This window comes from Trachemys scripta, chromosome 1 (assembly GCF_013100865.1).
Source record: "Trachemys scripta elegans isolate TJP31775 chromosome 1, CAS_Tse_1.0, whole genome shotgun sequence".
In the NCBI taxonomy this organism is placed as follows: Eukaryota; Metazoa; Chordata; order Testudines; family Emydidae; genus Trachemys; species Trachemys scripta.
Genome location: NC_048298.1, coordinates 229,060,467 through 229,132,555, shown reverse-complemented (window position 1 = coordinate 229,132,555; position 72,089 = coordinate 229,060,467). Strand labels below are relative to the sequence as shown.

Below are 72,089 nucleotides of genomic sequence, written 5' to 3'. Positions count from 1 at the left end.
AGAGGCGCTCGCGGGGAGGGGTTCGGTGGCCGGCACTCTGGGGGTTTGGGCGGCCGGCACGGTGCGGCGCTGGGGGGAGGGGTGTTATGGCAGGGCAGCGCTCTTCTTTTTTGCCTGGGCGGCAAAAAAGTTAGAGCTGGCCCTGGTTTGTCTACAGCTGTTTGTGTCTTGTTTTGTCAGTTTATATTGTGAATTCTTTAGGACAGGGACTGTCATCTTATGTGTTAAGATATCTAGCTCAAAGGCATTCCAATCTTGATATCTTCATTGCCACAGCGACCACAAATAATTATTTAGAAAAACATTTGAAAAGTAGTGGAAAGGAATTTATCCAGGTTCATGACTCCCAGTAGCATCCATAATATTCCTGTGATTTTATCCCTGCCACTGATTTGAAAATTTATCTTATTTGTGATGTAAATGCCACTTGTGATCTAAAATGCATGGGAACAGTTAATACTGTATTAGCTACTCTGGGAAATGTGTGTGTTTATATCCACATACATGCAAGACTCGTAGTGGATGAATGCCTGTGTATCTAGGATCCAACTGTAGCCTCTAATTCTAGTTAAAGGGAAACTTCAGTGACTAGTTATAGTATCATAGAAATATGGTACTATATATATTACAGAATTTTTAAAACAGCTTTTCTTTTCAGAGCTACAGAATTAAAACAGAGACAGCCATCTCCCTCCACTGAATGAGGCAGGTGTATCTCAGGGGGAGATTGTTAATATTACAAGAAGAGGGCCTCTATGACTATGCAAGAATTGGAAAGAATCAGCTCAGGACTCCAGCACCCTGTCTTGCTGAGCCAGACACTCCTGGGTCTGAATCACTTGTCCCAAAGCTGCAAGTTTACCTGAAAACAGCTCACAGAAGTGTGCTTGTCTTTAGCACTCAGATGCCCAACTCCCAATGGGGTCTAAACCCAGATAAATCTGTTTTATCCTGCATAAAGCTTATGCAGGGCAAACTCAAATTGTTCGCCCTCTTTAACACTGATAGAGAGATATGCACAGTTGTTTGCTCCCCCAGGTATTAATACATACTCTGAGCAAATTACTAAATAAAAAGTGATTTTATTAAATACAGACAGTAGGATTTAAGTGGTTCCAAGTAGTAAGACAGAACAAAGTAAGTCACCAAGCAAAATAAAATAAAATGTGCATATCTATGCCTAATCAAACTGAATACAGATAATCTCACCCTCAGAGATGCTTCAGTAATTTTTTTCTCAGACTGGACACCTATTTTTGTTTTTGCCCCCCCTGCGTCCCGATATTTCACGTCTCTCATCTGATCACCCTAGCTACTATTAATGCAGCAAAACCAATGCAGTTAAGAGAGTGAAATGGATTCTGTCTCTTCTTGTATAACATGAACAGAATTGGTTGCTTAGGGCTCAGTCCTACAAGGTAATGAGTGCTCCTTTGTGATGTGCTCTGTGCACCAAAGTTATTTAGGCACCTAAAGATTCAGATAGGTGCATTTAGGTGCCTAGCTCCCAATAGATGTTAGGTGCTTTTGAAATCCAACTAGGTGACTAGCTGCAGCTTTAGGTGCCTAAATCCCTTTTAAAAATCTGTCCCTAATCTCCTACTGGAGCCGTGGGAGTTGAGGGTGTTAAGAACTTTTTTAGGAGAGCTCTGTATTTTGCAGGATCAAGTTCCAGTCAGACCCATCTGTGCAAACCCACTGAAGGCAAAGAGGCTGCACAGTTGTCACTGAGTGCCTAGGTATAAATGAAGACATAATTTGCACTGAAGAAGCTTTATTACTGATGAAGAAGCATGAGAAAGAAAGAACCCAGTCTGACTCTCTCAGAGGCTACAGTGAGTTTGTAGGGTTAGCAGTTAAGAATTATTTTTTTAAGCTGGAGCACATCTATCCATGAACTGAGATAAAATAGACCTTTTACTCTACAGTGTCATTTTTACCGATCTACTTCTGAGTAAAATTGTACTTCAGAATTTTTTATAATGATTTACTCTTTGTAATTAGTCAGAGTAGCTAGAATATGTTCTCTAGTACACTGGAGTTTTCCTTTAGGCTACCACCCTCTACTGTTCATTCCTGTATGTTGTGCATAAATAAAATCTAGCCACGATGGAAAAGGCTCAGTGACTTGCATGAAGTGCTGTTGTCCCCTGAATTGTTATTGCCCTGCAACGGGACTTCACTTTTTTTTTTAACTGAACTCTCCTAATTAATCTTTTGAAGGCTAATAGCTCTCCTGTAGGGCAGTGATCAGTGAGCTGAGCAGCTCTGTGTGAATTCTTTAGGAAAAGTAGCATGAAATGGCATAGTTTTTAAGTAGTTCTAGTTTAGAATACAATCTTAGGACTTGTTCCTGAGAAGTGCTGATCATCCACAGCTCATAGTGAAGTCCAGTTAAATAGGAGTTTGCTTTATTTTAAATTCTTAGCAAGGGATGGATCCAACTCCCATCTTAGTCAGTGGAAAGACTCCATGTGCCTACAATCCTACCACCTGCTTTGATTTTATTCTTCCTGCAATGTGTCTTCAAGCACTTAACTTCCGGCTGCTGAAGATTAGCAGCACCCACTCTTGAAACCCCAGGGCCAGATCCTTGGCTGGCATGAATCAATATAACTCCACTGACTTTGCTGTAGCCGTCAGCCACTTATGAAGCTGAGGATCTGGCTCACAATTTCCTTTTATCAAAGCAGTTGATAGTTACATGGAGTCTAGTTGTGAATGATGATGGTTTGTGTAAACTGTCGGGATCCAAGCCCATTTTAAAAGATTTTGGGAGAGTTTTTCCTTCTCCTCCATCCTCAGTGAATTTAAATGATCCGGATGAATGAGTTATGGATAGGAATCTGTATTGACATATAGCATAGGCTTGTGGGCTTTGAGTGATTAGGTACCCCTGAACGGCAGAAGCCTGCATACAAATCTCTCTCTCTCTCTCAAAGTGCTTATACAGTGCTACAGCCACATGTGTCTGTCTGTACCATTCACACTGAGAGTGAAGTTGTGGAGAAGGTGAGGAAAATGGAATTTCCTGAAAACCAAAACTTTGTTTTATAGCTGGTGTGGCACGAGGGAACAGGCACTAAAAAACTATGGAACTGTTAGTTTGTGAGGTTCTTTGCATACATATCTCTCCTGGAGAGTTAGCATAGAGCAGGCCACCGCTTCCCGCAGCTTCCATTGGCCAGGAATGGCAAACCACGGCTGCTGGGAGCGGCTGTACCTGCGGACGCTCAGGTAAACAAAGCGTCTCACGGCCCGCCAGGGGCTTACCCTGAACAAGCCGCAAACCAAATTTGGTAACCCCTGGCTTAGAGCAAAGGCAGCAGCTTCAGGAGAAAGGTGTTTCCAGTGGACTGAATAGGGGACTGGGCAGCAAGACCAATGAGTTTTAATCTCACCTATGACAGTGGTTCACAGTGTAGTCTATGACCAGCAAACTTTCAGTGGGAGAACCTACACCTATGGGTAGGCAACCTATGGCAGGTGTCCTGAAGGCGGCACACGAGCTGATTTTCAGTGGCAATCACACTGCCCGGGTCCTGGCCACCAGTCTGGGGGCTCTGCATTTGAATTTAATTTTAAATGAAGCTTCTTAAACATTTTGAAACCTTATTTACTTTACATACAACAATAGTTTAGTTATATATTATAGACTTATAGAAAGAGACCTTCTAAAAACGTTAAAATGCATTACTGGCACACGAAACCTTAAATTAGAGTGAATAAGTGAAGACTCGGCACACCACTTCTGAAAAGTTGCCGACCCCTGACCTACACTGTTGCCTCATTCTCTACATCTGTAGAGAAAAACAAGTAGAATTCTACTTCCTACCTATTGCCGGTCAGTGTGGTGTGAAGCTCCATTAATTATTGTATGAAAAGCACGATATCAATGCTTAGTGTTGCTGAAGTGGGAACTGCACAATATAGTACAATGGCCTCCTGGCCTGAAGCTTTCAGTTTTGAGACAAACCCCCTCTCCCCTGGAACAGAGATCTGAAGGTTTTAGGGTTACCCTGCTGAGCCTTTCTAGGAAAATGAAAAGTTTGCTCTAGGCAATGTGTGGGGAAATAAAGACCTTTCCATAGAAAGAATTTCCCCTTACAACCATTCTCATCATTAGACTAAAGCCAGAGTCAAGATCAGCCAACTTGCCCAGTAAGTCTAGGAGGCAGCGTTTTTTCTTCCCAGCATAGGCAGGTGCAGTTGGGATTAATCCTTATCAGCTAAACATGCTTTCTGCAGGACTAGCCTTTTGTGTTCTTTCATGTCACCACCCCCCTCCCGGTCAAGCTCTTTTCAAACTCACTAGGTTTACATGTGGGTCTTACTTTTGTTTACTGTCCAACATACTTTTGTTAACTGGGGTTCCTCTCTGTTTAAAGCACAGCACTGCCCTGAGAAATCTCTCCCCCCAGAGGTAGCTGCACTGCCATTTCTTTGACTTACCAAAGGTATCAGAAGATTATCAGCAATCTCATTGCAAGCTGCTAATCCAGAGCTCTGTACCACAACACCACAGTGGCTTATTCTGCCCCCACATCTGAATGTGATAATACCATGATTAGAGAGAGAATAAGCAAAATGAGGGCATTTTCTGGGGGGAAAATCCAATTCACAGAAAGACAGGGAAAAGTATGAAGTAAGGAGCTGATGCAATTTTTTTTTGAAAGGCAGCAGATGGTTTCTTATACAGTAGTTGATCACTAGTGTAATTTAATACAGTAATACATTTGAGGCAGCCTCTTAATTTCAGTACATGCAGTACATTTTAAAAAAGACATTCTAGAACCTTTAGTATGTCAAGTTCACATCATCCAATTTCTGTAGCTTTTTGGGGGGTGGTTGGTCATTTCATATAGTGGTTATATTCCAAGTGCTCTGTGTGTTTAATTGGACTGTATGATACCGCAGTCAGATTGTTGCTGTCACAGACTATAAAGCCAGAAGGGATCATTGTTGTACTTCATGCTCCGTTTGTGGGAATCAAATAAATGTAAATATTGTCATGTAATCAATAGTAGGGAATTTTAGGCACTAGAGTAAGATTGTGCTATTTATTTAGGGGTTGAGTGCTCTGTATCTGTTATTTTTAAATGTAACTTAAACTTTCTGATGGCTCTGATCTAAATCAATTCAATTTCTTATTAGTGACAAATAATCTCCACCCTGAACTTTACACATGTACAGCTTAAAATAAAATGGGATTGGCTAAAACAGAACAAAATGGAAGGATCCTGTCCACTTTCTATTTCCTCTTTGCTCAGTGACTGGCATACATCACAGCTTTCTGTTTTAATGCTGAGATGGGTTATTGTAATGTTTGCTAATGAGGTGAATACAGCAGGTGACTACTTGGATTTATTAACCCGCTTTAGCTTTCCAATATACCTTCTTATTTGAGTTCCTCCCAGATTTAGTGCAGTATTTATAGGAAGCAGTTAGGGACCTGCCATTCACATATGCAGATATTTCTGTCAGGACACTAACCAACTAGTAGTCTGTTGTTGTTAAAGCTGGAGCCAAGGAAAGGAATTTGAGTTCATGAAGGAGATCACTTTAATCTGTGATTAGCAACATTTGACTACGGATTGTCAACTGGATTTTCCAAGACTCATTAGTGAGGCTTGGTGCTGACAGTGATTGTCTTCATAAAACATGATGGATTGGAGCGTTAGGGAAAAAGCTTTTATCCTTGCTCTGTTTCTTTCTTCTTCTGCTTTTGTGGTAATGGACCACCCGTTAAGTGGATTAAATTAAATGCTGATTTATTCTGTTTGGAGCAGTCCTACTCTGTGCCTCTCCACACACCTCAGACCTGACTGGCATGTTGCTGAAAACCTCCTAGAGTATCAGGATGGGTGTCTTTGCAGAGAGGTAGGTTTGTCATGAACGGCAAGTTATGAAATAAACATGCTCCTGGGGTGCTGTAGTAACAGCAGAGGCTCTTTTTGTGTTGATAGGAGAGGTACAGTAGTCAAACTGTAGTGTTGTTAGAAATCACCATTGTTAACCCATCGGGGTGATATTTGTTTGTCATTGCTGACCTCTCCAGAGAGTACGTTTTCCTCATTCCCCTTCTGAAAACTCCACAAGTTAAAGCCTCATTCTCCTCTGTGGGGAACTGTTGGGAGTCAAATTGCCTTCAAATTGTGAAGTCTGAGGATCCACAGGGAAATCTCTGGGCATCTGCAAGGACTCTCACCACCTCTGTATGGTTCACTGGGCCTCCTGCCCCCTGGCTCTATGAATCACTCAGGAGATTGGAAGGCGTAGGCTAAACACTACCTGCTCCTTGTGGGGAGGGTCAAAAGCGATGGATTAGGATGAGCAGCATTAACTCCCGTACAGATCTTTGCTTGGGAATGTGCCAAACTGGGAGGGGAACATGCTGTCTGTGGATTTTGAAGGGGAGAATATTGGGAACAGTGAGTGAATACTGGGAGCATCCACTCACTGTTCCCAATATTCTCCCCTTCAAAATCCACAGACACACACTGCCGGGAGGTACCCCGAGGGTCTGAGGGTAGGAGTGTATGTCATGTCTGCAGATTCAGGTCCCTGTGTGCCCTTCTGCTTGTACTGTACTTTGCTTCCCTTTGTACTGAGTATCAGAGGGAAGCACAGAGCCACAAAGAAACAGGAAAACTCCTCTTTACTTCTCTCCTGCTCTCCCTCAGGGAGGGCACAAGGGGAAGTGGTTCCAAGCCAAGACACTCTCCCCCTAGTCACTAAGCACCCCTGAAAAGCCATAGAATGAAAGCCTGAGACAAGGAAGATACTCATGTTTACAGCATGGCAGCGCAGACCATTCTATTAGGCCACAGGGCAGATGCATTTCTCTGTCCTTAGTGGAATGTGTCTGCAAAAATCTCAGCAGAACCCACCCGTAAAAACTCCCCGGGGACTACAGTAGGAGGAATTCATTGTGCAGTCACATTGCCCTTACCAGCACGCTGACGTGGCTTACAAAAGCCAAATTGAACTCCAGGGAGGCAGTATAGGAGCCCTATTCCCAGCTCTGCCACCCACCTGTTGTGTGGTCCTGGGCAAGTCACTTCACCTCCATTTCCCCATCTGTAAGAGGATAATAAAACCTACCTTCTATTGTAATGTGCTGTGAGATGTGCTGTGTAATGTACAGATGAGAAGTGTTATCAGAAGTTATGTCAGGAATTAGGGCTTGCAGCTGAACTGGGGACTAGCTAGCTCCACCTCCCTAGTGAGTAACAGAGGGCTCACAGCTGAATCGCCTGCCTGGCCAGACCACCCGATAGGATGGAGGAACCAGCAGATGGGCTCTTAAACCCAGCAGATGAGGCTGAGGGTTGCTCAATGCTGATTTCTGCCGCTGTGATTGCTCCTGTGCCTGCCCTGCAGGGTCTGTGATCACTTCTTCTTCGTCTTATTTACTGCCTTGAAAAGATTCCAAAAGGCTTGATTGTGATATCCCTATTTGAAAGTGGGACTTTGACATTTTAAAAAGCACCTTTAAAAGGTTTTTAAAAGTAAAGTTTAAAAATTATGCAACCATTTTTTCCCTTCCCACTTCCTCTCAGCCCTCAAGCTATCCATTCAACTAGGTGCTGTGTGTTCCTCATGCAGAAACAAGCACAGGTTTTGCATTCTTAAATACCAACAACTGAGTAGCATAAAACTAATAAGTAAAATATTACAATTTCTGTCAGCCTTTAGGCTGAAAGGAGATTTTTTTTCACCAGTCAACTAGATCTCCATTTCATTTGACATCTCACCTGAAAATCTATCTTAACTCTGTAACTGTCTTATTCAATCCCTCAAAATTTGTGGGGAATTTTTATGGTATTTTTTTCCCCGAATAAAAAAGAATTAAATTTTCTGCTGTGTAGTGGCTGAAGCTTTTCCTCTATTATTGTGAGACAGTACCAAAAAAAGGTATTGCTGAAACATTCCCTGAAAAAAACAAACATGGTGATGCATTAAACCACATTTTGGTTCTTGTATCAATAATGACCAGAGTATTTCCTGCAACTGTCATTTTGATCGGGGCTGGCCCTAGACCAAATGGCGCCCCGGCAAGGAGCATCTTCGGTGCCTTCTCCGCATTTGTTAAACTTTTGAATACCTTATTTTTTATTGCATTTGTAGCCAGTTTCACAAGTTGGATGCATGATTTACATGCATGCTTTATCCCTGTCATAAAGACAATAAATTTGTACGCTAGGATCTGTAAATATATGAGCCCGGCGCCTCCCAAGTCCCACACCCCAGGTGGTTGCCTGTGTTGCTGGTCCCTAAATCCAGCCCTGATTTTGATGATTGTTCGAATGAAAAGAAAACAGGGTTGTTTATAAGCCACTTATGTAGTGCAAATGTGTGTGGTGTGGGGCGGGGGGCAGACGTGTGTGTGTCAGTTCTCAAAGAGAGCATTGACCAGTGTAGAATTATGAGCATAAAAAGCATTTTTGTTATTTTTTTAAATGGTACACTTTTTTTGTTTAATATTTTGCACCTTTCCACCTGAGCACCTCCCATATCCCTTCCCACTCCTCTGGGCTCTTCCCCTGGCTCTTTCTTAACAGCGCCCTTTTTCTCCATCACCCAACAAAGACTTCATTCTTTCTGCCACCCTCATGCTCACAAAAGCCCCCTAATCAGTATTCTTCAAGCTCCTTTCCTTCCCGCCCTTCCCTTCAAAAACTCACCCCCCTCCCTCACTTATTCTATGAGCTATTCTTTGTACAATAACCATGCACCACTTAGTGTTTGCTCTCCATTCCATTGTATACTGCTATGTCTCCTCACGTTGTAAACTCCTTGAAGCAGAAACTTCTTATTTGCTTTGCTGTACATTGCTCTGCAAACTGGTGGTGCTATAGAAATAATATGATAATACATCTGAGCGCTTACTTGAAAGTTCCTGATCTATGACTGCACGAGATTATTCTTATGCAAATATCTCTGTTGGCAGTATGTGTCAGCAATAGCACCACACAGCATTAGATGCTTAAAATACATTTTCTGAAAACATAGCCTACAGTGGCTTGTATTGTTTGACTTTACTTTTAAAATGAATGACTTCAAGAGTTACTAAAAGATTTTAAATTATACCTTATAGGCCCAATCCTGTGCCCACTCAAATCAATAGGATATTTTCCATTGACTTCAATGGGAACAGGATCGAGCTGCTGTCCATTTGCTATTTTTTGCAAAGCTTTGTAAACTCATATTTTCCTTTGAAATTACACAGTATTTCCATATGGCTTTTGTAAACAGAAACTGCATATTGTCCTGCTCCCTAAGGGTTTAATCTTGTGAAAAGCCAAGTACTTTCAGCTCCCACTGCAGTTGAGGGCGTTTAACACCTCATAGGATCAGCTGTAGTGGAGCTGTGCAAAAACTCTGTCCTTTAGGTTCCTGGTAATCTTTTTGCTTTGCATTTCTGTGTTTGAACAGACCCACAACCTCAACACAAAATTCGGTGGAACTCACTAAGTGACACTTGGCTTCCAAATGATAACGCTGCTGTCCAAGGTTCACTGAAAGGAGTGTGAATGTTGGCGGCCCTTTAGGAAAATCTGGCCAGGTTTTAGACTTGATAATGCAACCAGATGAGCTTCCTTGGCTTTGGATTTTAGTTCAATTATTTTAGAGGGCTGTGAATGCTCATGGTAAGCAACCTAACGGGGGCAATCAGAAGAAAAAGGTCAAAGTGCCAGTGCAAACATTGAAAAGAACTGCAACCATTAACAGGATACATTCCTCTGCAACACATCTTGTTTGTTTTGTAGCCATAGCAGATCTGCCAGAGTAATTTGCATGATTTTAAATGTTCCTTACTGCAGATGTGTGTGGGCAAATCCCCAGCTGGTGTAATTCAGCATAGCCCTGTTGATTTCTCTGGAGCTACATCAGTTTAAACCAGGTGGGAATTTGGAACTCAGTGTAATAAACAAGAAGGCCTTCTTAAAAGGGTAAACTATTACTTCTTGGACATATTGCAGATTATTTCTTTAATCACCTAAAAGATATAGGGGAAGACTTTAAAGGGCACAAATTACAGGTAAGCACCTAACTCCCATTGAAAGTTGATGGTAGTTAAATACCTAACTTCCATTTGTGTCCTTGAAAATTTTCCCTGTAGAGACCGACTCTGCTATCACATTGTTTTTACACTGTGTGACACTACTGATTTTAATGGCATTACTTGTGATTCACACCACTGCCAGTGGGAGAAGGATCAGTTCACTGTACACAGATGTCTGACATTAAAAATTGGTCCTAAAACCCATCTGGTGTGGAAGCACACTTTCTCAGTTTAGATTTGATGTCCATTTCCCACCTGCGGCCTGATCAGTACCCAATGAAATTAATGTGAGCTGTTGGAGGAAGTGCTATTTTGTAATATTCACTTCAATGGGCACTGAATTTTCTTCTTCTTTGTCACAGAAGAATTGTACAATCAAACCAACCCCATACTGAACCAATGGACCAAATTCATCTCCAGTAAGTCATTTAAGATTTTATTGGAGATTAATTTAGCTTTAAGAAGTTTATCTATTTTCTCCTCAGAGATAGCTACATGAACAAGTCACATCACATGTTTCAAGAAGGCTCAAATATAATTCTTGGTATCCTTGTACAATTCACTGAATTAATCTTTTCGTTGGTGAGGTATTTACAGAGAGAAAATGTATTTGAGTTGGAGTCATTCTTTGTCCTTTCAGCAAGTCATGGAAGCATACTGTTCAGTGTGTTACTCCTTTTAGTTTCAGATTAATCTTTTCAGACAAGTTGTTGCTATAGTTGCAATTGTTTCTCCTTGAATCAATCAAATTTGAAAGCTATTTTCACTATTACTCCACAAAACACTGGAGTTGATCAGTAATTACCTCTCACTGCTAACTATATTTTATAGAGTATAATGAAGCAACCTGGATTCAGGAAATAAGTAGTGCCCTCTGATTGGCTGTCGTTAACCATCATACCAAGATTGTATGGAAAGAGAACTCAATGCCAAATTGCAATTTACCAACCTCAGCCATCTTGGTTGTAGCCATCATAATGAAATTATGATTTTATATGCACAGTATATTGGCAAAAGTGTTTTATTTCATATTTTCACTCAAAAATACAGCGCTGATTTTGCTCAATTAAAAATAAAATGACCATGGGACAGAGATCAAGCTTTGAAAATTTCAACCTAGAGGGTGACTGTGAAACACCTGAGCATCTATAAATAGAAGGTTATAATGGAAACTGTTTTGGAAACTTAACTATCATGGCCACTACCCAAGTGCCAAATGTATTGCAGTTTATTATCATTGGTGTTATGAAGTTCCAATAGCATCTCCTTCCATCAGCAAGTTAGCAGCTAGGGTGACCAGACATCCCAATATTAGGGGCTTAGTCTTACATATGCCCCTCCCCCACAAAAAGTGCCCCGATTTTTCACACTTGCTCTCTGGTCACGCTATTAGCAACAGAACTGATACAAATGTGTCTCTGGGAATCAAGGTTATATATTAAAATGTGGGCCTCTCCTTTGTGATTATGAGCACATCACTTTTATGACTCTGATTTGCAGCCATGCCTCTCATCCTGTGATTGTATCGGTTCTCCCTGTGCCAGGCCAGGATTTGGAAGCATCAAGGAGTCGGAGTGGGATTCAGTAGGTGGCACTCTTCCTTTTAAGTCAGTAAACAGCCAGTACCCTGACATGGAATTAGGAGGTGCTTTGCTGCTGGAGCAGCTGCCTTTCAGCTGAGCTGTAAAAACAAGTTCTGGACTATTTATGCTCCTCAATCCCATAACACTTTTCATAAGCATGGGGATTGACCTTGGTTTTCTGGCCAAATTCCGATTTGGATATTAACACTTTACTTCCCTGCAGTTTCAGTTGGATCTAATATTTGATATAATTTTCTTTACTAAATTATTGCGTAATTTGTGTTTTCGGTGTGGTATTATATAGCTCCCTCTTGTCTCTCTGAAGTTGGCCTGGTTTCAGTTGTTGGTGAAGTGATGACTATATTATCCTTCACCTTTCCTCCTTTGGAGTAATGTTTGTATAGCACTGTCAGATCATTGAAGAAAAAATGGGGCAGACGGGCCAAGTATTAAGATTATTATTAGGGTAAAGACTCAAGTGGAATCCTAAAACTTGTCCTTGAACCCAGGTGCTCCAATTAGTAACTTTAGGACTTGCTATTTGGGTCTATAAGTCACCACTGAAGTCAAATGTAAATCATGTGATTGAAATTAGAAGAAGAAGCCATGTTTCAGTTCTGGGGCATATCTGTGCTTACAAGCATTTTTTGTATGGCTTACTACAGCAGCAAATAGATCAATTTCAACATCATCATCTTTTAACTAGTTAATTTTTCAGACCTCTAAAAGGGGACAAGCTCTCTTGCTCACAGATCTATGCTGCAGAGCCCAGGTTCCATTGCTTGGAATGATAGCAACTGGCCCAGCTGGGGTAAGTAACGCAGGTGGGCTGTGTGTGTTGGGGACACTCCCTTTCTGAGGTTTTGAGAATTTCTATTAGGTAAGAGTATCCAAAAGAATTTAGGCCCACAGAAGTGCAATAGGATATACCATTATTTCTTATTTGTATTACTGTAGTACGCATGAGCCTCATTCCTGGACCAGGACCCCATTGTCCTAGGCGCTGTATGAACACTGATCAAAAAGAGAGTTCCTGCCTCAAAGTTTGCAAAGTATGTATAAGACTGTCTTAAGAGACAACAGATGGATAGAGACAGACTAATGGGATAGGATTGGGCCCTTATTCCTAAACCACTAAAACAGTCTTTGGTAAGTGTCATATTTTGGAATGCAGTCCAGACCAGTAAGGGGCTGTCACCACCTCCCCAATAATTTTGGGTGCCTTATATGCTCTGCTGCTGTGGCTCACAGCTGAGACACCAACAGCCAGCAGACAAGCATGCAGTTCCATGAGTATCTGTGCTATGCAGCCTGGTTCAGCTCTCTGACCCCAGCAACCTACCTACAATACAATAGCCCCACCCTGGTAATTCCTTGCTGGGTGACCCTAACACACTCCCAGTCCTGAATTTCCCCCAAACTGTTTGTCCTGATGTGTTCAGCCCTCTCCTGGACCACTCAGAGAAATAATAAGGTTTGTTTGCTCCTTTAAAGAGACAATACCCAGCAGCTTGCTACATTAACTGGAGTTAACAATTACTTCAGTTCAAACACAGCACTGAGTTGGTTTATATTAAAATAAAATTAGTTTATCAACAACAGGACATAAGTGATGCAAACTAAAAGAAATAAAGGTAAAGATGGTGTACAAGAGTTTGCTGGGGCTCGACCCTCTCTGGGGCGGCAGGGAGCCACACCGGCTCACTACCCACTGGTGCTTGGGTACTTTGTCCGGCTGCAGGGTCTCCCTCAGCAGCCCTTGCAGTCCTGGAAGACACAGTAAGCCCGACCCTGGCTCAGGGCGGGCACCAATGCTAGGTCAGGGCTCAGGCCCTCAGTCAGGGCTGAGCAGCAAGCAGGAGTATTTAGCCCAGGCCCCAGGTCAGGGTGGGGCAACAAACGCTGAGTCACAGGCTCAGACCCTCAGTCAGGGCTGAGCAACACAATAGTAGGCCCAAGCCTCAAAAGGCCTGGGAGAGGCCCGTGGGTGGCAGGGGGAACGCAGGCCCTCCCACTCCACTGCATCCCAGCCCGGGGCCCTAGCAGCAGCAGAAGGCCTGCTGCCGAGTCAGTGGGGATCCTGGACACAACACACTGACATAGGCTCTGGCAGTGCTGCAGCCAGACTGGGGTTGGCTGCCCCCGGGCTACTTCCACACTCCCCCTTGGGGCCTACCTGGGGGCTGGTGTCAGCCTCGGGGAGATCCTGGACCATAGATTCGTCCGGCCAGGGATTGTTCGGCAGGCCCGGCGGCTCCTCCGGGTAGCGGGCGCCCCGGAGGTTTCCCAGCCCCGAGACGTCTGGTCTCTCCAGCGGCTGGGGCTGGGGCCTGACTGAGCTCTGAGGGCGAGCCTTTGTACTTCTGGGTCGCCGCCTGACCCCCTGAGGGGCGGGCTCAGAGCTCCCTAGCTCCGCCCATTCCGGCCTCCGGATGGGCTCTTCCCCCTCCGGGGCGGCGGGGAGCCACAATGGCTCACTACAGATGGTTACAAGTAAATAAAAGTGAAAACACACATCTAAAAGTCTAAATATATCTAGCAAGGCACAGTATTTGTCTAAGATGGTTTTGCTCACCAATTACTTTGTCTGGCATTGCTGACTGTCCCTCAGTGAGCACCTTCCACAGAAGTACGAGGGATGCTGATTTCCCTCGTCATCTTAGGTGTTCCTTATTTTCCCAAAGAATTGTCTTTGTTCTCAAACTTAGTAAGCCCCCCGCCATGGGATTCAGTCTCTTGTGTGTCTCTGGAGTACAGGGAGCCATATTAATTCTCTGTCACTCAAGTTCAGGTGCAAGACAACCCCCACTGGTTTGTTTGATAGCTTTATTTATGGCTAATATGTAAATTGAGGTAAATGCACATTCCTTTATCTAGGACAGACCTGCTTATCACCTTTACCTAAGCTAGGCTATCTTCTTACAATTAGTCTGTCTACATCCATCTGTTGTCTCTTAAGATAGTCTTATACTTAGAATGTAAGCATTATGAGGCACGGACTGTCTTTTTGTTCTGTGTTCATGCAGCGCCTAGGACAGCAGAGTGGCGACTATCCAGCTTATTTCACTGAATGCAGCATGTATGGTTACCCGCCTTGTGGGTAAGTGGCATGTGTGGATGCAGTACAAGCAGTTCATGGCCCTCAGAGACACAGTACTTGCTCTTGATACTGGAGAGGTGGAACTGGAGGATCTAAAGGAGACTGTGAGGTACTGAGATGAGACTTTTAGGGACACAATAGAATGGTCTCACCCCTAGTCTGACAGCTTGTATACTGTTAAGCCTTCGGGAAGGAGAACAGCAAACTGAAGGAGAGGGAAACAGTCACATAGTTGAGACCCTCCTTCCAGTTCATGTCATGGTATCCTCTTGCATGGAGGATATCCCTTCTGGGGAGGGAACCCTAGGAAGAGGCAGGTAATAGTAATGTGGGATTGGATTATTAGAAATATAGATAGTTGGTGTAGTGAGTCGGTGTGGCTCCCCTCCTGTCCAGAAGAGGGAGCCCACGTGCCGGCACNCAACCAAGGGCCTGAGCTAACTGTGTTTGCCCCGCCCTGATCCAGGGCCTGGGCTCTGATCTATTTGCTCGCTCAGCCCCCGCAGTCAAGGGCCTGAGCTTTAACTGTGGTTGCTCCGACTCTGCACTAAAGAGCCGGAGTTCCGGGACTAACTGACTGCTTGTTCCCACAGTAGTGAGTCGGTGTGGCTCCCCTCCTGTCCGGAAGGGTCGAGCCCCGGCTAGGACCTACTACAGTTGGGTTTGTGATGACTGTGAGAACAACACGGTAAATACCCACGAACTTTGCACCTTGCAGGATCTCACAAGAGAGCTAGACAGACTTACGTGCAGTGCTGGAGAGGAAATGATGGTTGTGGTACATGTAGGTACCAGTGACATAGGGAAAGGTAGGACAGAGGTCCTGGAGGCCAAATTAGGGTTGCTAGGAAAGAGATTAAAGTTCAGGACCCCCATGGGAGCATTCTCTGAAATGCTTCCAGTTCCATGCACAGGGCTAGGAAGATGGGCAGACTTGCAAGATCTTGATGCATAGATGAGACCATGGTGTAGGGAGGAGGGTTTAGGGTTATTGGGAACTGGGGAACCTTTGGGAAAGGAGGAGCCTAGACAGGAAGTATGGGCTTCACCTAAACCAAATTGGAACCAAACTGCTGGGATGTAAAATTAAAAAGGTTGCAGAGGATTTGTTAAATTAACAAATGGCTGGGGGAAAGCTAACCGATGCGGAGGAGCACACTGTTCAGGAGACATCCTTTAGGGATGAAATTATTAAAGAGGCAACTCTATATCCTGATAAGGAGGGTAGGAGAGAAGTTGGTAAAGTACAGTGCTCTGACTCTGAAATGATTAGGGGCATGGGACAGCTTCCATATGAGGAGACTGTGACTGTTCAGCTTGGGGAAAAAGAGATGACTAAGAGGGATAAGATAGAGGTCAATAAAATCATCAATGGTATGGAGAAAGTGAATAATGAATTGCTATTTAACCCTTCATGTAACAGAAGAAAGAGGGTGAAATTAATAGGCAGCAGGTTTAAAACAAACAAAAAGAAGTATTTCTTCACACATCGCACAGTCAAACTGTAGAACTTGTTGCCATGGGATATTGTGAAGGTCAAAACTACAACTGGATTCAAAAAAGAATTAGATAAGTTCCTGGAGGATAGGTCCATCAATGGCTATTAGCCAAAATGGTTAAGGATGCAGCCCCATGCTTCTGGTGTCCCTGAGCCTCTGATTGCCAGAAGCTGGAACTGGACGACAGGGGATGGATCACTCAATAATTGCCCTGTTCTGTTCATTCCCTCTGAAGCACCTGACATTGACCACTGTAGAAAGAATGGATACTAGGCTAGATGGACCATTGGTATGACCCAATATGACCATTCTTATGTTCTTATAGCAGAGTAGCCCTTTCTATTCATGTACTCTGTGGCACGGTGGTCTGGTGCCAAAATAGGGATGTACATGCCATCTCTCACCCCAGAGCAGTTTGGGAACCTCGTTACTGCAAATCCATCCACTATGCCCTGCACATTACTGAGAGTCACAGTCCTGCATAGCAGGAAATGACTAATGGACCTGCACACTTGCATGATGATGGCCCTTCTGTGGATTTTCCAACTCCAAAATGATTTCCTACTGATTGGTACCAATCCAGTGTTGCAAATTTCTGGAGTATGATTCTCCACTGTCAGTGCAGCTCTCATTCTGTTGTCCAGGCACTGGAAGGTTGGGATGAGCGCTGCACATATATCCAGGAATGTGGCATTTTGCATCTGAAAGTTCTGCAGCCATTGCTTGTCGTACCAAGCCTGCATTATGATGCAGTTCCACCAGGCAGTGCTAGTTTCTCAGGCCCAGAAGTGGGGCTCCGCCTTTTGCAGCTGCTCCATGAACACCACCAACAAACTTGAATTGTTTTTCACTATGTCCTTTTTTAAACTGTCCTCAAAGAAACCATCATGTCCCCCATTGCTGCAGTAATTCCCACAGGTCTGCAAATACAGAAGAATTGTGCATCCTGTATTTGTAACATTCATGAGAATAGTGCAGAGCTCTGTGGACTCTATGCTTCTGTCAGAGATGATGGAGACAGAAAAGTGCTGTGTGGATTTGTAGGATTTTATGGTGCAGAAATTATGGGATATGGATGCCATAATGGGATCTAGAAAGTTGCATGCTGGGTACCTGATCTCCGCTCCCAGAGATCCCTGGGTGAGTCACTTCTATCTCACAATTCATTGCAAAAATCTCTCAAAGGGCATTGTGCCAGATGGTGGCTCATGGCACACTGGGATACCTACCTGTAGTGCACCGCACTTCACATCAACACAAGCAATCCTGATGGGTACATGCAGTGCCAATGCTCAGCACACACCTGAGTGATTATACAAACATGAAAGTGTCTCCCATATTGTAAGTCTGGCTGATGTCCACGCTACCCTCCTTCTGTCAGTGATGAGTGTTCTCACAAGGAAAGAAAAAAAATTAAAATATATGGAGATATATCTATCTCATAGAACTGGAAGGGACCTTGAAAGGTCATTGAGTCCAGTCCCCTGCTTTCACTAGCAGGACTAAGTACTGTCCCTGACAGTTTCCCCCCTGATCCCTAAATGGCCCCCTCAAGGATTGAGTTCATGATTTGGGGTTTAGCAGGCCCATGCTCAAACCACTGAGCTAACTTTTGAAGTGATAATGAGAGTGGCCCATTTCAGACCGTTGACAAGAAGGTGTGAGTAACAGTAGGAGGAACATGCTTATGTTCTCTTGTCAATTTTGTCAACAACCTTCTTGTCAACTGTCTGAAATGGGCCACTCTCATTATCACTTCAAAAGTTATTTTTCCTCCCTTGGTATCCTGCTGTTAATCGATTTTTCTCGTTAGACTGACCTCATACTTGGTAAGGCAACTCACATCTTTTCATGTATTTATACCTGTTCCTGTATGTTCTACTCCACTCTGATGAAGTGGGTTCTAGCCCATGAAAGCTTATGCCCAAATAAATTTGTTAGTCTCTAAAGTGCCACAAGGATTCCTTGTTGTTTTTGCTGATACAGGTTAACACGGCTGCTACTCTGAAAATTGTCTTATTAGTAAGAGTGAGGGATACTGTAGTTACTGACTGACAACTGTACAGTTATGTCTCATTTACCTGCACTCTGGTTGAATATTGCCCTCAGAACTCCACATCCATGTGTCTATAACAAACATGGCTTCCTCAGCTTTTTACATGCTTATGTTCTCCTCACTCACCCCCCACCCAGAACAGTTCTTACTTTACCTCAGCTTCCTTAGCAGCAGCACTGATGAAAGGCAAATCCAGTACCTTTCTCCAATTCCTCTTTTTTTAAATAATTTCAAATGGGATAAATACTCATTTTCAGGCAAGGTGGAAGAGGAAGGTGCGAAGAAAATTTGGAACATTTAAAACAAATATAATATACAAAATATACTCATGTTGGCGCTGGGAGTTAATCTTCCCAATGCAGCAGGAGGGTTGTGAAGTATAGAGGTGGGAGCTTTTATAGTAGGGCTGTCGATTAATGGCAGTTAACTCACGTAATTTACTCAAAAACATTAATCGCAGTTAAAAAAATTAATTGTGATTAATCGCTGTTTTAATCGCACTGTTAAACAATAGGATACCAATTGGAATTTATTAAATATTTTGGATGTTTTTGTACATTTTCATATATATAGTATTCTGTATTGTAATTGAAATCAGTGTATATTATTTTTATTACAAATATTTGCACTGTAAAAATGATAAACAAAAGAAATAGTATTTTCCAGTTCACCTCATACAGATACTGTAGTTCAATCTCTTTATCATGAAAGTGCAACTTACAAATGTAGATTTTTTTTTTGTTACATAACTGCACTCAAAAACAAAACAATGTAAAACTTCAGAGCCCACAAGTCCACTCAGTCCTAATTCTTGTCAGCCAATCACTAAGACAAACAAGTTTGTTTACATTTGCGAAAGATAATGCTGCCCACATCTTATTTACAATGTCATCAGAAAGTGAGAACAGATATTTGCGCACTTTTGTAGCCAGCATTGCAAGGTATTTACATGCCAGCTATGCTAAACATTCGTATGCCCCTTCATGCTTTGGCCACCATTCCAGAGGACATGCTTCCATGCTGATGACACTCATTAAAAAAATAATGTGTTAATTACATTTGTGACTGAACTATTTGGGTGGAAATTGTAGGTCCCCTACTCTGTTTTACCTGCATTCTGTCATATATTTCGTGTTATAGCAGTCTTGGCTGATAACCTAGCACATGTTCATTTTAAGAACACTTTCACTACGGATTTGACAAAACGCAAAGAAGGTACCAGTGTAAGATTTCTAAATGACCTATGAAGGAAACCTGAAAAAATTGGGTTTGTTTAGTTTGGAAAAGAGAAGAATGAGAGGGGACATGATAGCAGTTTTCAGGTATCTAAAAGGGTGTCATAAGGAGGAGGGAAAAAACTTGTTCATCTTAGCCTCTAAGGTTAGAACAAGAAGCAATGGGCTTAAACTGCAGCAAGGGAGGTTTAGGTTGGACATTAGGAAAAAGTTCCTAACTGTCAGGGTGGTTAAACACTGGAATAAATTGCCTCAGGAGGTTGTGGCATCTCCATCTCTGGATATATTTAAAAGTAGGTTAGATAAATGTCTATCAGGGATGGTCTCTAGACAGTATTTGGTCCTGCCATGAGGGCAGGGGACTGGACTTGGTGACCTCTCGAGTTCCCTTCCAGTCCTAGAATCTATGAATCTATAAAGATAGCTACAGCACTCGACCCAAGATTTAAGAATCTGAAGTGTCTTCCAAAATCTGAGAGGGATGAGTGTGGAGCGTGCTTTCAGAAGTCTTTAAAGTGCAACACGCTGATGCAGAAACTACAGAACCCAAACCACCAAAAAAGAAAATCAACCTTCTGCTGGTGGCATCTGACTCAGATAATGAAAATGAACATGCATCAATCTGCACTGCTTTGTACTGTTATCGAGCAGAATCCATTGTCAGCATGGATGCATGTCCTCTGGAATGGTGGTTGAAGCATGGAGTGACATATGAATCTTTAGCTCATCTGGCACATAAATATAGAATAACAGAATATCAGAGTTGGAAGGAACCTCAGGAGGTCATCTAGTCCAACCCCCTGCTCAAATCGGGACAAATCCCCAACTAAATCATCCCATCCAGGGCTTTGTCAAGCCTGATCTTTAAAACCTCTAAGGAAGGAGATTCCATCACCTCCCTAGGTAACCCATTCCAGTGCTTCACCACCCTACTAGTGAAAAAGTTTTTCCTAATATCCAACCTAAACCTCCCCCACTGCAACAATATCTTCCGGCTACAACAGTGCCATCAGAACACCTGTTCTCACTTTCAGGTGATACTGTAAACAAGAAGCGGGCAGCATTATCGCCTGCAAATGTAAACAAACCTCTTTGTCTGAGCGATTGGCTGAACAAGAAGTAGGACTGAGTGGACTTGCAGGCTCTAAAATTTTACATTGTTTTATTTTTGAATGTGGGTTTTTTTGTACATAATTCTACATTTGTAAGTTTAACTTTCATGATAAAGAGATTGCACTACAGTATTTGTATTAGGTGAATTGAAAAATATTATTTCTTTTGTTTTTTTTTACAGTGCAAATACTTGTAATCAAAAATAAATATAAAGTATTCTGACTTGTAATTGAAATCAATATATTTGAAAATGTAGAAAACATCCAAAAATATTTAAATAAATGGTATTATATTATTGTTGAACGGTGTGATTAATCACACGATTAATCGCGATTAATTCTTTAAATTGTGCCCTGCCCCAGAAAGTGCAATAAAGGTGAGTCGTCCAAGCAGCCCAGAGAGGCTTTATGAAGCACAGCCAATCAGGAAGAAGTTGCAGGGAGCAACCAATCCAGGCCTGGCAAGCTCAGATAAAAGGGAGCCGCAGGGCAGAGAAGATGAGTTGCTGCTGGGAGCCCAGGGAGTAAGGACTCCGTCCATGGAGGGCAGCGAGAACTGTAAGCACTTCGGACAGAGCAGTGGCTGGTTCTTGGGACTGAGCAGCTGAGTGCCCTGAGGAGAGGGCAAAGAAGGTTCTGGGGCCATGGGGTAGTGGCCCAGGAAAATAGAGCAACATTGACAAAGGTTACAGAGGAGCAGCAGGAGGATTCTATTTATCAGGGTCCTGGGGTTGGGACCTAGAGTAGTGGGTTAGCCTGGGTCTCCCCCCCCCCCACTTGCCACTGGGGAAGTGGCTGGACTGTTTCCAGAAGGGGGAAATACAGATGATGAACAAGCCAGAAGGCTGAATCACAAAGAGGATGGTGTGGTTCTGGGAGGTGAGAGAGGAGCCATAGGTGGGAGCAAAGACAGAGTGCCAGTGTGCAGACCATGGATGTGGGCATCAGCCTCGAGCTAATCGCCAGCACTATCAGGAGGAGGTGCCCAGTCTGGCAGTGAGGTCTGCACCCTGTTACAAGGCCATAGTATTGAAAACTACCAATATAAAACCTTGTAAATAGGTAAATACTGTTAAGGCATACTGGATGTGCACATATGGATATTTAGTGTTTCAGCCATTTTTTAAAAAGGCAAATTTTGCAATGAAAAAATATGAATTCACGGAACTTAATAACAAATGTTGTACAGTGCATGGAATGAGTAATGTTAAAGTCTGTGTAAGTATATGTACATGTCATAGAGTTCAAGTATTCCAACAATAGAAGATGCATTACTAACTTTTACAAAGTGAGAATACTTGAGACAGAGGACCCAGTCTTACAGCCCTTACTCACAGAATTAGTTCCTTGTGTGAGTAAGGGCTGCAAGATCAGGCCGAGAATTTGGGTTAGAAATGTAACTTGGCATGTGGATCTATTTTTCGTGACTTATTATTATTGGCCCAGATTTTCAAAGGGCTAGTAATTTTGGATGTCTCCATTCTTAGGTACCCAACCTGAGGTACCTTTAAAATGGTGGTAGTTCAGAACTCTGAAAATATTGTCCCTTTAAAGTGTCTTCAGCAGGACAGCCAAGAATGTGGACAAGGGGGATCCAGTGGACATAGTGTACTTAGATTTCCAGAAAGCCTTTGACAAGGTCCCTCACCAAAGGCTCTTATGTAAATTAAGTTGTTATGGGATAAGAAGGAAGATCCTTTCATGGATTGAGAACTGGTTAAAAGACAGGGAACAAAGGGTAGGAATAAATGGTAAATTTTCAGAATGGAGAGGGGTAACTAGTGGTGTTCCCCAAGGATCAGTTCTAGGACCAATCCTATTCAACTTATTCATAAATGATCTGGAGAAAGGGGTAAAAAGTGAGGTGGCACAGTTTGCAGATGATCCTAAACTGCTCAAGATAGTTAAGACTAAAGCAGACTGTGAAGAACTTCAAAAAGATCTCACAAAACTAAGTGATTGGGCAACAAAATGGCAAATGACATTTAATGTGGATAAATGTAAAGTAATGCACATTGGGAAAAATAACCCCAACTATACATACAATATGATGGGGGCTAATTTAGCTACAACTAATCAGGAAAAAGATCTTGGCGTCATTGTGGATAGTTCTCTGAAGATGTCCACGCAGTGTGCAGCGGCAGTCAAAAAAGCAAACAGGATGCTAGGAATCATTAAAAAGGGGATAGAGAATAAGACAGAGAAAATCTTCTTGCCCTTATATAAATCCATGGTACGCCCACATCGTGAATACTGCGTACAGATGTGGTCTCCTCATTTCAAAAAAGATATTCTGGCATTAGAAAAGGTTCAGAGAAGGGCAACTAAAATGATTAGGGGTTTGGAACGGGTCCCATCTGAGGAGAGATTAAAGAGGCTAGGACTTTTCAGCTTGGAAAAGAGGAGACTAAGAGGGGATATAATAGAGGTATATAAAATCATGAGTGATGTGAAGAAAGTGAATAAGGAAAAGTTATTTACTTGTTCCCATAATATAAGAACTAGGGGCCACCAAATGAAATTAATGGGCAGCAGGTTTAAAACAAATAAAAGGAAGTTCTTCTTCACCAGCACACAGTCAACTTGTGGAACTCCTTGCCTGAGGAGGTTGTGAAGGCTAGGACTATAACAGGGTTTAAAAGAGAACTGGATAAATTCATGGAGATTAAGTCCATTAATGGCTATTAGTCAGGATGAGTAAGGAATGGTGTCCCTAGCCTCTGTTTGTCAGAGGGTGATGATGGACGGAAGGAGAGAGATCACTTGATCATTACCGGTTAGATTCACTCCCTCTGGGGCACCTGGCATTGGCCACTGTCAGTAGACAGGATACTGGGCTGGATGGACCTTTGGTCTGACCCAGTATGGCTATTCTTATGTTCTTAATGGAGGGATCCAAAATGAACAGCCTCCTTTCAATATCTTGTTCGTTATTATTGTAGAGTCTAGGATCAGGGCCTCATTATATTAGGTGCTGTACAGACAAATAAAAAAGAAGACAGTCCCTGCCCCAAAGAGCCTGCAATCTCATATTAGAAAGAATGCAACAGGTAGATGAAACAAGCAAATGGGTGTAGGTAGGAGGACAAGGTAATGAAAGAACAGAGTTTAGTAGAAAACAAGAAGTCTCAAAATATATTATTCTCTGCTTTACAATATTTTCTTTTTTGTAACCACTTCATTTTAACTAGACGTTCATATTTAATTCTCTCTTTTTCTTTTTTTGGTCCAGAGAGCACAAGCAGAGCAGACTTAGTATTAATCCCCTGAAGATACTGCTCTGTTCTATAGACACATTTTACTCTGACTCTAGTAACACACAATTCCCTCAGAATGAAGGACTCATATGAACCACTGAGTCAGAGGACAATGTCCAGATTAACCAGGATGTTACCACCTGAAACAAATTTTCTAGCTGAGATTTTATGAAGGTTTTGGTTGAGGTAAAGAAATCTTTTTGCCTCCCACACAGGCACAATATAAAATCTTTTAACAAAAATCTTTGACAGAGCTGGTCAGACTATACAGGATACTCCTACGGGCACTCTAGCCATCTGCCTGCTCACTTCATTTGTTGCAGATTCTGCATGAACCAAGATGTTGAAGATTAAAGGCCAAAGATCTTTATAAAATCCAACCAATCCATTAATAGTGTCTGTCAGAGAAATCATAATCTCCTTCAGAACCCTCTAGAAACACTTGGGATCCATTAACCTCTTAATGTGGACTATCCAAACAGTAAGAATAGGTGCAACCCAACCTCAAACCACAGAAGGCAATGGTCATTTTATGACATGGGCAGAATTTACTCTTGCCCATCTCTAATCTAAGTTCAAATAACCATCCTGGATCCAGTTTTGGGTTGGGCAATCTCCTTTATTACAGGTAGGATGCAAACAGAACAGCCATGGTACTTTTTCAGCTATCCCTCTTAGCTTCATGCTTTACCAAATTTCCTGTTGGGGCCTCTAATATCTAAATTAGTGCAGCAGTGTTATCCTATGAATCATCAGTAATACATGTAAGATCAGGCCTTGTTCTTTATTAAATCATGGATGATTTTACACTTACTTTTCATTCACCAGCATGAATTTTTGAATAGTACCTTTGTCTACCAACACTCCCAAGCTCCTGAGAGCAAACTGTAGGCTAACACTTAAGCCTTAACTCCAGTAATGCTGGTTACAATACCAATCACTTACAAGATACTACCAGGAGGAGTGGTATGGAAAGAAAAGATGCTCTTTGTACATTTTATGCCCCAGGCTTCNTGTAAATGACTACACATGGTGCAAGGGAGTGGACAATCAGCCTACAGGGAGTAGAAAGGGGCCAGGGTCCTAACCCTTTGCCATTGAAATCAGTGGCAAAACTTCTAATGACTTTAGTGGAAGCAGGATTTGGCCCCAAGGTTTTACTTCTTCTCTTTCGGTGGTGTATACAGGTTATGGAGATGGGAAGGTAGAAACGTATTTAGTCCTAGCACAGGGTAAACAGCATGAGTAAGTCCATCACTAATTACTTTGTACGAGGGTCATATTCTATCCTTTTCCACTGCACAAATTAAACTAATGCAAAATTAAAAATGGGTTAGGGATGCTGGAGGATGGTAGGTGCTACTGGATGAAAGGGCATCAACTTAGCTTACTTCTGTCCCCTGCAGTGTGCTCTGCTCTTGTACAAGAAGCTGCTTAAAGAAAGTGGCTTAGCACTGAGAGCAGGGGGGCCATAGACAACAGCTGAATCCAGGCAGCTTGCCACACTATGAAAGATGCCTTTCCTAGAGTCTAGTACAGTGCAAGGAGATGAAAATGAATAACAGGTGCTAGAGAGGCTGCAGGAGCAGATCATTAGCAGGAAGAAGCAATTTTTTCCTTCTCTCCCCTACTCTCCCGCTTTGTCCAACAATTTACCAGCAAGCAGGCATGTTGTTTTGTTTTTAAATGGAGAGATTTTAGCTGTGACACCATGGCCTCTTCCTTGTTGCCCATCTGGGGCTCATGACCCCACAGCTGAAAATCATCACAGTGTGGCAGAGCATAAGTCACAGAATAGATCTACAGATTTTAGAAAACTGAACTGTGAAGCAATCATTGATGACAACAAGAGGGTTTCTAAAGAGGATGACATTTTCTCACCACCTGAAATTAACCGCAAATTAACATTTTGAGAAATGACTGTTCCCAGAACTCTTGCAATTGAGACAAATGAAATAATGTAACAAACAAAAATGATCACAATTGTGTCTTCATGTGTCTATCCATGATTCTGTGCATGCTTGCGTATGCATGCACGTGTATGCATGTGTATGCATGTGCGTATATGCTAGAAGTGGTCAAATAATACAAAAAGTGATTTATGAATATTTTCATAATGGTGAGTTATTTATGGGGTCATATTTTTTGTGTGAGTATTCAGCTCACTAGTTAATTTATGAAAATGTTTGAATCCTGAAGGTTTGATAATTTTAGCATAACCTCCTCTGAAAAGTCATACTGAGAATGCATTATTTGTTGTGCTTTGTTTGTTATTTGCTGTTCTTTAGTGATTAATGTTTCAGGAAGCAGAAGCAATACAGTATGACTTAGGTGACCAAACACATATCAGGAATAATATAAAGTGAAGTGAACAGTTGAGGTGAGCATTAGTAAGCAACTGATTGTCTGAAATGCTTTGAACAAAACATTTGGTTACTGTTTATGAATAACTAATAGATTCATAGAAGTCAGGTTGACAAATGGTTTGTGAACAGATAAAAGGATACATTTGTCAGATAATTTATTCTCAGTTAAAATTTCTACTAGATTTTACATGTATATTGGCATAAAACTATCTCACCTGCACTTGGTGAATGAATTCATCTCTGTGCCCTGGACTACACTGGAGGAGGGGGGAGGGAATCGATCTAAGTTACACAACTTCACACAACGTACTTAGATCGACTTTCCGGGGTGTCTTCACCGCGGTGAGTCGACTGCAGCCGCTCCCCTGTCAACTCTACCTGCGCCTCTCGCAGCGCTGGAGTACAGGAGTGGATGGGAGAGGGCTTGGGGGTCGATTTATCGCGTCTAGACTAGACGCGATAAATTGATCCCCGCTGGATCGATCGCTGCCCGCCGATCCAGCAGGTAGTGTAGACGTGCCCTGTTACTGGAACTTCTAACATTTTAAATCTCTGAGTAGATTCAAACAGTCCCCACATTGTTGTTTCTGTGTTTTAAAGCAATCAGCAGATTTTTTTCCCCTGCAAAAATTACATTGGCCAAGTGTTCCAGGACGTACAAGATTCATACTGGAACGGGGGAGAGGGGATGGCCAGGAGGCCATGGCCCTGCCACTTTTTACGGGCCCTAAGGGCAAGCGACCGGAGAGAGGAGGCAGAGAGGAGCATGCAGGGGTGGGGTCTTGGGGGGAAGAGGCAACATGGGACTGGAGCCTTAGGAGAAGAGGCGGTGCAGGGGCAGGGTGTTGGCGGGAACAGGCAGGGCAGGGGTTCAGGCGACTGTGCCCCTCCCCCCTTTAGGGCACTTCTGCCACTCCTGATAGAGCTAGAAATGGGATGTTTACATTAGTGGAGGGAGAGATTGCCAGGTTTCCAATAGGACACACAGGAGTTATTTCTAGACCTGCAAGAGCCTGTGATGTAAACATTTACATATGTGGCAATTTTACATTTAGAGGTATGTTAGGTAATTTTTGAAGTTCTGCATGACACCTCCTAAGGGTAACTAAGGCATCTGGCTTTACAAGAGGAGGGATACATAAATAGACCCAATCCTGGTTTTTGAAGCTCTTTTGTAAAATAGCAATACTGTAAAATCTGTGACACATACGTAATACATTATGGAGAGGTGTAATATAGAGATCCTACTGCGTCTCATTCACTTTGCCACTTGTGAACAATGTAGCAATTCTTGAGTCCTGCCAATTAAAACTTTATACCACACCATCACGTGTTGCATGATTATAGGCAGCTCAGGTAGTGCTTCCTGTAATTAAAGTTGCCGAACATGTTCCATTATAAGACCCTATTTTCTTTTGCTTATAACTTTGCCAAACTGTTTGGGCCTGTTGGGTGTCTGCATAAGGCGTTTGGGGGGAAGTTCCTGCTGAATTGGTTCAGCTGTTTCTGAGAACAAGAAAAATAGTGTTTTGCCTACATTAAAAAACATTACAAGTTTCATTGAGAAACTGTAGAGCCTCCATGCTTTGGAGCAAGGGCTTGAAATGGGGCGGTGGGGCAGTTGTGTCAGGGATATGCCTTTTGCCATTCCTGTTATAATTTGGCCAAATTATAGGGCCTCCAAAAAATCTTAGTTGTACATGTTCAGTGCAGATGTGAGAGTTTGGCAGCTAAATTCTCCAAGCCCTGAGCATGCTTCATCTCCTCACCACCCCTACAAACCAACCAGACTGTGCATGTGCTATATCCACAGAGTGACGGAGGATGTTTCATCTGAAGGCTGCAGAAGTTGAGTACACCTTTCCCTGCAATTGCTCCTCCTGGCTGCCAGAGGCTATTCTGGCACCAGGCACTGGTACCGAGAGCAGGGAGACTGTTCCTCCTGTGCTTCCAGACAGTGGGGTGGAGAAGGAGGAAGCAATCTGACTGGAATGCAGAGAGATGGTGAATGGGGCAGGGGAGGAGAGGGAAGGGTGGGCGACAGGATCAGGAGCTCACTGGAAGGAGGGAAGCAGGAGCCAGGATCTGGAACAGAGGTAGTGAAATTGTACTAGGCACTGGGGACAGGAGCAGGAGCCTGGAATGGGGTAGGATGGGAGTGTGCATCTATGTGTGTGGAGGTGGGGTGGGCAGGAGCCTGGGACATGTTTTGAGGGAGTAGAAGCAGGAGACAGGAGCAGGAGCTGGGGAGGGAGCAAGGTATAGGAGCTGAAAGGCATACAGAGAGGTTGGGGATGGGAAAGGAGGGGAAGGGAGGAATGGGGCAGAAGAGTCTGTAACCATTATGGTATATTCCCATTCAGAATCTTGAATTGAACCCAGGAGTCCTGAGTCTGAACATTCCTTTGCTGTCTAGCAAATATCTATGAAATCCATCACCCAAGTGTGTGCCTCTAACCCCAAAGGTATTTAGGCATCTAACTCCCATTGATTTTCAATAGGAATTAGTTGCCTAAATACCTTTAAGGATTGGGGTCTAAGACACTACAGTGAGAGCACCATGGAAATGCCCAGGAGGAAATGAATAATTTTTCATTCAGTGCTGGGTTTGGATTGTGGACAGTAAATAATGCATAGTGCCACATGTTTTAATGATGAGGATAAAAAGAAATATTGACTGGCTACCCATCAGTGAGCACTGTCCATTCTGTGCACTGAATGAGATGGGGTCCTGTGAAAAAAATTGTATGTGAGCGTGTAATTAAAGACTGAGTCATATTGAACAAAGGGGCCAAATTCAGATTGCACAAGTAACCTTAATTCAGGTATTACCTAACTATTTTGCTTGATTTTGCAACCTAAATGTTTCTTTAACAAGATTTTTAATGTAATTTTATTATATAAAATATGTCTGTCAGTGAGTATTTGTAGAAGCTAGAGGCTGGAAAGGTCTATTAAATCATCTAGTCCTTTTCTCTGCCAATGCAGAATTATTCTCTGTTGACATTCACTAATGTTTTGCCCTGTCTAGTTTAAATGTACTAAGTAATGTTCACATTAATAGAGTTTTCTTTTTTTAATATATCACTTTTTAAATATTTAACACGTTTTATCTCTATTGCAGTCTTTACAATATGTTATTTTTGTGTTTTAGCTGTCATTTGGATGCTGATATGTAAAGCAAAATGGCTAAAATCAACACCCAGCACTCCTACCCTGCTATGCACAGGCTGCCTGTTAGGACCACTGATGAAGAAATTGAAAGAATTGAAAATGGCTTTAGCAGGTAATATGTTCCTTTCTTCACAGTCAAGAAGACCGAAATTACTGCATACATTGAGGCATGCCTGTAGTGCTATGCATTATGGGAGTGCTTGCCCACACAGTCTTTGATCCAGTGAAGTTAACTGAGTTTCAACTGTTAGTAGCTGTGATGAGCAAAAGGCACAACAATAGGAAAGCTATTATCACTTCTGCTTCTGGAGCTAAATCCTGGATCCCTTGGGTAACAACACTATTCACTTCAGTGGGAACAGTACAAGTGCTCAAGGAAAACCAAATCCCATTCACAGAATACTCCTCACATTTTGGGTTCGGTACTGGGATGAGTTGGAGGGGTTAGAAGAGAAGGGATCCTCTCTCTATGCCAAGCTGCTTCCCCAGGGGGAATGGCTGTTGAATCTGCATAGTTGCAAACCCACTGGCTCTAATTATAGGTCATCTCTCAATCCTCCCTGCAGTCTGGGGCAAAAGGAGCCCCTTACAGGACTGTGGGCTCATAGGAGTGGTGTGTTGCTTTGCAGCCTCCTCATATCTTCCACTCATACAGTGGAATTGTACCAGCTACCTTTGCACTCAGGGCTCTCTGTGGCATGGGTAGACTCGGCGAGTGCGTGGTGTATATAACGTATAAGCAAATGAGTTAATGTGTTATAAAACACTACTCATTTCCCCAATTTAGATGAGCCCCATGCCTGTAGGGAGGGGAGGGAGAGTAGGATTTACCCAGAATGTTCTGCAGTGCATTTACAGCAGCGAAAATATGGCTCGGTTTGTTCTTGAGGATGCACAGCGTCTCAGTCAAGCTTGCCTCTTTTTAGGGGCAACTACTGTGGGTTGTTTATTATTTGTGCTCTAAGACTGGAGAAACATATTAGTTTGACTGGATTTGGTTGTGTGAATAATGAGTGTGGGGTGTTGAGTAACCAGTAGAGAGCCTGGAAACACCCACTTCCCCGTTTTGGGTCCACTGACTTTTCCTTCTGTATAGTGTGGGCACCTTCTTCCTGCACATGGGCTATATATGACTGTTCATAGCTGCATAATGAAGGTGGAGTTGCCTTTATTCCATTCAGAACGGCCTGTTTGACTTAGAGATACTGCACAATGTCCTCACTTGGGGAGATATGCAGCCACCATGACTGCGGATCTGAGCACGGATTTGCATCTGTGCACAGTGACACCGCTGGAAAAGAGAGAAAATGTGGCTGAAAGCAAGGGTCAGTCTTTCCTTCTTTCCTCTGTGTCCTTTTACTAAAGGATAGCAGTGATTGACAGTTTGCAGAACAAAATTACTGATGCAGTTGTGAGTGCATTTTTCTAAAGGTTTAAATGTAAAACCGAGTCACTATATTCAGAGACAATATCTGAGGTAAAGACTTAATTATGACAGCTAATGGTGCTTAAATATACATGTCTACCACATGAATTACACTCTCTCAACATGAGGGTAATCCTGGAAAAGCATTTGTTTCAAACATTCTGTTTGCTGTGGCCAATATTAATTACAAGAATTACAGATGAGTAAAAAAGATCCCTTTAAAAGAGATGACATATTAAAGGTAATTGGATTAGATATTCATGTGTGTGTGTGTGTGTAAGATAGAGAGAGAAGAGTTGTAAGATGATTGCTAGAAAATATAAAATGTCCTTGTAACATCAATCAGCAGCCTGAAATGACATACACTCAGTGAGATATACCGGTATTTATCAAGAGACAACGTAGTTTGGCTTAGTCAGGCTGTGAGTAAGAATGTAATTCTAAGCAACAATGAGACAAACTTGTGAATTTTTTGATAATACTGAAGCACTCCATGAAGCTCATGCAATTTTTTGCAAAAATGTTACCAATGTGATTGAAGTGAAAACAGGAAATATAGCTTATAACCTATGTGTTTGTAAAATATTTCAGGAAGTTTGGAATTGTGGCAAAGAGAATAGGTGAATGGAGAACTTCAAGAGTTTGTGTGTGTTGTAATGCATTGTTTCATATGTTGTCTTTCACAAATCACAAAAGGTGGTTCTTATCCCCAAACCCACATTAAGGCTTTTGTTATAAACCATGAGTCATTATCATAGATAAGTGGAAATCCACATCTCCGGTTCCCCTATGTCTCTGATTCTTCAGTTTGAGGAGATAGGAGGGGAAGTAGAATCCCTAAAGCATACTGGGGAGATGGAGGACTAACAGGACTAAAATAATACTTTTTAAGAAATTGAAAACTGAGATTTTCATGTAATAACAGGTCTCCAAGAGCTAGGGCTTTAAATTAAACATCAAATGTAGTGAGAATTGTCAATACTGGCAACAGAGGTAGTCTCTGCCCCACACAATGTACAGTGGCAGCTTTTTCTCTCTTTTTTTTCTCATGAGTGTGATTGAGAGCGAAAGTGTGCTACCAACCTAGTCCACTGTACCAAAAAACTCTTGCTCTGATTTTTTAAGTCCAGCCTCCCCTAATGTATGGATGTGGTTGACATAACAGGGATATCAAACTAGCTGATATGGAGGTACAATTGGGTAGTTAGATGTCTAAATGGCATCAGTCGCTCAAAAGAGGACATTAAAAGTTGGGTCAGAACCTTGAAGTGTTTCCATTAAATGTCTTTTGCAGGTGAAAGTGATTTTGTTTCATTTTGCTCAAAGGCCAAATAAGTGCAAAAGCAAATTTAGGGCCAGATTAGGGGTAGGCCTTCCATGGATGCATAAAGAGGGCAAGGTGAAGCCTCCACACCTGCACCTCCTATGCATGGACCAGGGTAAGCATTGTGCAGGGCTAGCTCTGCCAGATACCCAGAAGGGATGGGAGGAGGTTGGAGCTAGATATGGACAACTGCAGATGAGCTTGCAGACATCACTCCCTGAAGGGTGGAGCAGCAGCTGCATTTACCATTGATTCTCTCAGAGGCCTGGTCTACGCTGTTGGAAGAGGGTGTCCATCAACATGGCTAACTTTGTTCAGGGAGATGGTGTTCCTACACTGACAGAAAAACCCCTTCTGTATTCGCTTCTGCGCTAAGGGGCTATGCCAGCATAGTTATGCCAACACATAGTCTCCGTAGTGTAGACATACCCTGAGGCACAGTGCTGTAGTTCCCACTGTGGTAGTATGGCTCTTCACCATGCCTAGCATGGTTTGGGCTAATAAGAGTTTTTTTTTTTTTTAACCAATTATCTTTTGTTCAATGACTCCACAGTCTCCTCTGATATTGATTTTACACCAGTGTAACCCATTAGCTCAACATTAACAATAATAATAATTAATATTTTAATATTACAGTGGCAACTGGAGGCCCTTATCAGGATTGTGCCTGGCACTGTGTAAAACCAAAAAACAGACACAGTTCTTGCACTGAAGAGTTTGCAACTAAAACACCGATCCTGTGACTGGCTCCTGTAAGCTGACCTTTGTGCCTGGATAAAGCCAGTTGCAGGACAAGCCGCATGCAAAGAGCATGGGAGAGAAAATCAGGAAAATACTAGTTTATTTACATCTTTGTGATTGTATAGGCAATGGAGTTCATTTTAGATTTACTCTTGATTTACACTTTTATAAGTGAGTGGAATCAGGTTTAATTTCTTTTCAATTACTTCTCTGTGATGTTGGAATGACACTTTCAGAAACAAAGATATCGGATAAATCTGTAAGATTTTTTTTTTAACCCAGTTGCAAATGTATAGAACCCATTTCTGTGAATGTGGAATGTCATCACCTCAGTACAGTCTTCTCACCAGGGTTCTGTTTTTCCTAAGCTACAAATCCACATTATACATGTGTAACGATGCGGTTCTGGCGATTTCAGGACAAATCGCTTAAAATAGGGCAGTTACAGGCTGGGGTTTTTCCACCTCTAAGGCAAACCAACCAGCCAGACTAAGAGGACTTTGGTCTCACCCCACTGGCTAACCAAAGTCACATAAGCAATTCCCTTAGACACTCCAGTTTCCCAGTATCACCACCAGTGCCACTCGTTATGGGGACAAATGGTTATGAAAACCAATACCACATTAAAAGAAAAAAGGTTCTCCTGATCCCAAAGGACCAAGCCCCAGACCCAGGTCAATATACAAATCAGATCTTACCCACAAATCATGCTGTTGCCAATCCTTTAGAATCTAAAATCTAAAGGTTTATTCATAAAAGGAAAATGATATAGATGAGAGCTAGAATTGGTTAAATGGAATCAATTACATACAGTAATGGCTAAGTTCTTGGTTCAGGCTTGTAGCACAGATAGAATAAACTGCAGGTTCAAATCAAGTCTCTGGAGCACATCCCCAGCTCGGATGGGTCATTCAGTCCTTTGTGTAGAGCTTCCATTTGTAGCAAAGTCCCTCCAGAGGTAGGAAGCAAGATTGAAGACAAGATGGAGGAGAGACATCAGCTTTTTTATAGTCTTTTCCAGGTGTAAGAACACCTCTTTGTCCTTACTGTGGAAAATTACAGCAAAATGGAGTCTGGAGTCACATGGGCCAGTCCCTGCATACTTTGCTGAGTTGCAAGGCTATTTACCTTCTCTCAATGGGTCCATTGTATAGCTGATGGTCCTTAATGGGCAATCAAGCAGGCTAGGCAGAGCTAACACCAACTTGTCTGGAATGTTTCCCAGAAGCATAGCATAAGTTTGAAATACAGACAGTATAGAGCCAATATTCATAACTTCAACTACAAAATTGATACACACATATAGACAGCATAATCATAACCAGCAAACCATAACCTTGTCTTAGACACCTCATTTGACCCCCTTTATACAAGATTTGGTGCCACTACAGGACTTTGGTTGCAACCATGTTCTATATGGTTCCAGTTCAAATCAATAACGTGACAACATGCCTACAGAGCATGTATTTATTGATAAAATAAGCTCAACTGCAAAAAGTCTCAGGGCATATGTACACAGCTTAATACGGTAAATGACCTTTTTAAAACAAAAGTCAAGCACCAAGAACAAAACACAAGACCTCCCAAAATACAATGACACAGCCATTGACCCATCCAGCACCAGTCCCTTAGCCAAAGCCTGAGGAAAGAGCTGGGCCTTGTTCCTTTTCCTGAAGTTAAGCAGATTCTGGCTCTGATGGAGCAGCTGAGGAAGTAAATTCTGGAGTCAAGGACCCTACACTAAGAATACCAGGTCATGGAGAGAGCGGGGTGGGGGGGAGAGCTAACCCAATGTCTCCTGAGTCAATGGAAGTCTTTTCATTGATTTCTGTGAGCACTGGGTTGGATTCTAGGTGATTAAATCTGGTGACTGTTAGCTTGAGTGTGCCAGCTGATCTCAACTAGGTTGAAAGCTGATCATTCAAATAGCCAGGACTCAAACTGTATAGCTTTATACATCAAAATCAACACCCAGACTTAACTACAAAGCCCATGCAGCTGATGAAGAGCTGGTTAATATGTTCCCTGTAGCTAACACTAGCAACTAGATGGGTAGTTGCATGCTCCGCAGCTGAATCTTCAGAGTCTCAAGGGCTCCATTGAAGTGCAAAGTGTGATTATATTAGACATGTTTAAGCCATTTCAAGCATGTGAGGGGAGGGGGACAATAGACTCCAGATTTTCCGTTTCTGAGTGGGCTACAGTGTACTGAAGAGGCAACCATGGACCAGAAGGCCTCTCACAATAGATATGTCTTACAGAGTGGGACTTTGTCAGCTGCTTGCTTAACTCCTTATCTAGCACGAGCAAGTATTAAGTTTAGGGCTGTCAAGTGATTAAAAAATGAATCATGATTAATCATGCGATTACCTGTGCTCTTAAACAATAATAGAATACCATTTATTTAAATATTTTTGGATGTTTTCTACATTTTCAAATATATTGATTTCAGTTACAACACAGAATACAAAGTGTACAGGGCTCACTTTATATTTATTTTGATTACAAATAGTTGCACTGTAAAAAACAAAAGAAATAGTATTTTTCAATTCACTTAATACAAGTACACCTCTACCCCGATATAAAGTGACCCGATATAACATGAATTCGGCTATAATGCAGTAAAGCAGTGCTCCGGCAGATCAAAGCAAGTTCGATACAAGTTTCACCTATAATGCGGTAAGATTTTTTGGCTCCAGAGGATAGCGTTATATCGGGGTAGAGGTGTACTGTAGTGCAATCTCTTTATCATGAAAGTTGAACGTACAAATGTAAAATTATGTACAACTTCCCCCCCACCCACCGCATTCAAAAGTAAAACAATGGAAAACTTTAGAGCCTACGAAACTACTCAGTCCTACTTCTTGTTCAGCCAATCGTTCAGACAAACAAGTTTGTTTACATTTGCAGGAGATAATGTTGCCTGCTTCTTGTTTACAGTGTCACCTGAGAGTGAGAACAGGCATTCACATAGCACCATTTCAGCCGGTGTCACAAGATATTTACGTGCCAGATGCTCTAAAGATTCATATGTTGTTTGATGCGTCAACCACCATTCCAGAGGACATGCGTTCATGCTGATGATGGGTTCTGCTCGATAATGATCCAAAGCAATGAGGACCAACGCATGTTCATTTTCATCATCTCAGTCAGATGCTATCAGCAGAAGGTTGATTTTCTTTTTTGGTCGTTCGGGTTCTATAGTTTCCATATCAGAGTGTTGCTCTTTTAAGACTTCTGAAAGCATGCTCCACACCTCATCCCTCTCAGATTTTGGAAGGCATTTCAGATTCTTAAACCTTAGGTTGAGTGCTGTAGCTATCTTTAGAAATCTCACATTGGTACCTTCTTTGCATTTTGTCAAATCTGCTGTGAAGGTGTTCTTAAAATGAACAACATGTGCTGGATCATCATCCAAGACTGCTATAACATGAAATATATGGCAGAATGCGGGTAAAACAGAACAGGGGATCTACAATTCTCCCCCAAGGAGTTCAGTCACAAATGTAATTAACACATTATTTTTGTAACGACCGTCATCAGCATGGAAGCATGTCCTCTGGAATGGTGGCCAAAGCATGAAGGGGCATACAAATGTTTAGCATATCTGGCATGTAAATACCTTGCAATGCCGGCAACAAAAGTGCCATGCGAATGCCTGTACTCACTTTCAGGTGACATTGTAAATAAGAAGCAGGCAGCATTATCTCCTGTAAATGTAAACAAACTTGTTTGTCTTAGCGATTGGCTGAATAAGAAATAGAACTGAGTGGATTTGTAGGCTCTAAAGTTTTACATTGTTTTGTTTTGAATTGCAGCTATGTAACAACAAAAAAATCTATATTTGTAAATTGCACTTTCACGATAAAGAGATTGCACTACAGTACTGGTGTGAGGTTAATTGAAAAATACTATTTGTTTTGTTTATCATTTTTACAGTGCAAATATTTGTAATAAAAATAATAATATAACGTGAGCACTGTACACTTTGTATCCTGTATTGTAATTGAAATCAATATATTTGAAAATGTAGAAAAACATCCAAAAATATTTAATAAATTTCAATTGGCATTCTATTGTTTAACAGTGTGGTTAAAACTGCGATTAATTGCGATTAATTTTTTTAATAGCAATTGATTTTTTTGTGTTAATCGCATGAGTTAACTGCGATTTATTGACAGCCCTAATTAAGATATAGCTGTGCTGGCACCAAAACACAGAAAGCTGGGGTTAGAGAGTTTTCATAGAAATCATAGAAATGTAGGGCTGGAAGGAACCTCGAAAGGTTATCTAGTCCAGCCCTCTGCACTGAGGCAGGACCAAGTATACCTAAACCAATAGGTGTTTGTCTTACTTGTTCTTAAAGACCTCCAGTGATGGGGATTCCACAACCTCCCTTAGAAGCCAGTTCCAGAGCTTAACTATTGTGATAGAACTTTTTCCCTAATAGCTCTTTTGCTGCAGATTAAGCCAATTTCTTCTTGTCCTACCTTCAGTGGACATGGAGAACAACAAATCACCGTCCTCTTTATAACAGCCCTTAACATACCTGAAGACTGTTATCGGGTGTCCCCTCGGTCTTCTTTTCTTGGTAAACGCTGCCACCACCCAAATGCAAAAAAACCCCTTTTAACGCAGTAAGGAGCACTTGATAATTCCTCCCTGTGGGGTACCCTCAAGCCCTTTCACCCCCTCTCCGGGGAAGAACTGAGAAAAAAACAAAGGAAATTAGTTGTGGCTACTAGCTAATCAAACAATATGCACAAATCTCTTAGGACACCAATAATCCAATCCTGTTCTTAAAAAAGGTAAATTTTATTAAAAACAAAAAGGAAAAAATACATTTGGAACTTAGGCTTTTGCTAGATTTTAAAAGAGCAATTCCAAAAATTAAGCACCTGGCTGCAGTAGCCTTTGTGATGGAGAAAAGAGTATTGCTCCCCCTGCCCCCTTATTATGTGAGTGGAAGAATTGAATGAGTGGCAAATGCATTGCAGGCTGATTAAAAGCCTTCTTTTTTAAAATTGATTTTGCAGGACCCATTCCCTGTGTGAGGACACTTCTTCAGAATTGCAGAGAGTCATTTCCATGGAGACAAGAGGCCTGTCTGAATCCCGCAGGAGCTCGTTCACAGGCACTGGAGCAATGGCTAGGTAACTGGCTAACTAGCTTAATTTTGAATATTAAAGGATAGCTTGTCTGCAAAAGGTTGTTGAATGTGGGAGGACAGGGGTGGTCATCATAGATTTGCTAGAAAATGAGTTCAGTCCATCTGAAAACACAAAAAGCCTATAATGAACATAAAATGGAACAAAAGATGCTTCAACCTTAATTTTGTACCTTATAGCTCAATTTTTAGTGTGCTGGAGTTGGCGAGTGGGCTCGGGCAGAAAAGCACATTGTAGTTCAAATAGGAAAAAGGTTTAATAAATGCTGAAAATACATTGAATATGGAGGGAAAATAAGTAGTAAAGTCAGACAGTAAGGGAAGGGATAAATAAGTTTCTTTTCAGACTGTTAACTGGATATAATCTTATGTAATAAGAGTGTAATAACTATTCCCTCCCACCCAGTCTTGATGGTGGATAGCTCTGACAAGAAAGCAGACGTAAACGTTGAGAATACAGGGATTGCTGAGTATTTTTAGGATTAAATTATGTCTGTGATGCACTTGGAGCCTCAGTCAACAAAGGTTGGAGGTGCTGACTTTGGCCCAGGTTTAGGAAAACACACCTCTCCTGGACAGCATTTAAGCACATGCTAATCTTCAGGAGTGTGCTTAAGTCCCATTTAGTTCATTGGGAATTAAGCGCATGTCTGAAGTGGAGCCTGGTGTGACGTTGTGCAGTCTATATGGTTTTATAAAAATATGGTAATGAGTGAATATAATGTAACTGGAATATGCTTCATGCAAAAGGTCTCTTGTAAGGTATCATTACAAAGCTTATGATTTACTGAGTATGATCATCCTATTTGTATAAATGTACCACTCTTGTATCTGGGACTAGAAATATGAAATATCACTCTGAGGGCCTATTGTAATTATGCAAAGTGTGGGCCATTAATGGTGGTTTGGAATCTTAATGGCTCCCACCAACCAGGACGATTGACTGGGGCTCTGTTTGCAAGCAAGCCTTCCTGTGAGTCAGGATCGGAGGAATGAAGGCTTGGGGTCTTACAGTGACATGTGATCATGTCACTTGAACTGGAATCCATCTTTAACCTTGTGCTTTTCCAGTGGGGGGGAAGGGAGGTGGAAACCCAGAGAGAGACAAAGGATTCCTTATGCAAAAGATATATAAAGGGGCGGAACAGAACAAGGGCAGAGAGCCATCATGAAGAATCCCCTAGCTACCACCTGATCTGGAACAAGAGCTGTACCAGGGGAAAGAATTGTGCCCAGGCCTGGAAGGTGTCTAGTCTGAGGAAAAAACTTACTGAAGCATCTCTGAGGGTGAGATTATCTGTATTCAGTTTGATTAGACATAGATTTTCGCATTTTATTTTATTTTGCTTGGTGACTTACTTTGTTCTGTTACTACATGGAACCACTTAAATCCTACTTTCTGTATTTAATAAAATCACTTTTTACTTATTAATTAACTCAGAGTATGTATTAATACCTGTGGGAGCAAACAACTGTGAATATCTCTCTATCAGTGTTATAGAGGGCGAAGAATTTATGAGTTTACCCTGTATAAGCTTTATACAGGGAAAAACGAATTTAGTTGGGTTTAGACCCCATTGGGAGTTGGGCATCTGAGTGCTAAAGACAAGCACACTTCTGTTAGCTGTTTTCAGGTAAACCTGCAGCTTTGGGGCAAGTAATTCAGACCCTGGGTCTTTGTTGGAGCAGTCGGGAGTGTCTGGCTCAGCAAGACAGGGTGCTGGAGTCCTGAGCTGGCAGGGAAAACAGGAGCAGAGGTCATCTTGGTACATCAGGTGGCAGCTCCCAGGGGGTTTCTGAGATCCAACCCGTCACACCTGGATTTAAGTGCATTCCTAAATAGGGGCCTCTGTGCCTGACCTAAAGAATTTCAACTGAATTCAGAGCTCTGTTTGTCTTCTGATATAGTCATTAATTATGTGAGGACACTTTCAAGTTAAATGACACATATTTAAAGCAAACAATGATTATTAAAAATGAAGTCATTTTACAAATGTAGTTTATTATTCTCCATTTCTCTCATCTTGAACAATGGAAAATAAACTACTCAGTTCCCTCTGTGCTTCTAGTTACTTTTACTTTCAGGTTCTCACGCAATAACACAGTGCTGCAATGTGTGGGATGCAAATTCTGCTGGTGAATGGTTTTCAGTGGACTCAAAATATATATTAGGAACTTCTTGACTGATCTTAGGTTTGTAAAACTGGTGCCTAAAAGAGGTGACTGTGCCCCTTTAAAATGTTCTGCTTTCTAGTGTGGTTAAGACGAACCAAATGAATCATTTTCATTATCTTTGCAAACCACAAACTGTGGTTTACCAGACAGGCACAAAGATACTGAACCTTAATTTCATATGTGAAGGTTTTTGTCAATGAGGTGAAGGCTATATCATTTATTCTGTGGCCTTGGTGAAGTTTTTGTTTTGTAGTCTTAGAATTACATTCTATCCCTTAATTTAATGTAGGCTTTAGACTATATGTATGATACTGACCCGATGTGGAAACTAATAAAGGAACAGGAATGTGAAAAACTGTCCTCTGATTTCTGTGTTCCTTCCTTTTTTATCCTTTGCAACTCAAAGGGTAAGATATTCAGAGGAAAGTCTGTCAGAAACTATTGTATTAGGCCCTTGAGAATATGCAGTCAAGTGGCATATGTACTGTACAGTAGCATTTAAATTGCTAAAGCACTAGTGTTTTCATCACTGTGTCATCCACCTTGTAGATTCTGGATAGATGTAATGCTAGCTTATCTGGAGAAGTCTAAAGAACTTTCCTTGAATATTGCTGGGCCTATCAAAGAAGTTCTGCTCTGTTCAGCATTTCACCATGTTGTTTGCTCAGGGTAGGTCTAGGAAGCATGCAAGTACACAGCACCTGTCCTGACTGGGCTGCCATTAGAGGAAAATAGTCTCCTCTGTGGAATATTATACTGATAAACTGTTATCACTGCTGGGGATTTCAGTCTCAAATATCATCATTTGGACACATTTTAGAAGCAAAAGACTCACTTTACCCCTTTTACAAAGAACGACTATTGTCCTTTAAGAACATGTAACTTGGGGTGGGAAGAACATCATAAAGAGAAACCATGCAGCAGTGATAAAACTTATACGGGTGTCAAGAGTGTTTGTTTATGTTATTCTAGTGCTCCATTAGGATTTTAGGATGAGGAAATGCTAGTTTACATGCAACAGGCAATTAGTGGCTTTCATATTAGGGGCTAGTCCTGTTATCATAATTAGTTATTCATAATGCACACAGTATGCTAGATTGGGTGACCAGATGTCCCGATTTTATAGGGACAGTCCCTATATTTGGGGCTTTTTCTTATATAGGTTTCTATTACCCCTCACCCCCGTCGCGATTTTTCACACTTGCTGTTTGGTCACCCTAATGTTAGACACCTTAGAGAACATACAGATAGATATATTGTCTGCTCTGAAGTGTTTACAATCTAATAATTGACATGACACAACAGGCAAAAGCTACAAACAGTAGGAAGTGAAATAGGAAGGTAGTCAGATGATGTCACGCTGTCTGGAGTGGCTCACAACCATGGGTGCCTACCTCAGGGCAGACTGGGAAAAACAGGGCAGACACCCCAAACTGGTGGTATGTTCTATAAATAGATTTTACCAGGGATCACTGTAACAGTCTTAACACAGAGTCACAGACAGTCCTCTTAGATTCTCCAGCCTATCGCCATTCAGACAAACTTAGTGATAAATGGTCACATACACTAAATATCAAACCACATTCAGGTTGCTTCCAGTCTCAAGAGACCAGTCACTTATCTCAGATCAATGGGTTCCATAGATCTTACACCTAAGACAAGGCCTGCAGCCAATCCTGTAATAAACTATGTAAAGGATTATTAACTAGGGGAAAAAAGAGAGTTATTTACAGGTTAAAGCAAGCAAGCCTATACCTGTACCCACAAATGAGTTACCATCTAAATCCTAAAAGTGACAGAGCTGTAGAGAGATCTGTCAATTCAAAATGTCTTTTAGGGTGGACCAAGGAAATAAACCACGTTTCCTCTAAGCTGCGTGGCCACATGGCCACACAGGTGTCTGTTAAGCCCCATGCAGGGGCTCAGGGCTGTGGTGGGGAGAGGCGCCTCTCCCTCACCATGGACCTGCAGGGCAGGGAGAGGCACCCCTCCCCAGCACAGACCTGCCCCTGACTTGCTGCAGCCAGGGGAGAGGAGCCCCTCTCTTGGCCCGGCCTGGCACAGGCCTGCCGGAGCTGCCGGGGAGAGGAACCCCTCTCCTGGTCCAGCCCAGGCCCACTGGAGCTGCCATGGTCAGGGAGAGGCATCTTTTCCCTGGCCCCAAGCTGCTGTGGTAAGAGAGGGTCCCCTCTCACTGCAGCCCTGGGGCAGCCTGCACCCCAAACCCCTCATCCTGGGCCCCACCCCAGAGCCATCACCCCTAGCCAGAGCCCTCACCCCCTGCACCCAAGCCTCTGCCCCAGCCCTGAGCCCCCTCCCACACTCTGAAACTCTCGCCCCCGCACCACATGAATTTTGTTATGTGCACCAATATAGAGGTGATGTATATCACCTTCATATTGGTGCAAATTCATTCCGCACATGGATGTAAAAAAATTAGAAAGAACACTGGAAGTAACCCTTGGGGATCTCTGGCTTCAGTTTGGTTTCTCTGGCCCTGAGAGAAATCAAACAGCACAGAGATGAAAAATCCTCACATCAACTATTTTTATTTCCCTCTTCTAGCATTCAGAGCGATGGGACAAGATCTTCTTCATGTGCTTCCCCAGGGGTGGATGAGGCAATTAACAAAGCTTTTGTCTTGTAATGGACCTCTTAAATTTTGATGGTCCTCCTGGAGGGGTGGGGAGAGGGAAGGGAGGATTCCTGTGCCTGGGTTCACAAGTTCAGAGCAAACATTTTCAAAGTTATAAAGCAAAACGTACATAGTTTCTGATAGCACGGAATACAGACATTACAAGTGAGATTCATACACACAGCAACTTACATGCATTTTGTAGAGTTTAAACACAAAACATGCTTATAAGACTGATACCTATTTTGAGCAAATCCAGCACACAGGTGAACTGTCTGGTCTCCAGCTGTGAGTTTCTCAGTTCTTAGCTAATGCCTGCAGTCTTGGGAAGAGCTGGTACCTGGTTTGCCAGTGTCACAGATGAGATTTACAAAATAAGGTGGCACAGTTACTGATAAAATTCATCCACATTCTCAACCCACTAAAATATCCTTAAAGGGAAAGTGTCCCCTTAATCTGAAACTCCAGCCTCCATCACTTTCCAGCAGTCTCTTCACAACCTTCACCATCCAATCACCCTTTGTCCTTACTTCACATGGCAACCTTTGGGTATGTCATCACATGAGGATTCAACATCTCCCCCCTTCCCTCAGCACAGGATCTCTCACCTCTTTACATTACTCCTAATGTCAGAAGCTTCTAGAGCTCTAGATGATTTCCAGTCCCGCCCCCCTTGGCAAGATGCCTGCTGACCATACAGCTAGTGATGTCTCTCTGGCTCCTGTCCCATGTGGTGCTGATGGGGGACCCTGAGGACAGGTGAATAAGGTATCTTCCTGGTTCCTTTACCATGTCAGAGGATGGGGAGCCCATGATGTGGAGGTTGTTGTATTATACAGAAAAATGTCATGCTCCAGTGATGTGGCAGGGTCCAGAGGTTGTGAAAACCCCGACTCCACCATTGATGCAGAAGTTCTAGCTGCTACTGGGCATGGCTCTAGCCCTGGGGGAAGCCTTGAGCCATCTGGGATTCTTGTCTCTTCAAACAACATTGTGTGTCTCTTCCTTGCAGGTTATCCCATTTCATCTTATCAATGAGATCATGGGCGACACGACATTTGCATCATGAAGACCAAAGGCCAGATTCTTTCCTTGAGCGTATCCGAGGGCCAGAGCTCAAAGAGGTATCCAGTAGGGAAAGTAACACTCACTCCAATTTGAGCAATGATGAGCAGCCAGGCAAAGTGAAAAAGTAAGTTGATCTGATTGTACTTTAGTGGGAGAAGAGTGGTCTTGGAGTAATCATGTTCTTTCTGTGAATGGGATGTGAGCATGCTGGGTTTTATTTGAGGACAGGAAATGAGTAGGGTAGCTAATATTCTCCAGAAACTTTCCTGAAAGTAATTTAAGTCCTCCAACTTCCAAGAAAACTGGAGAAAGCAATAGTGAGTATAGTCCAAGTTGAAGCTTCCCTAATTCTCCAGAAGTCAGCATATCCAATTACATGAGTTTCAATAGAGTAGAGCTTAGCCAGCAATAGAACAGAAATAAGATAGAGCTGCTTAATAAATTTAATTTCTCTAGGGATCGTCATGCCAGGCTTTTTATTCATAATTAGCAGAAGGTAACCATTGCTTTGGCAGATCTCCTCGGATAAGCAGTGGAGGAAGGCATGGTTCAGTTTGAAATTGCAGCTCTGTGGTCTTTGGCCTCACAGATGGAGGCACAAGCCCTCAGTTGCAGATAGTTTGCAGAAGCACTTAGGTAAATAATACATTTTCCCATCAGCTGATATAACATAAGAAATTCTTACATAGGAGTGCAACATGCAGATGATGGTGATACTTCTGCTACAACTAATGCATTCCTGCTGCTTTTGTTGGCAGTCATTGTGCTTGCTAGCAAATGTGCAACCACAGCTTAGAAATGCTATTTCTCTATTTGTTCATCAGGTAAGAGTAACAAACCCAGTTCTTGAATGGAGAAAATAAATGCTTTGTCCCCCTGAACTATTGGTATGCCCCAGTTTCCTCACTTTTTCCCACTCTGCAGTGAGAAGCAGGTTGTAGTGTAAACACTGATACCACGCAATCCTATTCAAGCACCGAACAAACCAATTCTCTGAGCCTCACATGAATGATGATAATGAATACTATTTCCTTAAAATGTTTTCTTCCTCAAAAGCATGTTGGCAAGGGTTTCAGAGGTGACGTTTTTAGCTTACATTGCTTATGACATAACAGTCCCTTACACCTGGACTTTATTTTATACTGTTTGGGAGGAAAATACTTCCCAAAAGAGCACATTGACATATGGTCAGCTTACCTGCTCTCACTCTGCTGCTCTGTACTGGGGATGAAAGCAGTTCCCAGTGTAAAGACATTGAGAATCTGGACGTTAGCTTCTAGTGCTTGGAAACTCCACCCCAAGTATTTGTGCAAAATGCAGTAACACTTAATCGTACCCACTCAAATATCCTCCATCAAATCACTGATAGGCTTCTGGTCCAGAAATCAGAATTTTTTTTGGCTGAGTTGAGCCATTAGAAGATGTTCACTCATCAGTGCCACAAGCAGGTTTAGTCTTGTCTAAAATCTTTTTTTAAATAAATGAACTAATGCCTTCAAGCGAGCCCTTCATGTGTTTCCAGGCTTTCTATTTTGCAAATGAACATAATACATGACTTAGTGCATGTCTACACTACAAAATTAAGGCGACCTAACTAATGTCAGCATACAGTCACTACAGTAATTACATCGGTTGTGTGCATCTACACTTTACTCCTTGCGTCGGTGGTGTGTGTCCTCACTAGGAGCACTTGCACCGATTGTACTATCAGAGTGGGGCATTGTGGGATGGCTTCTGAAAGCCAGTACCAGTCGATGTAACCAATACAGCATCTACAACCGTGGCTCTCAACCTTTTCAGACTCCTATACCCCTTTCAGGAGTCTGATTTGTCTTGCGTACCCCCAAGTTTCACCTCACTTAAAAACTACTTGCTGACGAAATCAGATATAAAAATATAAAAATGTCACAGCACACTATTACTGAATAATTGCTTACTTTCTCATTTTTACCTTATAATTATAAAATAAATCAATTGGAATATAAATATTGTATCTACATTTCAGTGTATAGTAAGTAGAGCAGTATAAACAAGTCATTGTCTGTATGAAATTTTAGTTTCTACTGACTTTGCTAGTGCTTTTTATGTAGCCTGTTGTAAAATTAGGCAAATATCTAGATAAGTTGATGTACCCCTTGGAAGACCTCTGTGTACTCCCAGAGTATGTGTACCCCTAGTTGAGAACCACTGGTCTACACTGACACTGCATTGACCTAACTACATCAACATTGACTATGCCTCTTGTGGGGGTGGAGTTATTAAGTCGGTGTAGTGGGGCAGTTACATCGGCAGGAACGAAATTTTAATGTAGAAACTTATATTGGTCAATGTAAGCTGCCTTGCATTGACTTAACTCTGTAGTGTAGACCAGGCCTTAGTGGCTTAAATTAACCCCACACAGCTGGCTAAAAAAAATGTTGCAGTTTGTTAAAACACAGTGATGGGTTTTTGCTGTAACTTGTAACTTTTTGGCAGGCTCTTACTTTGAAGCTCAGGCTCACATAGTTTGTGGCAGAGTCTGAGCTGGGTAAGGATTTGGTTTGAATTTGCAGCTGATAATTCATATTATAGTGAAAATCACACAGATTTGCAGCAGATCGATACAGTTCCATCTTTACTGAAACTGCTTCTTAATAATTCAAGCTTGGAAACCGTGTATTTCTTTGCATGTCTAATGTATTTTGTCTGATTAGTCATGCTACTATCTTCTAGTCACTCAAGTCAACAGCCAAGAGATTTTCTGATTTCTGCATTAGGAGCCCATTAGTGTTTCTGGTTCAAAGCCAATAGAGTGGACAAAACAGGTCATGTGCCAACAATGTTATTTCTTTAGATAACCAAATTCTGAGATACCCAGTCTCCCCATCTCAGATTACAATGCTGTTGCCATGTGACAGCAGCTCCAAATTGTTGTGCCATTATGGAGAGTTAATTTTGCAGCAACAGCAGGCATTTCTGCTATCTGTCCAGGATTCTTGGCACTGCTTCTGTGAAGAAGACTTGAAAGGCTTGAGAAACACTTATAAGAGCAGCCAAATGGGAACGCTGCTATAAATAGCAAGATTCATGCTGTCAAGCATTAATACGCCTGAGAGCAGGCTAAAGTGCTTGAGACATCTGACATGGTCACAAACGTGTATGTTCTGTACATGATCAAGGGCAATTGGTGCCCTGAATAGTTATGCAAAGGGGCTTACAGCGGCGGTCAAAGTTGACCCTCTTAATCTTTTCAGAGTATGTGTAGGACCAGCAGTTCGGTCTATCATGTTGGTAAGTGTGCACAAAATGTCCAAGGCTTTCATATTGTTCCTTTACTGTGTTCTGTTTAACTTGCTACAGTCACTGGTCCCTGGCCAGATTTAATGTCAACAACAGCAACAACACCAATGAAGAGTAAGTACATCACTGCTTGCTTTATAGCACCTACCTGCCTGTGATGTACCAGCTCCTTATCCTCTTCCCTGTTGAAAACATGTTAGTGACAATTGTAGCTATAGACTCCTGCTTATCTTTTTCCAAGCACCTTCCTGATATGTGGCTTTATTGTAGAGAAAGATCTAGTTTTGTAGGTCATGGAAATATCCCTGTGTTTCCAGGAGAAGTTAGTGTCCTAACTTGAAGGGCAGCTTCTCTTCTTTTCCACCACCCAGTCTGAGTAAACAGCTCCTCAGCTCCCACCTCCTCAAATTCAGGCTGGCTGATTTTGCAGCTTTGCTAATGGGTTTGTTAACATTTAAACTTATGAATGAGAGAGCTCTATATTCTTTTTTAACAGTGTTCTCTTTTTTATTGACACACAGGGCTTTGCGTCCAAATCAAATGTTCAAATACCTTCAGGTTGTCATCTGTGGTTAAAAGTTGATATTGAGCAGGTTACGCGGAAGTTCTGGATGCACTCTGTGTAAATCAGGATTGGATGTCTTTCTAAAAGATATGCTTTAGCTCAGGGGTTCTCAGACTTTTGTACTGGTGACCCCTTTCACACAGCAAGCCTCTGAGTGCAACCCCCCCTTATACATTAAAAACACCTTTTTATATATTTAACACCATTATAAATGCTGGGGGCAAAGCGGGCTTTGGTGTGGAGTCTGACAGCTCGCGACCCCCCATGTAAAACCTCGCGATCCCCTGAGGGGTCCCAACCCCCAGTTTGAGAACCCCGGCTTTAGCTAAACCAAAAGTTGTTCGGTAGGTGCAGGAATTGCTTGGTGAAATTATATGGCCTGTGTCATACAGAAGGTCTTACAGAAATGATCATAACATTTCCTTCTGGCCTTGTGATCTGTGGAAGTGATAGGGAATAATAACATTTTAGGTTTCTGAGGCTATTTAATTCCTTCAAAGGAAGAGCTCTAGAAAATGTGTAATCTGAAATCACTCCACACTACTGTGGATAATGGCTCTTGCCCTCTAGCTCTGGGAATGGCACAGCAGCCAGCAGCACCTTTGTTCCTGCCATGATGCTAGTCTAGTTTTTAATTCCCACCCCCCCCCGGGTAAAAACAAAAATAAAAAAATCCCCAGGACCAAAAGGAAATTCTTTTGATCATTTTAGGCCATATTAGAAACATAGGAAATTGCTCCTATTCCCCCAAACAATTAATTGTTGAGCAATTCACCGTGAATTTAAAATGATAAATTCTCTGAAAACTTCTTTCCATTTCAAAACCCCATACTTTCACTTGGGAGAAATTCTTACTTCTCTTTAAGTGATTTTTGTTGTTGTTTTTGTTTCCATGTGCTTGATTTAAAAATAAGTGTCGTGTGCTACAACAGTGACCCAATACTCAGGATTTGGGGCTATTACTGTAGAACAGTAATAGTAGAACTAAAAGTGCAAAGCCTGGTTTAATGGTCAGGACACAGGACTGAGAGACATAAATACTGAATTCTAATCCCATTTCTGGCCGTGACTCATGCTGTGACCTTGCGCCTGTCACTCAACTATTGGTGTTACAGTTTCCCCAAATGGAGACAATACTTACTTAGCTTACGGGGGTGTTGTGAGGCATAGTTAGTTGGTATGTAGAGCAGTTTAAAGGTGAAAAACATTATGTAAGTACTACATTTTATTAAATACTATACTAATCTGATTATAATGGTATAGGCAGGCAAGTCTTTCCCAGCCTACAGGGACATCTCCTCCCCCCGTTCTCAGGAGAAACTGGACAAAAGACTTTCCCATTTCCTTTAGTCAAAGGGAATAGACATGACTATCCTTTCAAACAATTACTTGAATGCTGCTTACTCAATAATACTTCAGAGGAAATAAACTGCAGTTTTGGTAAAGCTCCATGTTTGTCAAGATGGAAGGGGCAGCAGAGTGTCCACTCTTGGGGCAGTGAAGACGAGGCCTTCAAGTCTGCAGATGTCATGCAGGGGCTGTGCTTGCTCTCAGGGTAGAGCAAAGGAGGGGCCTGTCCTTTCCTTTGACTCCAGTGACGAGTCTTTAGAGTGCTTTTGCATTGTACTAACGTTGCCGTACCAATAGCTACTGTGTTTTAGATCAGGGAGATGGATAGAGCAGTGTATGAACAAAGAGGCGAGTGAATCCAGCCCCCAGTGAATACCTGTAGTAAATGCAGAGGGTCAGGGGAAATTCCATCCCCAAACACAATAAAAACAGCTATCTACTGATGAGTGGGTTAACTACTGATTTTTATCAAAACACCCCTTCCATGGTTCAATGGCGCTGATACATTTTGATTGCTTAGCCATGTCAAATGAATCTTCCTTGTGTAATCAGGCTTATAAATGTGCAGCAGCACAGCTCTTTTTAAAAGAAGCATTATGCCCTAGTGCTACAACCACCCTTGGGAGCCAAACACTTTGAGTATTGTGAACCAGTGCATTGATACAAATAGTGGTTATGAATGGGGTTCATGTCATACACAAAAGCATAGTAGTTTGCTGTCAGAATGGATAATGTGATACCCAAGAGTGTTTCTGAATGGCATAGAGCTTTGTGGGAACGGCAATATTTGAATTTAAAATGCAATCACACAAGATCAGAAGGCTAATGGTAAAGAAAATGAACTTGTGAATAGCACCCTCTGCTGTTGTGCTAGCCCTGCTAAGATGGGTTGAAGTGCAAAAACTTATTTGATTGACCTTATGTGTAGGTAGGACTTTAGGAACTCTTTCAATTAATCAGACAATCAACACAAAGACTAGATTTGCCCTACAGTTGTGCTCCCTGGATTTTCATGGGCATCAGCGAAGTTTCACTGTATGTGTTGACTGTGCTCAAGCCTGGTTTGGTGAACATTTAAATAACCTCTTGGAGAATGCAAACAGGGATGGTTTTAGGATTTTGAATCCTCCCAGCAAAGTAAGGCAGGGGTCTTTCAAATAACCATGCCCTACTGCATCACAATGGGAGTGTGGTGGTAGCAGTATCAGGGCTCATGTTTATTACCCTTGGGTAAGGGATATTTCCAAGCCAATTGCACTTATCTTAAAATTAGTGAATATATTTTCACACTGTCCTCCTGTCCCTTAAAATACTGTACTCTCGTTAAAATTGGCATGTTCTTAGGTAACTCTACAAACCGCAACATAAGCTTTCTCTCCTGTGAGAGGCATGTGCAAGAACATGTGGTGAACACACGTGATGTGAGCTCATGGCATTTTTCCCTGCTGTGCCCATTGGCTAAGATCCTACAATAGCATTTTTCTACATGCCTCTCTGGTAGGTGATTCTGCTCTTGTATACTCTAGCTTCACACTGGAGTGACTCAGTTCACTTGAATAAATTTACTCCTGATTTACACTGATCTGAGAGCAGGATCAGACCTCGGGTTTGTCTACACTGGCAATTTACAGCACTGAAACTTTCTCGCTCAGGGGTGTGACACCCCCTCCCCCCGAGCGCAGCAAGTTTTGGTGGGGGCGGGGGTGTCTGGGAGCCATGCTCACAGCGGTGGTAGCTACGCCCCTCGTGGAGGTGGTCTTCTTAGAGCGCTGGGAGAGCTCTCTCCCAGTGCTCTGATGTGACCACACAAGCCACGTAAAAGCGCTGCTGCAGCAGTACTGCCAATGTAGATTAGCCCTAGTGTGTGCAGATCAGAGTGGAACAAACAGCCACCCTGGGAGGAAAATGCCTTGTCTACCACCAAGCCACAGCTTGTACGTAGAGTTTTAGACTTGCAAGTGGCCCATTTACATTAAATTGTCAGGGATATTGATGCTTTCCTAACTGAAGCATGGGGACACTGTCTACTTCGGGAACAAAAATCTTAAATACAAACATTGTATATGGAAATTTTGGGGGCAAATTCTTTGTTGGTATAAATTGATACAGTTCCATTAACTTCAATGGAGTTTCACCATTTACACAAAAAGAATTTGGCCCAAAATTTAAAGATCGATCAAGTAGTGGCAAAATTCTAGCAAATAATTTCCATCCAATCTGAAAAAGATTTCTTTGTCTATATGGTAATTGGAGACATACCACCACAACTGGATTTGAGCAACCCCAAACTTTGGGGAAGTTCAAATCAAATAGAGGACTGCTTCCTCTATACTGCGCTGAAGCAGAACCCCAGATATGAACTCTAGAAGAGTTTGTATCTGGACCAGAACCTTGCAGCTTCAGTCTACCTCTCATGCTGTTGAATGTCAGGAAATAACAATGTGAAGAGAGAGCAGTAGTAAAATGCCATTGGTTTATTTACGTTTATTGTCTCCGGAACACTTAATAAATGTGAGGTGAAAACCTGGCCCATTGAAGTCAATGACAAAGTTCCTATTGACTTCTAGAGGGTCAGAATGTCATCTTTCTTGCTCAGATTTTGAATAATACTGCTGTGCTGAATAGACAGCAAAAGCTTGTTTCCACATTTTGGTTGGCTTTGTTCAAACATTGGCTATGGTTCTCCTCTTGCACTGGGGTAAGTCAGGGGTAATTTTAATGGAGTTAGCCAGGAGCAAAACAAGTGTGAGAGGAGGATCCGACCCTTTTTACTTAATCACTACCACAGCTTTAAACAGGCAGTCGCTGCTGTTGGGGTTAGAGTATGTCAAAGGACCAAGCAAATCTTGAGACTGTCAAAGCATTTCACGTTCTAATGCCATGAAACAGATGTTTTTGATTGCCTGAATTTTAAAGAGTCAAGCAAATAGGAAACATTTCACTATAAACAAAGCAAACACTGTTGTATTTACTTGCCTGATAAAGCATGGGTTAATCTCTCACAAAATCAGCCAACATGATTTAGTACCATGCTACTGTTAATTCTGGAGCATAGATCATGTAATACAGGTCCCATTTATACCAAATGGGTGGATCGCCTACTTGAGAAGCCCTGCCCTCTCCTCTTCTGTAGGAGCAAAACCCAACTCTATAGCCTCCTTTATCCTACATCAACTTCCATCCTCTAGCCTCGCTTAGCCTAGCCTCGCCTAGCCTGGTAAATTGGGAACATTGCTAAATGTTACACTATGTTACACAGCAAGAATAAAGAAAAGAACGAGGCAAAGGAGGAGAAAAAAGAAGAAAAAAAGGAAGAAAAGAAAGAGGCGAAAAAAGACGACAAAAAAGATGATAAAAAAAAAGAGGAGTAAGTATTACTAGTGAATGTATGGTTGTAACACACCTCCTGCACCATAGAGCCTTTCATGGAGTAGTTAAGTCTTCAGAGCAAGGCTCCTGCTACAGTCAGCATTTTCCCAAGCTGCAGGGGTGTTCTCGTGTCAAAGCTATAATACATTTTCAAATTTGAAACTGCAACTGCTCAAGGAACCTGCAGCATCTTCCCAAGCATACAGGTCTGTCCTTGGCACCTTCCCAATGATTTGTTGCACTAACTTCAGATCAGGAGTAGGGGAAGATCCCTAAAAGAGCCCAAACCATGGCCCCGCCCCCATACCACCCCTTTTGCCCAAGGCCCCGCCCTTGTGCCACCTCTTCTCCCCAAGGCCATGCCCCCACCCTGCCTCTTCCCCCAAGACCCCACCCCCTGCTCGCTCCTCTTCACCCCGTCGCTCGTCCTTAAAGCCGATAAAGTGATGGGGCCATGGCCCTCCCCCCCCCACCTGTTCTGGCACCCCTGCTTCAGACTGAGCAGTAAAGGGAATTCAAATGATCTCTGATCACCTGAGAAGGCAAGAAATTGCCTTCTCTATCAGGCCCTATTAGTTAACAGCAGTCTCCTTTGCAAGTCTGTACAGGCTTGGTCATGGTTCAGAATATCTGTAGAGTCAAGGTGGGGCACCGAACAAAAAAATATACTTATACAAATACTGACCTATTCAACATCTTCAGTTATATTTTCCATTATTTACCCTACTGTGAGCAGGAGCAACTCTATTGACTTCAATGTGGTTGTGATTTCTCACATCAAGCAGTGCATTTGGCCCTTAGTGTTATGTAAATAGACAATTGTTCCCTAATTAGCAATTTATAAACTCCGTTCCCATTGATTAGGGTTGGCTTTAGTTCAATGCCATGTAAAGAAGAAAAGATGGAAAGAGAATGAGTGTTATATGTGCAGAATGAATGCTGTTTCTGAGGGGTGTGTTATAATGAATACATCACAGATGTGGGTAGAGTGTGCTGTAGGTACCGTATTGCTGTAGTATCCCTAGTTAAGAATGCCACTTCTGGATGGATTCTTTCTGATCCCAGGACATAGATTCTTCTCTCTTAACCAAAGCTTTATTCTAGAGGAAGCTCTGTCAACCTCCCACAGTGTGCAGTGGGGTTTGTCCTTTCACACAAGTCTAAGGTTCATTGAAACAAACCAGAAGAGAAAAGAATGGGATTGACTTATATGAGAAAGGGTTATTCTTTTGAGAGTGCAAAGTAGGCAATGACCTCTTTGACACCAGGAACAGGGTTATCACAATTTTGTTGTGGTTTTTAGAAGAAATTGGTAAAAATTCTTGGCTGGTGGGAAAGGTAAATAGGTTTGTTTTTGGTTTTAAAAGAAGGGCACCTATACCATGAATGTTCAGAATTGGGGTTTTTAATGATAACACATGTTTCAATGTTATTTTGACATCTATGTAAATGTTTCTAGTTCCTTTTGATTTTCATGGATTTTGGGCATGTAGGAATAGACTGAGTCAAATGAGAAAAGCTTCAGCTGCTGTACTGAGTAATATCTGGGATGTCGGCAGGGATGGCACACCCTTTGGTGCTATGTCTTTGTCATTAACTGAGCTGCAACCATTACAAACTACTAGAAGGGTGTTCAGCCTTGGAGATCAAAAACATGATCTCCTTTTGGAAATAATTTCCCCCAGTGTACCTCTGCATGTTTTACTTTTCAGGAAGAAAAAGGAGATCTTTGTGATTGATCCTTCAAGCAACCTGTACTATAGGTGGCTGACCATAATCGCGACCCCAGTATTCTATAACTGGTGTATGCTAGTGTGCAGGTATGGATTTATATTTAATGTTTATTTTAGGCTGCAGAAGGAGTGCCTGGTTTGTCTGGAACTGGAAAAGCCCACCTGATTCTTTTATTTTAATATAGTGCCCAGACTTTTTCTTCCCCATTACTACTGCTGCATTGCTCATTCACTAATTAGTTTTCTTGAGGATATGCCTTTTTTTTTTTTAAAGGTTTAAGACAGGGATCGGCAACCTTTGTCATGCGGCCCATCAGGGTAAGCCCCCTGGCGGACCAGGCTGATTTGTTTACCTGCCATGTCCACAGGTTCGGCCGATCGCAGCTCCCACTGGCTGCGGTTTGCTGCTCCAGGCCAATGGGGGCTGCGGAAGTGGCCCCAGCACATCCCTCGGCCTGCGCTGCTTCCCGCCACCCCCATTGGCCTGGGACGGCGAACCATGGCCAGTGGGAGCCACGATCGGCTGAACCTGCGGACGCAGCAGGTAAACAAACCTGCCCGGCCCGCCACAGTGCTTACCCTGGTGAGCTGCGTGCCAAAGGTTGCTGATCCCTGGTTTAGGATTAAGTATCAGACACCTGTTCCAAATCCTTTATTCTGGTTTCTGTTCTTTTAAAGTGCATGTATATAATATACATGCACACCACATATGTGGAAACGATATCTGTGAGATAAAATTAAGAGTCCCGTACATATATCATGTTCTTTGGACTCCCTACACTCTGCTCACTAATCCGTCTCCCCCGAACTTATTAAAACAGCTGCCATTACTCTCCGTCTCCCACAAGTAGCCCAACAAGCCAGATAAAAGTTCTACCCCAGCTCTCGAGGTGTAGGACAAGTGAGTATTGCATCAGTGATGGGATTATGCTAGGAGAATCTTGCCACCAATCATGGATATAAACAGGAGCTTTCTACTGTTGATGAGAGGAAATTCCAGAAAAATGGAAGTTCTTTCTATGCCTTTAGCCTAAAAGGCCCCGAATTCCCTGGGCCTTAAAATCCTGATATTCTGTATAAAAACGCTATTTTAGGTGATTTTGAAGAGTGTTCTTCTCTTTCCAAGTCTGTATATTTGGACTCATGATCCTAATGAAGCCTATTGTTCCAGGCAGAGGGAGCTGAAAATATTAGCAATAACATTTAAGATGTTTTCTTAAAATAGTTTTTCGGTAAAAAATGTGCCACTCCACACACACTGGGTGGAGCACTATCAAGATTTTCTCAGCATTCATTTTGAATTACCTGCAGAACTTACTGCTAAACTCGTGCTGTTAAAACCTTAATATCACACCACACCATCATGCATTTTCTTTCTTTCTCTTTCATTTTGTACAAAAAACATAGCACTCTTGTTAAAAGCTGTTTCTTCATTATGCAGTGTAGTTGTAGCTGTGCCAGTCCCAGGATATTAAAGAGACAAGGTGGAAAAGTATTATCCTTTATTGAACCAACTTCTGTCTGTCTGCCTAAAAAGTCTTTGACTGGCAGCAAGCATTCCCAAATCTGTGCCTGTAATGGCATCTGTGTGCCATCTAGTGGCTACAGTACAAAGTGAAACTAGGCCAATGTATTTCTCTAGGCACTGTTACCATTTATGGAGAAACTTGTGGTGGTCAATACAGGGATAGATAGGCTGGTGGATGGCAAGCAAGATCGGGGAGTAGGCAGAGAAGAGTCATTTAAAATTAGTATGAGGAATTTTGACATGGCTTTTCCTCCAATGGCAGGAAGATATTACTGGAGTACGTGAAATGGACAGTCGGACTCAGTGTATCAGAGTCATGTGGGCGTGCTATGGAAGCAGATCACTTAGCCTCTGGGAGGCATGGGAGATGGTGTGCCCTATGTCACGCAGGAGCAAACCTTCTTCCAGTTGATCCAGGAATTAACTTGATGGGATCTGAATGAATTCTGTACAGTCCTCCTCTGCTTGTAGCTCTGATGCTGTGATGTGAGATCTTGAGGATCTGAGCTGAGAGAACTGACGCAAAGTAACATGTGTGGGATGTGTGTCTATATGTGAAATTTGCCCCTGCTATGTAAGACCTTTGGTTTCAGAAATATCTCATTATGTTAAGTCATTACATTTAAATTCACAGCAAATACTCCAGTGCAGACATGATGCTCACAGCCTGTGCAGTGCCAGCAACAGTTGCTAAAATGCTTTTAGAATACACATATAGTACTCTCTGCACCTGCTTATACAAGAGGAATGAAATCTTCCGTGTCTTTGTGGTTTTTTTTAGAGCCTGTTTTGATGAGCTACAAACTAAACATATTATATTATGGGTGGTCTTGGACTATAGCTCAGATATCATCTACATACTGGACACATTCGTCAGATTCAGGACAGGTGAGTCCTCTTAGGATTTTACATTGTTTTCAGACATAACATGGGTTATGCCCTACTGGATCAGTGTGCCGGTGGCTCATATAGTTCAGTATCCTGTCTCCAACAGCATCTAAAACTAGACACTTCTGAAGAAAACACAGGAAACTCTGAGGTGGGAAATTATGGAATAACCTGTGTTTAGGGAAAGCTTTTCCTAATGCCCCTCAATTAGAGATTGGTATATTCCCTGTCTTATATCCCTTCCAAATTTAAAAACAAAAACAAAACAACCCTATATACTATGATGGTGGATTTTTTTTAATCCATATAAATGTTAAGTACTGTTTTTTAATCCTGCTAATGTCTTGGCATTCATGATCGTTTGTGGCAATGAATTCTACAGGCTGTTTATTCTCTGTGTAAAAAAAAAAGTATTCCATGAGGCGACGGAGCCAGTTTGCCTGCAAGAGTGCTGTGACAGCCTCTGCTAAGAACTTTTCTCTTGCAGTGGATTTGAACCAGAACTTTAATACTACGTTGTGTGCAACCAAGCAAATGACATCAGTACAATGGTGACCACAGTTGCAGGAGGGAGGTAAAATCTGCTATTGCCTTGGGAGGCATTTAAACAATTCACAGCAGAAAGTAAACTCAGCCTCCTTATCATTTAAATTTAGCAAGTAACTTGTTTAACAAATCAGTATATCTCAGATAGATATCTGAGGCCTTAAGACTTAAATTCATTTGGCTTCACCTTATTTCCACATGAGGCCAACCATACCCAAAAAGATTCCTTCTGCAGTGTACTACAAGGGGGATTTCTAACAATCGAGAAGAAGATGGGAGTTCATTGGTACTGCACAATGGATACAAATGCAGTCCTAGACTTTGCATGGGACTATTCTGATTAGGATTGTAAATCTGTCAAAGCACTGCTAAAATGCTGACTCAACAGTCCTGGGTTGGGGTTGCAGAAATGCTATTGTGAGTCATTTAGTCACTTCAGTGCAGGCATCTGCAGTGGTTTCTGTGAAGTGGTGGAATGTGGAAGTGTTCTTTTAAGTGATGTAATTCAAAAAGGCCATTCTAGGAGCACAGGGCCATGGAAGGAGGAACTTACTTCAGAGAGCACTGGAGTGGTGAATTCAAAGTGCAGCTGAAAAGGAGAGGACAATAGGGTGATCTGAAGGAATCAATGTGAGACTAGAAGCCAGGGTGTACTGAATTCTAATCCTGGGTCTGCCACTGACTTGCTGTGTGGCCTTGGGCAAGTCATTCATCTCTCTGCCTTATTTCAACCGTCTGTGAGATAAGGGAAATAATGCTTAACCACTTACCTCACATGGGTGTTGGGAGTATTAGTCAGTCAACATCTATACAGTTCTTTGACAGTACTATATAAGAGATACATATTATTAAAATAACTTTGACTTCCAGCAGATTGAAACTGACCTACTCAGCCTTAATATGTTACTTTGTGGTGATCAGAATGGATAGACAGACTCCCCATCCCTCAACCCAGTCCCCGTGTTTGGAATATAAATAGTACTAACAATAACAACCTTTTAGCTCAAATGCTACAGCTGCTGCTTTACAGATCCCTGTAGTGGCAGATTCCTAACAGACAGGAGTTACCCTTATATGAAAATGTTGTTGTGTGCACCACTAATTTACTGCAAGGGGACTCAAGCAATACTTTTATTAGGTGTATAGGACTGTCAGTTCTGATCAGATCACTGGCCCACGTACTCCTGTCTCCTACTGCACCCGGTATCTGATCATTCATAATGCATGTAGCCAATTGTGCAATGCAGTAGAAGAGGGATCCTGATCCTCGCAAGTGATCCTCTTTGCTGTGAAGATTTGTTCATTTGTACATTTCTAAAAAACTTCCAAAAGCTGCTATACAGAAAAGGTGTTGCTGTACTATCAGTGGAATTTTCCCCCTGCAGGGGCTAGTAGAGAATCATCTGGATGTGTATTCTCCTTGCAGCTTCAGTAAGCACTACTCAACTGTGTTTTATAGGCAGGGCCGGCTCCAGGCACCAGCTTAACAAGCAGGTGCTTGGGGCGGCCAAGGGAGAGGGGCGGCATGTGCGGCAATTCAGGGGCGGCAGGTCCCTCACTCCCTCTAGGAGTGAAGGACCTGCTGCCGAACTGCCGCCGCTGATCGCGGCTTTTTTCCCCCCCCCCAATTGCCGCCGCCGGTCGCGATTGCGATCGCGGCTTTTTTTTTTTTTTTGCTTGGGGCGGCAGAAATGCTGGAGCCGGCCCTGTTTATAGGTTATGACTGTATGTAGTTCCTCTTGGAACACTGTTGCAATCTAGGTCTTTCATAAGTGACAAATAGCACTGCAGCCGTACTGCTCAGGAATCCTATCATTGTAAGAGTAGAGTTGGCTTTTCAGGTTCTCCCATTTCCCAGTACACAACAGCACTGATTTCAAAGTTGGTTACTGGCCCAAAACGTACATTTTCTCATATTTCTTAAAATGTAACTTTTGCTGTAATCTTTGGTATAAAGAAAAATCAGCATGTGTATATATCAACGATCTGATCAAAAGATGAATCAAGAGCAAGAAGCCAATAAAGGGGAATATTACAAGGGTTCAGTCTTGTCAGATATTTTTTAGTAGCAGCAAAATACAGGTTTTGCATGAAGAAAATGAATAAAGTAAGAGAATTAACTTAAGGTACCTTATAGCCTGGCCACTGATTGTGTCTAAACACTGAGGCCCAGATCACCAAAGGTATTTAGGCACCTACCTCCTATTGTTTGGGAGTTAGGCACCTACATACCTTTGATGATCTGGGCCTGACTTCTGATTGACTGGTTGGGTATTTGGAGGTAGGGTGATATAATAACTGTGTTTAAACCCACATCTCAATCACATTTGCACACCCAGAAGTCCCATGATAGGGTCGATTCTATTAGGGCCCCATCCAAAACTCATTCTTTTCATTGACTTCCATCAGCTTTAAAGCAGGCCCTTACACACCATGTCAATATCACCATTCTGTAAATGAATTGTGTGGACAAAACCAAATAATGAAAGACACAATATTAAAAACCCGTGTTAAACAATTGTAATGAGATGTTCTTTAGTGGGCGCCTTAAATCATGTATTCATATTTTTTATTTTTAAAAACTAATTTTTTTCACAAAATCAAGATGCATATTAGAAATTCTGGTGGCCATCTCACAGGACCAAAATGATTCTGAATAGTGAAGTATCTCCCTAGAGAGAAAAAGTCGGCTCTGAAGATTTTATTTCCTTTTGGAATCTGGGATTTCAGCCACCCTCTGCAGATCTTCGGCTGACAGCTCAGGCTCTTTTGGTGTGACTGCTGCTGGAATACTTTGTCCAGTTCTGGTGCTCACAGTTGAAGAAGGATGTTGGTAAATTTGAGAAGGTTCAGAGGAGAGCCATGAGGATGACTGAAGGATTAGAAAGGCTCCTTATAGTGATATACTTTAGCTCAGTCTATTTAGCTTAACAAAGAGATGGTTAAGGGGCAACTTGATTATAGTCAATAAGTATCTACTTGGGGACCAAATATTTAATAATGGGCTGTTCAATCAAGCAGAGAAAGGTATAACACAATCCAATGGCTGAATATTGGAGATAGTCAAATTCAGACTGGAAATAAGGTGTAAATTTTTAACAGTAAGAGTAATTAATCATTGGAAAAAATTACCAAGTGTCATGGTGGATTCTCCATCACTGACTATTCTTAAATCAGGGTTGGCTATTTTTCTAAAAGATCTGCTCTGGGAATTATTGTAAGGAAGTTCTATGGCCTGTGTTAGACAGGGGGTCAGATTAAATAATCACAATGGTCCCTTTTGGCCTTAGACTCTATGAATCTATGAGTAAGTGTTTATTTTTGGTAGAAAATGCTCAATGAATCATTGTAATAGTCTAGTTGGCACTGGTTGTTCAGAGAGTAATAATAATACTTAGCTCTTATATAATGCTTTTCATCAGTAGATCTCAAAGAACCTTACAAAGGTCAGTATCATTTATCTCCATTTTACAGATGGGAAACTGAGGCAATGAAAGACAAAGTGACCTACCTGAGGTCACCCAGCAGGTCAGTGGCAGAGCCAGGAATAAAACCCAGGTCTCCTGAATCCCAGACCAGTGCTCTATCTAGGAAATAAATAAACCTTCTTCCCTGACTGGTTAGAGCATTAATGGCTTTTAATTAAGATTTAATTTAAAAAGTTACATAAAGCTTATTATTTTACCAACATCAAGACTATCTCACAAATACTTTAATGGACCAAATGTCAACCCAATAGTTTCCATGACTGGTTCTTTTTTTCACTCATAATTTTTTGAGAGATTGTAAATGTCTCACTGAAACACCAACAAAAAAGAGTCATTTCCCCAAAAGAAAAAACCACCCCCCCAGCTTAATCTTCGGTACAAGAAGAAAATCACAGATAGCTAAAAAAAAATCTATCCTGTTATGTTAGGGTCTCACTGAACATTTGTTGCATTCTACTATATGCTGCTTATTCTAAGATTTCATTTGAAAACATTAAAGCCCTGATCCTACAGACAATTACACATGTGAGTAGTTCCACTGAAGTCAGTGGAATTAGTCACAGGAATAAAGTGAAGCATGTGTTTGCAGGATCAGGTCCTAAGTTTCTAACCTTTCTTATTGCAAAGATACAGCCATCACAACATAAAGGAGACAGGCTGCTGCTCTGTAACCCAGCCATGCAGAAAACTGCCCAACAATAACAGGGTTAACCCCCTACTATGCCTCTTCACCTGAATTATTGTGAGCTTCAAAAACTAACTGAGGTTGATTAAAATGTGGGCAATGTCTTTCTCTTTCTTCTCTTCAAAGAAAACTGTGAAAATTAAATGCAGAAATTACATTCTGGCCACATTCAGTTAGAACAATTAAAAACATAAGAAGTCAGAAAATACAAAAGCTAAGGTTACCAGAGCAATGTGAGCTCAGCCATGTTACACATACATAGTATTGTCTAGTTTCTGCTTTTCCTGCTTAAATGTTAAGCTTAAATCTTATTGTTTATGTGGTATACCATAAAACAAACTGGATGTACAACATGTCTGAAGTAATGCTTGTCTGGCTTTTTGTGATTTTTAACTATGCAGCCATACCTTAGTATTGATGTAACTTTGTACATTTAGTATTGAAAACAAGTGGGAAGCTCCCACTGAAGTCAATAAGGGAGGCCTTTGTGTATCCAAGGAGCAGAATTTGATCAGCTAGTTCATATTGTATATTTAAATACTATAAATATATTTAAAATATAGATGATTTTTTCATATTGTGTCACATATTTGTCTGCATCACTAAGCCCGAGTTATTCACTTAAATTGGGAGAGGAGTATTGGTCTTGTGGTTAAGCCTAGCACTAGATTGCAACTTTCTAGAGAGCAGTTCCCAGTTCTGCCACAGACTTGCTGTGTGACCTGGAGCAGGTCACTTAGGGTATGTCCACACTGCTATTAAAAACCCGCGGCTGGCCTATGCCAGCTGACTCAGGCTCAGGGGGCTTGTCCTCGTGGGGCTGTTTAATTGTGTTGTACTTAAAGTACTGCACAGGATCTTTTCAGGGGGAATAAGGCAGAACGCCACATTTATTAGTGATACATGTATTCATTAACACTGTATTATATGCATATAATATATTACACTTACACTCACACACACACACACACACACAAACCCATTCCGTCTTGTTGTTACCAATTAGTTGCTCCCCTTAACTTCACTGGCCAGGTGAGTTAGATGGGGGAGGGGGTGGAGCCGGGCTTCTGCCGATCCGGATCGATGCTCCCATGTTGACAAGACGAGACCCGGGGTCCTCTGCAAGACACCTCACTTTTATAGCAGCTTTCCTCTTATGCAAATCTATACCAGATTCAAACTCTGTGTCTGTGTCCATTGGTCCTTTGTGCTGCTTTCTTTTGAGTGTTGTCCCAATGCTGCAAAGAGGGTGTTTCCAAAAGAAGGTGCTTGCTTCTAACCCCCGAGGCCGTCAGTATGTCTGCTTGTCTTTAATGAGCCCACTTGACACGTTTTATTGTCCTTGGGTCTGGCTCCCAGCCCCTCTCCAACAGTTGAGGCTGTCTGGAGGTGCTGCCTTCCATGCCTTGCTCATCCACACCTCATTCATTCAACAGGGCAATTGATTAAGAGTGGGGGGGGGGAAGAGCTCTTGTTCTACTGCTAGCAAAAAGAAATTTTTCTTCTATCTTATTCTATCCTTAGGGGCTATAATATTATACCAAGGGCAATGCAAAGTTTCTAAATGAGGCTTTGATACAAAGTCCCATGAAAACAGAGGTCACACGTGGGTAGACCCACCACAAGGTTATATGAAGAGGCACAATGTAAAGTCATATGAAAATTATTAGAGATTGATCTACAATTGCAGTGTAGATGTTCAAGGCCAGGCTGGATCATGGGCTATAGGATCCTGCGAGGGGTGAGGGTCCCAGAACTTGGGCTCCAGCCCAAGCCCTAATGTTTACACTTCAATTAAACAGCACCTTAGCCTGAGCCCTGCAAGTCCGAGTCAGCTGGCATAGGCCAGCCGTGGATGTTTAATTGTAGTGTAGACATATGTTTAGAGACTGATTTTGCTATCTTTACACTGAAGAGCATCTTAATCCATAGACTTCAGTGGGACTAATCATGGAATAAAGTGCTACTCAGCATGAGGAAGAGTATCAGAATCTGGCCCTTAATCTCTGTTAACGTCGGGGGAGGGGTGCGTGTGTAATAATGCTCCCATTCATGGTGTGGCTTATCTATTTGGACCCTGATCCTGCAATGAGATCTGCACAGATAGAACCAACACCCACATGGAGCTATATTGACTTCATTAGGACTTCATGTTTCAGTGGTCCAAATAATTGTCTTTGTGAGTTTGGGGCCTTTATACTGTAAGCTCGTTGGGGCATGTGCTGTCTCTTAGTGTATAGCGAATGTTTATCACAATGGACTCCCAGTCTTGGTTGAGATCTCTATGTGCTATTGTAATTCTACTGCTACTACTAAATATAAAGCTTATACAATATATTTTTTATGAACTATACCGGAAACCTATGGAAAGTACATTAATGTCCATATATATTATGATAAGTTTCAAATGCAATAATGTCTTCAGTATTTGCAAGCAAATAAGAATCCTTTAGGCATAAGCTGCAGCCTCTTTCTGACTAATTATAGGTTTGTGGCCCATCTTCTAATGTATTCTAACAAAAAACTGTTATTTTTTTATTCTTTTAAGGCTTCCTTGAACAAGGCTTACTAGTCCAAGATGAAAAGAAATTAAGACAACATTACACTACTACCGTACAATTCAGATTGGATATGCTCTCTCTTTTACCAACAGACCTGGCATATTTAAAGCTTGGGTTGAACTACCCTGAACTACGGTTTAACCGCTTGCTGAGGTTTGCCAGGCTATTTGAGTTTTTTGACCGCACAGAAACCAGGACAAACTATCCAAATATGTTTCGGATTGGAAATCTTGTCTTGTACATTCTTATCATCATCCACTGGAATGCATGTATATATTTTGCAATTTCAAAGCTTATTGGGTTTGGAACTGACTCCTGGGTCTATCCCAATATGTCCCATCCAGAATATGGACGTCTGTCCAGAAAGTATATTTACTGTTTGTATTGGTCAACACTGACACTGACGACAATTGGAGAAACTCCGCCTCCGGTGAAAGATGAAGAGTATCTCTTTGTGGTCATTGACTTCTTGGTGGGTGTGCTGATCTTCGCTACCATTGTCGGTAACGTAGGCTCTATGATTTCCAACATGAATGCCTCCAGGGCAGATTTCCAGGCCAAAATTGATTCCATAAAACAGTATATGCATTTCCGAAAGGTGACAAAGGATTTGGAGGCCAGGGTCATTAAGTGGTTTGATTACCTCTGGACCAACAAGAAAACAGTAGATGAGCAGGAAGTTCTTAAAAACCTGCCTGACAAACTTAAGGCTGAAATTGCTATCAACGTCCATCTGGACACGCTAAAGAAAGTGCGTATTTTCCAGGATTGTGAAGCTGGGCTTCTTATTGAGCTGGTGCTGAAGCTGAGACCTACGGTCTTTAGTCCTGGAGATTACATCTGCAAAAAGGGGGATATTGGGAGAGAAATGTACATCATTAAGGAGGGCAAATTGGCTGTGGTGGCAGATGATGGCATAACACAGTTTGTTGTCCTAAGCGATGGCAGCTACTTTGGAGAAATCAGCATCTTAAACATCAAAGGTAGCAAATCTGGTAACAGACGGACAGCCAACATCAGGAGCATTGGTTATTCCGATCTATTCTGTTTATCCAAAGATGATTTGATGGAAGCCCTCACTGAATATCCTGAAGCCAAAAAGGCATTGGAAGAGAAAGGGCGGCAAATTCTGATGAAAGACAATTTAATAGATGAAGAGGCGGCAAAAGCAGGAGCTGACCCTAAAGACTTGGAAGAAAAAGTGGAAAGACTTGAAAGCACTCTGGACAATCTACAGACTAGGTTTGCTAGGCTCATGGCGGAATACAACTCAACCCAACTCAAAGTAAAGCAGAGACTTACCAAAGTGGAAAACAAAATGAAGAAATATGGAAGTGGCTTCTTATCTGATGGAGGGGAAGAGTCTGTAAAAACTGAGGAAGTGGAGAAAAAGAATTAATAGTTCATTTATATTTCCTCATTCAATCTAGAATATTTCAGCATGTAAAGCCATAAATATATATATATATAAACATATTATATATGTGAAAACACTCACACACACATGATTATTTTTATATGGACTCCAAGAGAATGGTTTTTAGAGTTTTTAACTAAAGCAATATTTTCTTGTAAATAGGGAATTGTTATTTTTATCTTGTTTTTAGGAGGAGACTTTGGATTGTCATTTGGGTCTTTTTTGTACTGATGACATGTTTCTTATGAGTCATGCTCAGATTATCTTTAATGTGGTATGTATAGATCTTGACACATTTAATTGTTGTTTATCTGTTTCCATGCTCCATGAAGGAATCATGTGTAACGTAATGGACTCTTCCAGAAAGAGGAGACAGATCTGTATTAGTAATTAACTATGCTATGTCCACACCCTGTACCTTGGTAGCCTAGTAGTCTACTAAATACATGTCATAAATCCAGACTACCCAAAATCCATATTATTTCACAGCAATGTTAAGGAACCTATAGGAAAGGCCTGTCTTGACTATATAATCTGTTACATGATATGAAATACCCAGGTACTTGAATGCCACAGATCTCGACATGACACCTTTCTACCGTGCTGTGCTGTGGTCATTGGAAAGTCCTTATAGAGCAACCAATGGTGCTTAATTTGCTCTCAGTGAAGTTCTACTATGGTTTCTCCACTCTGCAACTGTTATATTAACTGGACTGCATTAACTCTTTCCTAGCCCTTTTCATGCTGGGATAATCCTTGCATGAAGGAAACCCCTAAGGGATTGTCAGTCCTGGCAACGTGGTTCCATTAAAGCTGAGAAGAGACAGTACACATCCCCAAAGCCTTCTGCTTTTATATAGAGGGCCTGTTCTCCATCTCCTAGGATTTCATCTGGCTTTTGGGGCAGAACTGCTGACTAGAATGCATGGGGGCAACCCCTATTGAATCATTTGAGGGAAATTGTGTGAGGGGGGAGCAGATTTTTCTGCTCTGATCCTCCACCCAGATCTCCATCTGCAAGTAATTCTGCAGGGGAGGAAGATCCTGGCTCCTGTTAGAAGGCCTTTCCTGATATTAAGCCTAAGGTTTCCTTCTCTTCTCTTCATTTTATTTTATTACTCCTGTTATAACCCCCTCATGCCAGCCTAAAGAATTTACGGCTTTCAGATATCTGTTACCATGGCACCACGTCAGCATTACTGAGCTAAGCTAGACAAAATTTACTCTTCATTTTCCTCAAGACAGCCCCTTCAGGCCCCTAACCATTCTGGTTGCTCTTCCCTGAACTTGCTGCAGGTTGTCACTTATCTTTCTGGTAAATTTCTGCCCTGAATTGAATGCAGCATCCCAGGTGCAATCACACTGGCAGGCAAAATTATATTGAGTATTTTTATTGCCACATCACTTCCTCTTTCCCTGCAGGGGCTGCTCTTGGGGCCAGATCAGACCCACCTCCAGGAACATTCGCTGGCTGCAGGAAGCTCTGTGGCTCCTGGTTAGAAGCCCAGCTCTGAAGGCAGTGCAGCTACGGAGCTTCCTGCACCTGGGGGACAGGCCCCAGACAACTGGGGGGCCCCAGAAAAAATCTGCGGCCAGGATTTGGAAGCCCAGAGCCCTGGATGCCAAGCAGGGGAAGCCCTCAAGCACCAACCCCACTCTGTGGCAGCAGCACCAGGGGCGGGCGGGGCGGTGGAAGCCCCCCCACAGCGGCCCTCGATCCCGTCAGAAACTGTAGGACGGGGTAAGCCTCCTCCACCCCAGTGGTCCCCAATCCCATCCCCAGCAGAAGCTGCAGGATGGTGGAAGCCCCCACAATGACTGTGTTCCCTCTAATTTTTCCCACCCATATGCAGAATGAATTTTGTTTTGAGCACCAATTTGGAGCTATCGATGCACATAACAAAATTCATGTGGTTGGGATGGGGCCAAAGGATTTGGAGTGTGGGAGGGGGCTTGGCTGGGGTAGAGGGTTGAGGTGCAGGAGGGTGAGGGCTCCGGCTGGGGGTGCAGGCTCAGGGGTGGAGCTGGGGATGAGGAGTTTGGGGGTGCAGTGGGGCTCCCTGAGCTATGGTGGGGACAGAGGACTCCCCCCAGCTCTCTCTCCCTGCAGCAACACCTGGGTTGGAGGGTGAAAGGGGGGCAGTGCCTTTTCCCTGGCCACAGCAGGTCCAGGGCTGGGCTGGGTCTGGGTCGGGGCCATCTCTCCCCACTGCAGCCCTAAGCACCTGCACAGCATTTAATCCCAGACACACAGCTTAGAGGGAATTTAGCCCAGTGGCCCCCAATCCCATCCCTGGCAGAAGCCGTGGGGTGGCAGGTGAAGCCCCTGCACCTGATCCCGCTTTCCAGCAGAAGTGCTGGGTGGGTGGGGTGGAAGGAGCCCCAGCACCCCCACCCTGGTCCCCCACAGAAGCACGGGGGTGGCGGGGAAAGCCCTAGCACCAGAAACCCCTCTGCAGCTCTGGGGCTGGAGGAGCTCTCACTCCTTGCTGCAGCCCCAGGCCATGTCGCAGACAGAGCTTCTCCGGTCTTGGAGCCACAGTGGGGCAGGGAGCAGAAAGGAGCAAACAGGTTGCAGGGCTGTGGTGGGGAGGGCAGAATGGGGGGGACCTTGGGTGGAATGGGCACCCCAGGGAATGGGCACAAAGGGGTGGGGCTGTGGGTGGGACCACAGGTGGAAGGGGCGGAACGGGGGGTGGAGTCACAGGCAGAAGGGGTGAGGAGGGGCCCTGACTTGCTCTAGTCCAGGTCCCCAAGAAACCTTAATCCAGCTCTGCTAGGGGAGGTGGGTCTAACCCGGCTCTGGGAGCAGTCCCTGCAGAGGAAGAGGAAGTCCCAGCCCTGTTGGAACTAGCAGCTGGAGCCCGACGTACGGTAGGAGCCCCCAGCTGGAGCACCCACTGCCCTGCCCTGTCCTGTCCTTCCCCTCCCCAGCTCAGGGCCCAGCACTGGGGGCTAAAGGGGCCTTGGGCTGGCTGGGGTGGGAGGACCATGGTGCACCCCCTAACCATTGGACACTGGGCTGTTGCCCAGCTGTAAGGCTGCCCCTTCCCCTCCAAGTGATGACCCCCCAGACCCTGTGACCCTCACTTTTGTTCTGCTGCTGGCACCAGCACTGTCTGTAGAGCTGGGCGCCCAGCTAGCAGCCACCGCTCTCCAGCTGCCCAGCTCTGGAGCGCAGAGGTAAGGGTAGCAAATCCCGTGACCCTCTTTTGTGTCGGGACCCCCATGGTTACAACACTGAACTTTCAGATGTAAATATCTTAAACTGTTAAATTGACTATTTTAAAAATCCTGTGACCGTGAAATTGACCAAAATAAGCCATGAATTTAGTAGGGCCTTACAAATCACGCTGCAAGCTACTGTCCTACACTGTGTCCCTCCCCTGGAGCTTCTTTTAGCATTCCTACTTCTCAGATTTCTCTCTCCCCCATTGGGTGTGTTTTGGATTATTCCCCCCAAATGCATTAGTTTGCTTTTCTCCCTTTAGGCTCATGTTTGTATTTTCTGCTCATGTCCTGAATAGCTCTCGTTTTCCTGTACTAGTTCTCTGGTCTCACTGACATTTGCAGCCCCTCCAAATATAGTGTGAAAACTTGTCCCCATTGAAGTTAATGGCAAAAGTTTTTTATCGAGCACAGGATTTCATCTTTAGTGCTATCGACAATTTTATTAACATGCAGTTTATTTACTCCCCAGCTTCCTCTCAGCTCTAAATCCCATTGATTAGACAACCCATTATGGTTTTGCCATTATGTCTCAGATCTATTGAATTTCAAATAAAAGCAGCTGACAAGATAGATTCTGTGCTCAGTGAGATGCCTATCTGTGTTGTCATTCTCCATAAGTTGTTTCAGGGGAGACTAGGCAGGTCTACGCTACCGCTTAAGTCGATCTAACTTACATCGCTCGGGGTGTGAAATGCTCTCCTGCCAATGTAGCTTACGCTTCTCGCTGAGGTGGAGTAATTACAGTGCCGATGTTGTGCTGTCGTGTAGACTTGCCCTAGGAAACATGTAATAATCATCATTCAGAGAAGTGGAAAGTTTCCCTTCTGCCAGGCAAAATAGATTCCCTGACAGATAAGCAGGGCACCTTGAGCATTGCCACTGCAGCAACAGAAACATAAATTCACTATCTGATGCTCGTAATAGTTCAGGGCTTCCTCTTCCTCAGCTCTTCAGTTGAGACATTACATTTAGCCTGTATTATTCTCTACTTATTTTAATAGCTATGGCATGAAAGTGCTTTCAGCTTTAATCTTGTCTATCTCTGTGTTGTTACTGTTCCATTAATGCTTTCTCTCTCTGACATGCACAGCTTTGGCCCATAAAAGTTTGACTCTTTAATACATCGGGGTGATAAAATCAAATGTGGAACAAATGTGGCCTCTGAAATCATATTAAGAAGCTGTTACTCTTTCCTTTCTTTTGCCCCATGAATTTTATGGGGCTCGAGGAGAAACATCACACACATCGCCTCTCGTGAACTCGTTCAGTGTCACTTTAATGAAGCTGGCCAAACGTAACTTTGAGGTTCTACTGCCATAAGAGGCTTGCTTTATTTCTGGAAACACATTTTATAACTCTACATCCTTTTGCAAATTAGAAGCAACTTCATCACCCTTGAGGATGAGTGATTTAAGCTTCTCAGTGCCCATGTGGGGTGTCAACGTTCCCAGCAGAGCTGTGCCAACAGTACAATTGCTGTAGCTGACCCTGAACCAGGGCCGGCTCCAGGCACCAGCCCACCAAGCTTGTGCTTGGGGCGGCATCTGGAGGGGGGCGGCGTGGCACTCCGGCCCCCGGGGAGAGCGGGGCCATGGCCGGGCTCGCCGCCCTCCCCCTGGCGCTCTGGCCGCCCTCCCCCCCGGCCGCCAGGGGGAGAGTGGCGAGCCCTGGCTGGGGCTCACCGCCCTCTTGCCACCCTGCCCCCTGCGCTCTGGCCGCCGGGGGGGAGAGCGGAGCCCCGGCTGGGGCTCGCTGCCCTCCTCCCAGGGCTGCGGCCGCCCTCCACCCCGGTGCTCTCCCCCTGGCGGCCGGGGGGAGAGCGGAGCCCCCGCCGGGGCTCACTGCCCTCCCCCTGGAGCTCCGGCCACCCTCCCCCCCGCGCAGGGGGGGGCAGCCGGCGGCTTTTTTGCCTGGGGCGGCAAAAAAGCCAGAGCTGGCCCTGCCCTGAACCGGGGTGGAGCTTGCCCAGACCAAACTAGACAGAGACAGTCAGATTCTTCATCGCCTGGCACACTGCGTAAACGACTACACTGTGTAGTCATTTACATGTGGATGAAGTGGATGTAACAGGCTACACCTCGGAGCTGACAGTGCTTTACGCCCACTTTGTCCACGTGTAAATGACTACACTAAGTGCAAGGCAGGGAAAAAACAAGGGCCTGTGAAACTTCCTAGAGTCAGCCAGGCTTTTCCCACAGGGTGTGTTCCTTGAAATAAACAAGGTGTGGCTCATAGTAATGTAACTGTTATCGCACTAGTATGTGTTATAGGGTTCAGTGGGTTTCAGACTACAGCTATCCTCCATAAAGAAACCTGTACAGTCAAGTGGGGGTGGGGGGGAGAGAGTAGGACGGCATTGAGTTTGATGTTCACATGGTATTCATTTATCAATATAGATACTGTTTTCAGATGCTATCAAACTTGTGACACAAACAACAAAAAAGCTGAGCAATTCAAAATGAAGGCAGACGCTATGTCCCTAATAGCTGCTGTTCTGTTCCAAAAAGAGAAAGATGAAGAAGAGTGTGGCTGACGGGTGACAGTCTGAATGCTGGATTTCCCTGCTTTTGGTGGTTTGTTTAAACAGCTCATGCGCTAGGCCGTTTGTATTTAGGCCCAGATCCTCAAAGGTATTAAGATGCCTAACACCCATTTGCATCACTGAGGTCCATTGAACTCAGTGGGCATTAGGTGCCTAAATGCCTTTGAGAATCTGGGCCTTAGTGTCGGTGTATGTTTTAAGTCAGTCACAGAAGTTTGAAAATATTCAGTTATTTACCCAAGCCCTTCCTCTGTTCTGGCCTAGTGAGTAAATATGGATTTGTCCAGTTTTGGAAAGTGTATGTATTTATTATTTATATAATTCATGTATACTGTTTTCAAAAGAATGCCTATTATTTACCTGATAGACCGGAACAGCTTTATCTGTCAGGTAATTGGCTATTGCTTCCCCCCTTCCTCTCCCCGATATAGTCTATTACTTGTTTGGAACCACAAGAACTGTGTTTGATACTCTACTGATGTCATGCACTTTTAAATGCACAATTTTTGGTGTGATGGGTATTGCATCCTTTGTGGTCTTTCATTGCAAATCCATAGCTAGCTCTGTGTTCTGCCGTAGTCTGGATACAGTACGTGTGTGAAAATATTCTGAGTAATGTTCATGCATCTCAGCATATTTCCTATTGTTAATACGGTGCCATTTTAAATTAAAAAAACATATGAAGTCTGTATTATGGGATAAGACTCAGCAAACTTTCACTTTTCGAAAGGCTTTAAAGCAATAGGAAAACTAGGGTTACCATATTTTGTGCCTCCAAATGGAGGACACTCCCAGGGCCCCCGGCCCCGCCCCTAGCCCCGCCCACGCCCACACCCCAACTCCACCCCCTCCCAAAGTCTCCGCCCCCTCCCCTGCTTCCCGCGAACATTTGAGTCGCGGGAAGCCTGTAGCAGGTAAGG

The 72,089-nt window shown here is 42.8% G+C and overlaps 1 protein-coding gene across 1 annotated transcript; it reads left to right on the top strand.

Annotated features, from left to right (window-relative positions):
- Positions 1-37,976: 37,976 nt before the first annotated feature.
- Positions 37,977-65,877, top strand: CNGA3 (cyclic nucleotide gated channel subunit alpha 3; the record flags this gene model as incomplete). The annotated part of the gene is made up of 5 exons (XM_034759208.1): positions 37,977-38,095; positions 43,932-44,111; positions 54,263-54,370; positions 56,593-56,699; positions 63,967-65,877. Coding segments are annotated over 5 exons (1,926 nt in total), but the record flags the coding sequence as incomplete, so codon positions are not given.
- Positions 65,878-72,089: the final 6,212 nt, after the last annotated feature.